This window comes from Brachionichthys hirsutus, chromosome 16, assembly GCF_040956055.1.
Source record: "Brachionichthys hirsutus isolate HB-005 chromosome 16, CSIRO-AGI_Bhir_v1, whole genome shotgun sequence".
NCBI classification, from domain to species: domain Eukaryota; kingdom Metazoa; phylum Chordata; class Actinopteri; order Lophiiformes; family Brachionichthyidae; genus Brachionichthys; species Brachionichthys hirsutus.
This window is the reverse complement of record NC_090912.1, coordinates 1,905,854-1,970,761: the sequence shown is the minus strand read 5'-3', so window position 1 is coordinate 1,970,761 and position 64,908 is coordinate 1,905,854. Positions and strand designations below refer to the sequence as shown.

The 64,908-nt window shown below is 51.1% G+C and overlaps 10 protein-coding genes across 10 annotated transcripts in view; 7 read left to right on the top strand and 3 right to left on the bottom strand.

Annotated features, from left to right (window-relative positions):
* odad4 (outer dynein arm docking complex subunit 4) overlaps positions 1–1,423 on the top strand; it is a 2,698-nt gene extending 1,275 nt beyond the window's left edge. Inside the window, exons 6-11 of the mRNA XM_068750323.1 lie at positions 1–94; positions 201–408; positions 489–575; positions 709–905; positions 1,007–1,107; positions 1,197–1,423. The exon at positions 1–94 is cut by the window's left edge and continues 131 nt beyond it. Coding sequence (XP_068606424.1) covers positions 1–94; positions 201–408; positions 489–575; positions 709–905; positions 1,007–1,107; positions 1,197–1,223 — 714 coding nt within the window. The 3' untranslated portion in view covers positions 1,224–1,423. The remainder of the gene's footprint in view (positions 95–200; positions 409–488; positions 576–708; positions 906–1,006; positions 1,108–1,196) is intronic.
* Positions 1,424–1,949: 526 nt separating this feature from the next.
* cnp (2',3'-cyclic nucleotide 3' phosphodiesterase) lies at positions 1,950–5,584 on the top strand. The gene is made up of 4 exons (XM_068750144.1): positions 1,950–2,001; positions 2,707–4,151; positions 4,224–4,351; positions 4,433–5,584. Exons 2-4 carry the CDS (start codon positions 2,744–2,746, stop codon positions 4,871–4,873), a joined length of 1,977 nt encoding a protein of 658 aa, XP_068606245.1. The 5' UTR covers positions 1,950–2,001; positions 2,707–2,743; the 3' UTR covers positions 4,874–5,584.
* A 1,910-nt stretch (positions 5,585–7,494) lies between these two features.
* Positions 7,495–16,259, top strand: LOC137905155 (ATP-citrate synthase). The gene is made up of 27 exons (XM_068749361.1): positions 7,495–7,653; positions 8,702–8,824; positions 8,936–8,998; positions 9,080–9,270; positions 9,669–9,748; positions 10,118–10,248; positions 10,328–10,446; positions 10,765–10,901; positions 10,989–11,050; positions 11,138–11,255; positions 11,348–11,502; positions 11,789–11,882; positions 12,083–12,224; positions 12,329–12,497; positions 12,593–12,697; positions 12,804–13,000; positions 13,078–13,159; positions 13,248–13,358; positions 13,457–13,584; positions 13,701–13,794; positions 13,893–14,047; positions 14,119–14,269; positions 14,375–14,518; positions 14,618–14,731; positions 14,820–14,902; positions 15,020–15,096; positions 15,191–16,259. The coding sequence occupies exons 1-27, from the start codon at positions 7,495–7,497 to the stop codon at positions 15,283–15,285; spliced, it is 3,279 nt and encodes a 1,092-aa protein (XP_068605462.1). The 3' UTR covers positions 15,286–16,259.
* Positions 16,260–17,303: 1,044 nt separating this feature from the next.
* klhl11 (kelch-like family member 11) lies at positions 17,304–19,496 on the top strand. The gene is made up of 2 exons (XM_068750293.1): positions 17,304–17,788; positions 17,912–19,496. Exons 1-2 carry the CDS (start codon positions 17,319–17,321, stop codon positions 19,494–19,496), a joined length of 2,055 nt encoding a protein of 684 aa, XP_068606394.1. The 5' UTR covers positions 17,304–17,318.
* Positions 19,497–21,254: 1,758 nt separating this feature from the next.
* On the top strand, positions 21,255–23,061 carry LOC137905254 (cytosolic 5'-nucleotidase 3-like). The gene is made up of 9 exons (XM_068749463.1): positions 21,255–21,328; positions 21,559–21,657; positions 21,808–21,877; positions 21,956–22,002; positions 22,073–22,158; positions 22,234–22,323; positions 22,398–22,560; positions 22,641–22,841; positions 22,937–23,061. Exons 1-9 carry the CDS (start codon positions 21,296–21,298, stop codon positions 23,057–23,059), a joined length of 912 nt encoding a protein of 303 aa, XP_068605564.1. The 5' UTR covers positions 21,255–21,295; the 3' UTR covers positions 23,060–23,061.
* Positions 23,062–23,129: 68 nt separating this feature from the next.
* On the bottom strand, positions 23,130–27,713 carry LOC137905253 (peptidyl-prolyl cis-trans isomerase FKBP10-like). The gene is made up of 10 exons (XM_068749462.1): positions 27,508–27,713; positions 26,918–27,063; positions 26,643–26,832; positions 26,426–26,571; positions 25,860–26,049; positions 25,621–25,766; positions 25,358–25,547; positions 25,123–25,265; positions 24,361–24,524; positions 23,130–24,285 (listed from the first exon to the last, which is right to left on the bottom strand). Exons 1-10 carry the CDS (start codon positions 27,711–27,713, stop codon positions 24,097–24,099), a joined length of 1,710 nt encoding a protein of 569 aa, XP_068605563.1. The 3' UTR covers positions 23,130–24,096.
* Positions 27,714–28,928: 1,215 nt separating this feature from the next.
* On the top strand, positions 28,929–32,159 carry p3h4 (prolyl 3-hydroxylase family member 4 (inactive)). Its single transcript, XM_068750183.1, has 7 exons — positions 28,929–29,485; positions 29,880–30,029; positions 30,106–30,277; positions 30,370–30,498; positions 30,601–30,746; positions 31,164–31,247; positions 31,688–32,159. Exons 1-7 carry the CDS (start codon positions 29,027–29,029, stop codon positions 31,835–31,837), a joined length of 1,290 nt encoding a protein of 429 aa, XP_068606284.1. The 5' UTR covers positions 28,929–29,026; the 3' UTR covers positions 31,838–32,159.
* A 964-nt stretch (positions 32,160–33,123) lies between these two features.
* Positions 33,124–41,859, bottom strand: adam11 (ADAM metallopeptidase domain 11). Its single transcript, XM_068749740.1, has 26 exons — positions 41,790–41,859; positions 41,046–41,233; positions 40,496–40,572; positions 40,345–40,411; positions 39,404–39,486; positions 39,246–39,309; positions 39,109–39,166; positions 38,772–38,950; positions 38,481–38,552; positions 38,175–38,341; positions 37,998–38,082; positions 37,815–37,905; positions 37,013–37,064; positions 36,800–36,899; positions 36,633–36,704; positions 36,444–36,536; positions 36,256–36,336; positions 36,119–36,169; positions 35,982–36,045; positions 35,808–35,913; positions 35,596–35,715; positions 35,350–35,518; positions 35,141–35,252; positions 34,290–34,380; positions 33,479–33,549; positions 33,124–33,221 (listed from the first exon to the last, which is right to left on the bottom strand). Exons 1-26 carry the CDS (start codon positions 41,848–41,850, stop codon positions 33,124–33,126), a joined length of 2,472 nt encoding a protein of 823 aa, XP_068605841.1. The 5' UTR covers positions 41,851–41,859.
* A 1,168-nt stretch (positions 41,860–43,027) lies between these two features.
* 42sp43 (P43 5S RNA-binding protein) lies at positions 43,028–44,978 on the top strand. The gene is made up of 9 exons (XM_068749739.1): positions 43,028–43,150; positions 43,229–43,329; positions 43,415–43,508; positions 43,597–43,685; positions 43,893–43,966; positions 44,092–44,172; positions 44,271–44,500; positions 44,583–44,636; positions 44,742–44,978. Exons 1-9 carry the CDS (start codon positions 43,028–43,030, stop codon positions 44,976–44,978), a joined length of 1,083 nt encoding a protein of 360 aa, XP_068605840.1.
* A 10,300-nt stretch (positions 44,979–55,278) lies between these two features.
* LOC137906002 (SH3 and cysteine-rich domain-containing protein 2-like) overlaps positions 55,279–64,908 on the bottom strand; it is a 12,061-nt gene continuing 2,431 nt past the window's right edge. The window contains exons 2-11 of the mRNA XM_068750289.1: positions 62,860–63,208; positions 61,673–61,767; positions 61,194–61,278; positions 59,239–59,342; positions 58,585–58,654; positions 58,300–58,388; positions 58,115–58,203; positions 56,516–56,567; positions 55,569–55,706; positions 55,279–55,377 (exon numbers count right to left, since the gene is read on the bottom strand). Coding sequence (XP_068606390.1) covers positions 55,279–55,377; positions 55,569–55,706; positions 56,516–56,567; positions 58,115–58,203; positions 58,300–58,388; positions 58,585–58,654; positions 59,239–59,342; positions 61,194–61,278; positions 61,673–61,767; positions 62,860–63,208 — 1,170 coding nt within the window. The remainder of the gene's footprint in view (positions 55,378–55,568; positions 55,707–56,515; positions 56,568–58,114; positions 58,204–58,299; positions 58,389–58,584; positions 58,655–59,238; positions 59,343–61,193; positions 61,279–61,672; positions 61,768–62,859; positions 63,209–64,908) is intronic.

Genomic DNA, 64,908 nt, shown 5'->3' with positions numbered 1-64,908 from the left:
AAGCTGACGCAGAGAAAACGCAGCAAGGGCCGTCGTAACGCTCCCTGTGGCCCGGGGCCGTTTCTGCTGAGGAGCCTGGACGACATCGACGCAGGCGAGGAAGCTTTTTTTCTGGCTGAAGTCCTCTCGCTTCTCGCTTCTCGATTGTCTTTTCTTTCTTCTTCTTTTTTCTAGCCCTAATAGCACTTCTGCTATCTTAGAGTTAACATCTGGCAATGCGGAAGAGAGTCTCAAGAAGGCGGAAGATGTGATGAAGATGGTGCAGGAATGGTCGGAGGAAGAGGTGCCGAACAAAAACGAGGTTTTGGGCAGCCTGCACAGTTGTATGGGGAACGCTTTGATCGACTTGGGGGACATGGACCAAGCGTTGCACCATCACCAGAAAGACTTGGAGTTGGCTCAACAAAGGTGAGAATGTCAAGAGGTCGCTCTGAAGCGGTCGGTCTTTTACAAGACAATGGATAAAGTGTCCAGTAATGTGTCAACAGCAAAGACCCAGATGAAATGTCTCGAGCTCTGGACAACATCGGACGGGTCTATGCCCAAATCGGCCAGTTCTCTCAGGCCATTGAGTCGTAAGTACAAAATAAAATGGCAAATGTAGCATGTAATATATCATAGTAGCATTGTGAAAGAACTCCAAAATAAAGGCACCAACCTCGTATGTGGAAGACGAGTCTGGAGATTGGCTGTTACTTTGTCTTCCAGCTGGGAGAAGAAGATTCCCTTGATCCGTGGCGGTCTGGAGAAGACGTGGTTGTTTCATGAGATCGGTCGGTGTTGCCTGGAGCTCGGTCGCCCCGAACAAGCCCGAGGCTACGGCGTCCGCTCGGCCGCCGCCGCCGATGCCATCGGCGATGAAAAATGGCAGATAAATGCTAACGTGTTGGTGGCACAAGCAGAGAGTAAATATTTTTGGGTTGTTTAATGCTTAAGAATGTAATTTTTAAAGACTTTCCTGTGATATTTGCTTGGTATTTTTCTTTTTCCCTTCTGTTTAACTTAGTGAAACTTGGAAATGTTGAATCCTGCGTGTCCCACTTTGAGAAAGCCCTGTCCTGTTCCAAGCTGCAGGAGGATGAGGATGCAATGAAGGCCATTCAGAAGGTTCCCTCCCTGTTTTTAGATGCCTTAATCTGTTGTTTGTATACATTTAAAACCATTTATAATCTTGATATTTGTTATCCTGTTTTTAGGCTCTTGACGAGGCAAAGCAGAAGTGAAGATGTCTGTGGTCGACATCTGCGGTGGAACCAACCAAGTCATGTCAATCAACTGACAAGCTGAAATAGTTATTAAAGAATTGCAACAACTTGTTTTTTTCTTTGTGGTTGAGCCTAAGGTGGGTGCGTCTTGACTGAAATGTGTTTTTAATTCTCATATTAACTGAAATTTAGCATGAACTCAAAAATAAATGATGTGAGAAACCATTAATCTTGTGAAGCACAGACACATTTATGACTGTATAGGTGTACATGAAACACAGTTAAGACAAATGGTGTTTAAAAAATGAAGACATGAAAATGAATTAGACATGAGTAATTGTCATTAATTGAGATATAATTTGGGAACAGTAAAAAAAGATTTCTTACTAAAGCTAAGAACACAGTTAACCCACCCTTACATTAACGCCGGCGGAAATTATATGTTTGTAATCTTAAAATGTCTATTTTCAAAGCGTTTTAGTTTCTATATCATGAATTCGGATAAACAATTGTCACCGTATTTCGCTTTGATACAGCTTCCAAGTTTATAAGTTGTAACAATTCTCTTTCAAAAAAATATAGTTAGAAAAACCCAAATGTATGAAACGTTAAATAGTATTTTTCGTCTCAGTAAATCGTCTTCCGGTCGCGTCCTTCCGGTCTCCAGGGGCGTGTCTGTGGCCACGCCCCGTTTCTCGCGTTTCGCTTGTCTGAAGTCAGATTGCCTTGTCATTGTATTGAGAGTTCGGCGCGTGCGATAGACGCGTCACGGACCGCTCCGCTGCAACCTTAGCCGGTAAGTCTTCCGACGTACTTCGCTGCATCCATATCTATTTCCTTTACACGTGCAACCTAAAAGAAGTTCCAACGATCACGTTAAGTGACTTTTACCCGTCGAAAAACCCGGAAAACTCGTTCAAACGCGCCGCTTTGAGCTCTTTGTAGCCTAGCCAAGAATCAGAGACTGTGTGGCGTGCTAACGCTAGGTCCACGCCCCTCCCTCACACCGAACCGTTAACGTCCGAATTCGGTGAAGAACAACGCATGAACGTGACATTCCATTTAATACTATATTTATTATTTAAGTAAATATGTTTTATCTTTGGTACAAACTTTAAAAAATGGGCTTTGAATGAGCTTGTCTGCCTCTACCGAGCTGAAAGCAGCGGAACGCGTTCGAGGTTGTTTCCCCTTTTTTTTGAATCCTTTGTGTTTCGCTCATCTGTAGCGTGTCTGTCTTTGCTAACTTCCGGTTTATTTTCCTTTCAGTTTCGTAATAAATGTTATCGCGCTAAATTCGCTTTCTAAACCAACACGGGTCCGTTTAAATCCTTTTTTGTTTTCGATTTTATGTAGAAATCAGTTGCAGCACAGAACCAAACTTGTTTTTATCGATGCTGGCGTATTTCGCTTTTTACAGCAGATGCTTTGGATGCATCTTGAGATTTCACAAATTCAGACTAAACAAACTATACATTTGTTTTTGTGTTTTTGGTAAAAGGTACAAAGTGTGTGTCGATTCCGACTTTAAGCCAAACATGGATTCGTCAGCTTCTCCGCAGCCAGAGGACACGGTAATGGAAAAAGAGGCCGTGTCAGAATTGCAGATGCCAGAAGAACCCACAGAGAATGTGGAGCCGCCGGCTGTCGGGGAGGCGGCGGAGCGTATTGAGCTAAAAGTTCCGTTGACGGATGTGAACGTAGCTCTAACGGCGTCTGTGGAAAACGAGGAAGTCTTGCCCATGGAGAAGTCCGAAATGGAGTCGGTGCCTGACGTGGTGGCACCGCCAGAACCGGACGAGTCACCTGAAAAGATCCCTGACCCAGTTGCAGCTTTAGATGCCGAGCCAGAAAACATCCAGCCTGAACGGCAGGACGTGCCGCGGAATGAACCAGAACCTTTGACGGTTCAGTCACCTCTGGCCGAGAGCGCCCCTGAACCGGTGCCAGCGAAATCGCCAGAATCTGTCCCTGAAGCTGAACTGCCAAAGCAAACATCGCCAGAACCAGCGGCGCCGGCGGACGCGCAGCCGCCCAGCCGAGAGCAGGGATCCGAGCAGGTGGCAACTGGAGCGGAATTACCGACTGCGATGAGCACCGAGGTGGAAGAAATGTCCAAAAAAGAGGTCACTGGGAATGTCGCGGCTGAACCTGCAGCGGAGGGGAGAGAGGAGAAACCACTGGACGAAGGAAGTCTCGGGGAAAGTGTTTCGGTTTCCCCGGCTTTAGTTGAAACGGTGCAACCTGCAGAGGACGAGAAGGAAGCCGACCCAGAGAAACCGGTCGAGTCTGCTGCTGTACAGGAAGCGCCAGAGTGCGACGCTGCGGATGTGGAGCCTGCATCGGGATCCCTTTCTTTTGCCATCCTGGAGCAAGAACGAACCAGAGACGCCCTGCGAACATCCCGCACCCTCATCGTCCTCCGAGGCCTTCCTGGAAGCGGCAAAAGCTTTCTGGCCAACGCCATAACCGACGCCTTTAAAGACCAGTGCGCCGTCATCTGCGCCGACAACCACGGCGTGGTACCGGAGGACCCGGAGTCGTCCGTGGATGGATACATCTCTCTGGATGAGGCTGTGGTGTCCCGCTGCAGTAGCGGGGGTGGGGCGGCGTCTTCTCTGCTGCTGGTGGTGGACGACACCAACCACACCCAGGATCGGCTGGCCCGGCTCGGGGAGATCGCAGAGCTGCACCGTCTGGTTCCCATCTACCTGGAGCCGTGCACCGAGTGGAGCAGAGACGTAGCTCAGCTCACCACGAAGAGCAAGCGTGGACTGGAGGAGGCCCAGCTGGAAGCCATGAGGGGTCAGCTGGAGGAAATGTCCCTTCCTCTTTTCTTTGGCTGGTTTCTTCTGTCCCCCGTCCAGGACAAAGTTAGGTGCACATCGATGGACTTCCTGAAAACTCTGGACACGCTGGAGGCCTTCAAGAAACATCTTATTGACTGTGAGTATATTTAAAGTTGTTTTTAATTCGTGCGTATTGCATCGTGCTCCTGGTGTCTCTTTCTGTTTGCAGTCACCGGCAAAGCGGAGAAAGAGGTGGATCTGGAGCAGTACTTCAAAGCCAAAGGGAGCCTCCATTGCACCGTGAAGTACCTGGACTACGGAAAAGCAGAAGGGGCCAAACAGTATGCCCAGAACCCCGTAAGCGCTCTGACTGGTTTGTTTTCGTCCAAACGCATTTATAGATGATGTTTATTCATCGGTTGGTCTTTGGCTCTCCAGATCGTCAAAGAATCCTACGGTTCCGTTTCTGAGCTGTCGCTGGTCGCTCTCTTCGTCACTCCTCGCACCGTCGGTGCCAGAGTGTCCCTGTCCGAGGAGCAGCTGCTGCTGTGGCCAGCCGAAGACGAAAAGTCCGGAGAGCCCCCGGCCCCCCTGCCTCTGGGAAGTCGTGCCCACGTCACTCTGGGATGCGCAGACGGCGTCGAGCCGGTTCAAACGGGTCTGGATCTGCTCGAAATCCTGGCCTTGCAGCAGGGAGGCCAGCAGGGGGAGCTGGTTGAAGAAATGGGCCTGGGCTCGCTGACCTACTATGGTGAAGGAAGGTGGCTGCTCGGCCTCAGGGAGCCCATCTGCGCCCCCGCTGCCTTCTCCAGTTTTTACGGGCACAAGGAGGTCGCGCCAACCAAGAAGAAAAAGAAGCCGAAGTGCAGCATCCTGTAAAGGGCGAGCGTGGAGATGTGTGGCCAGCACGACCGGTGAATTAATTCAATTGTTAGGCTTAATTGTTCAAGGATTGTGTGTTTGTGAAGTGTTTAGGGTCTTGGATAAAACCACCCTAAATCCACAAGCTGTGTGCCTTTTCTTTTTACTGTTTATTTGCACCACATCCCAAGATGCCTTTAAATCCGGTTCGACATGTTGTTGGTTCATGTTCATATGTCGGTGTTAGCGTCGTAGGGCCTGGCCATCTTAGACTAATGTAGCGTAGCCGCCCTCCACAGCGCCACAATAATACACATTAGATTTCTGTACTCGGTAGGTAGACGTAAACACCTCGGTACTTTCAGTGCATGCACGGCCAGTTCAGGCGTTGTGTGTTAGAATGAGTGCCGTTTATAGAGGTCGTTCCTTTTGCATTGAGCGTAGTTTGAGAAAGGAGAATACTAATGAATTGTTTCTGCAGCTTGCACTTGGTAATTATTAAATGCTGTGAATTAAAGTCCATGTTTTGCAATCTTTTCTACTGTGCGCGACTGCATCATTGATCCTTTTTATCCCCTTTGAAAGCCACTAAATGTATTGATTTCTTTCTTGTATGTTCCAACTGAAATGTTTGAAGGGCAAGTTCTAACTTTGTGTCGCTCTTGTGAATCACTATTTTTGCACTTGTTTTTGTACACTTTAATAAAAAGAGCATGCTTTGCACCAGTAGAGAGTGTTTGTGTCTTGATCAAACGGTTTGGCAACTTGCACCCACGGAGATAAGGAGAGCAGGAGCTGGTCGTTTTCTCACAGCCTGCGGTTCGGTTGGCTTGTCAGGAATTCTTGTTTATAATTGTGTAATTTTGGTTTATGACAAGCTTAATATTGAGAAAGTTGTTTCATTCTATTAAAGATGTCTATGTAATTGAGATATAATTAACATTTAATTTAATATTAATTTCCTCAAGCTAAAATAACTGTTTCCGGTCCGGGGCGGGTGAAAAGCCGTGTTTTGGCTTCTCATTGGTTCACGTACAGACAAGGAACTATGTCAACCAATCACGACCGGCCGCCGCTAATTGTGGCGTGTTTGTGTGAACATGAGACGTTCAGGGCTCCCAGGGATCTTTAACGTTGATTAAAATTCAATAATACAGAAAATCAAAATCAAACGCTTTAAATCGAAGAGATTACAAGCGGTCATTGCTGAAAAAATATTTATTTAGTTTAATAATATTGCTAATATACGATCTTTGTATTTTGTTCATGATAATCCTAGTTATAGCTGTCAAACAAGTAGAACTATAAAGAGCAAAAGGACACGCGTCACCAAGATATAAATAAAAAAATAGGTAAATCCGAGTGAGCCTGAAGGCAGCAATAAAGCACGGTGTCGAGTGAACCAATCATAAACCAGGAAAAATCAGACTAGCCTATCGGCAGATTGGAGGGGGGGACGTGAATAACAGGAAGCTCCGCTCTGACTCTCTCCTCCGGTACTTCTGGTTCCAGCAGTCCGTGAGCGCGGATCGGTCCCGAAGAACACTCCGATCCATCCGCGACAACTTCCAGAAGATTTATAAGACGGGAAACATCAGAAACAAGGTACATGAATGCACCTTTTTAAAAGAATCGCATATTGTTGCATGTTTTCTTTTAAACCTCGACCCTCTGGTTAAAATGGGACAAGATGAACTGGTCCGTCCGCCACGAAAAGCCTTTTGTCCTGTAACGTCACGTCACGTCACGCCACGCCTCACCTCACCACAGGTCACGCTGTTCCAGTGAACAGAGAGATGACGTTGTGTTTTTCATTACTGGTTTGGATGTAAATGAATGAAAACTTCAAAAGAGAGTTTACAATGAATATAAACCTGCAACTTTAATCCATTTTATTTTTTTTAACTCTCTCTGTTTGACTTGAATCAGTTTCTCCACCAGTGCTGATTTCAGACCGAGCCTGAGTGCCCCCCCCCCCCTCCCCCCCAGCCATCCATCCATCATCCCTGCTGTTAAATGTAGTCGTGCGTCATCCGGGCCAGTTCTGAAGGAACGATGTTTTAGTAGTTCCTGCAGGTCGGCCGCGGAGACAAAGCCGATGCTTTATGGAATCCGGGGGGGGCGGGGCTGTGGTGACTCGGGGACATCGACGATCAATAGCGTGGACGGCCCCAGACAGTCCGTTCCATTCATTTAAGTACCGGCTGCCGGGACTGCAGTGGGGGGGGGGGGGGGGCTCGCCGCCTAATGAACCACACGGAACAGAAAGGGCTTCTTAAATTGACCATCTTAGAGTTTTCTGCATTTAACTTTGGGTCTGACTGTCCTGACAAAGCCTCGCTGACTTGTCATAAACGTGTCGGCGATGACCTCATCGTGTGGCGTTCGTGAACACGGTGTAAAGGTCACAACTCCTTTATAGATGCTCTCGAGTTGATTATCACAAAAACACTGCCCTTTCTCTCGTCCTTTAATCCCTTTCATGTCAATCACATTGTTCGGACAATCTCTTAATTCCTGTAGCTGCAGGAAATCAAACTCTTGTTTCTCCTCGTTTCTCGTTTCTGTCTTCACCTCTTTATCCATCCATCCATCCGTCCGTCTGTCTCTCTCTCTTTCTCCGTCCAGCCTGAGCAGTCATGTCGGCCAAAGCCATCTCCGAGCAGACGGGGAAGGAATTCCTCTACAAGCACATCTGCACGACGGCAGCCGTGCAGAACCGATTCCGCTACGTCAGCGTGACGGCCCAGACGGACTTTGACCGGCTGGCTCAGGACCACCCGTGGCTTCTCACGGAGGTGAGGCGTCCAGCATCGGTTCTGACCCGATTGGACGGCGAAGAACGGGAGAGAGAGGATTCGTTGCATCGTCGCGTTCTCCCTTTTAGCTTGTGAAACGCAATCCGCTCTTAGTGGAGACGATTACTTAGCCCGGCAGCCAGAGTGGCCTCCCGGTGCCCGTTGGCTACCGGCGGCAGCGGGGAGCGATCCTGCGCGTCCGTTGGGTGCAGAAGAGAAAAAAGACAAATCTTAATTGTAAGCAGGGGGGGTTTCAGCGCAGCCAGGGCGGGGCGATTTGCACAAATAGCTTTTCCAGGTGCATCGTCTTCCAGGTCGCTGTCATTTCAATCCTCAGAGCGAAGCAGCAGCAGCCAGACGGGCTGTAGTGGAGCCTCATTTAATTACTCTGTGACTCATGTTGCAGGATGAAAATCCCCTCTCCGGTTTCCTCCTCCTCGGCTGAAGGTTGTTGTTGTTTTTTTTAATCTGGAAGGTAGACGTGGAGGGCAGATCCACGGAGATATGCGCTGCGGTAGGATTGATTAGGAAATTGCATTAACCGTCGTCTCCGTCGCTCGCTGGAACGCGCCCAGATACTAACGGCTCCTCTGTCGCAAGTCATCCTCTTCATCTTCGCCGCCAGCGAGCGGGAGGAGCCTCGGTCGGGGGGGGTGGATGCAGTTTAAATGACGTATGAGAGATTGTAGTCAAAAATGTACACATTATCACTCGGGTGATGCCTATAACATAAAAAAGTTTTAATTATTTAAACCCTAATCCAGATTCTAGTTATTCCACTAAAAAACTGCAAATAGTTTAAATGTTTGTGTTGATGAAAATGCTCCTGATACTTCCACATCCCGTAGTTTGTCTTGTTTGCACTTTTTTTTAAGGAAATAAATAAATCCTGGCTCCACCCCTTTATTCAGTCACATGTCAAACGCTCTCCAACCAAAGTTTTATGAAAATGCGTCGGATCAAACGAGAAAATCCGAACAGATGCCATTCGAGAACGAATTTCCGTCCAGATGAAATTAACTCGCTCGTGTTTATTTCTCTCCTCCAGAGGCTGGTGGTGAAGCCGGATCAGCTGATCAAGAGGCGGGGCAAGCTGGGCTTGGTGGGCGTCAACCTGGACCTGAACGGCGTCAGAAATTGGCTGAAGTCCCGCCTCATGAAAGAGACAACGGTAAGTCACCCACCCTCTCCCCTTTCTTTTACAGAGTTATGATCCCTTCTTATTTAAAAAATTAATTTCTAATGCAGTTTGAATAATCGCCGCCTTCTTGACGATCCTCAGGTGGGAAAAGCCAAAGGTGTTCTGAAGAACTTCCTCATCGAGCCATTCGTTCCCCACAAGCAGGTAAAGCGCTTAGCGGCGATGCTAACAGATCTGACGGGGGGGGGCATGCATTGAATTGAACCGACCCCGCCCGTTGTTCAGGAGGAGGAGTTCTACGTGTGCATCTACGCCGCCAGGGAGGGCGACTACGTCCTGTTCCATCACGAGGGAGGGGTGGACGTGGGAGACGTGGACGCCAAGGCGAAGAAGCTGCTGGTCGGGGTGGATGAAAAGATCAGCGCCGACTCTGTGAGGAAGCAGCTGCTGAGCGACGCCCCCAACGAGAAGACGGCGTGAGTTGATTGGTCTGAATATTCAGCCGGTAAAGCCTGAAAGGCAGCTCACAACGTGACGCAGGTGGAAGGGGGGGGGGGGTCCATTAGACAAATGACAATCTCTCTCTACTGCCCCCCCCCCCAGTGTTTTTACACCACCACATTCAGAGCACGTCCGATCATTTTGATTGGCTGCGGCGGCGACAGCCTCCTGCAGCCTCCCATCCGTCTCTGGAGTGAGTCTAGCTGACATCAAAGAGCCTGAAACCGTGCCCCCCCCCCTCCCGGCTCTTCTCCTCCTCACCCTTCTGTCACACACGGAGTTAAAAACAAGGGCGCCTTCCCATCAAAAGCAGAAAGTGTTTGCTGAGTCACTGATGGTTTCTGACACCCCCCCCCCCCCCCCCTCTCTGCAGGGTTCTGTCCAGCTTCGTCGTCGGGCTCTTCAACCTGTACGAGGATCTGTTCTTCACGTACCTGGAGATCAACCCGCTGGGTGCGTCCGTCCTCCCCAATCCTCGTCTCCTTGATCTGCCGGGCCCGAAAGATCGCCGGCGCTCCTGCAGGGATCCGTAAAGGGGACATCAAAGGGAACCGTCGCGTCGATGGGAGACCATTAAATAATTCACGCCTCCATGTTTCTGACGGACTAATTGGGCAGCAGTGCGTGTCCCCGAGCAGCTGCTCCCGTGGACGGGGTTCGCGTCTCCGTGCTTTGAAGACACCCCGGGACGGCTCTTGTCGCTGGCGTGCTAACGTAGCCTCCCTATGACCGCCGCTAACGGTTAGCGGAGGCCATACGGAGTCGGAGGATGTTTGAGAATCTAGAGCCCAGAACGTAATGGTCTCATTCTCGGTCTCTCAGTGGTCACAAAAGACGGCGTGTACGTGCTGGACATGGCGGCGAAGATCGACGCCACGGCCGACTACATCTGCAGGGCCAAGTGGGGCGACGTGGAGTTCCCGCCGCCCTTCGGCAGGGAGGCGTATCCCGAGGTGAGGGGGGGGGCGGGGGCGCTCGGACGGTCGAGATTAGCGGATCTGTCGGGAATGACCGTCTTTCTGACTCCTGCAGGAGGCCTACATCGCCGACCTTGACGCTAAGAGCGGCGCCAGCCTCAAGCTGACCCTGCTCAACCCCCGGGGCAGGATCTGGACCATGGTGGCCGGAGGAGGGGCCTCTGTGGTGTATAGGTAGCGATCTTTTCCATCGTGCAGTCTCATTCCTGAGGCTGTTGCTTCAGTCTGGAGGAACGAGTCGCGTCTTCGTCTCACCGTCTTCCGTTGGGTGCAAAGCGCGACTCGAAGACTCGTCAGCCGTGAATAATTATTCCCTGTGTGCATTGTTACATTTATGGCATTCATTCATGAGAAAAAGGATGAAGGTGTATTTAGAATGAGGACGCCCCGGGGACGACTCCTCGAAGCCATCCGACCGGCTAACGCGTCTCTGCCGGATGGACGCAGCAGCTGCCTCCTTTAGTCCTTTTGGCTAATGTACATCTCTCCTAGCGACACGATCTGCGACCTCGGCGGCGTCGGCGAGCTCGCCAACTACGGGGAGTATTCGGGAGCGCCGAGCGAGCAGCAGACCTACGACTACGCCAAGACGATCCTGTCTCTGATGACCAGAGAGAAGCACCCTGACGGTCGGGAACCTTTGTCCTTCCGGAAGCCCCGAGAACGCTCCCGGTTGTGTTTTTTCCTGATGGGATCTTTCTGTCCTGTGTTTCCAGGAAAGGTTTTAATCATCGGTGGAAGCATTGCAAACTTCACAAACGTCGCAGCAACATTTAAGGTGCGGCTTCGCGTCTCTTTATGCCGTAGCTTTATCATTCGTTGAGATCGACGTTTGCTCACTGACCGTGCCCTCGTTTTCCGCTAGGGGATTGTCCGAGCTATCAGGGACTACCAGGTTCCGCTAAAGGAGCACGAGGTCACCATTTTCGTCCGTCGCGGCGGACCCAACTACCAGGAGGGTCTGCGAGTGATGGGGGAAGTCGGTGAGCTCCAGACGCTTCTTTAGCTTTGCAGGTAAAGACTTTTATCCGTCAGTGCCTCTTACGCTTATTTCCGTTCGGCTCGCTCCCCTCAGGGAAGACCACCGGGATCCCCATCCACGTCTTTGGCACGGAAACCCACATGACCGCCATTGTTGGCATGGCGCTGGGCCACCGGCCAATCCCCAACCAGCCGCCTGTTGCTGCTCACACTGCCAACTTCCTCCTCAACTCCAGCGGCAGCACATCGGTACGACCACGCTGCCTCCCCGGAGACGAACGGGCCGTCGGCTCGCGGTGCCGGGAGCTTCCATCATCGGCTCCAACGTTGTGGGGGTGTGGGGGGGGATCAGATTATTAAGAAGCCTAATGGTTCTTTTGTGTAAGAGCATAGCAGGGCATTTTCTGAAACTGCCCTCGGGCCTCCATTAAGGCCGTGCAGTGCGTCGGCTTTCAGCACACACACGCGTGTGACTCTGTGGGGCTGTCCCAGGACAAGGAAACCGCTTTAGGCGTGTCTTTATTTGCCTTCCCAGACCCCAACGTCCAGCAGAACCGCCTCCTTCTCTGAAAACAGACCCCGAGTCCAGAGCTCCCCGGAGAAAAGAGCCAAAAGTGGAGCGTTTGTAGGTGAGAGGGTTTCCTGTGATACCATGCGTGGTAGCGTTTAGGTGTTACAGCCCCCCCCCCCCCCCTTTGGACCGCGAGAGGAGACGGTGTTTGTTTTAGCTCAAAAAGTAGGTAACTAGAATATAATGTACATGCACAGACAATAAAGGACAGTTGAATTCATGATATTTAGTTTGAACAGATGTTGTTTCCCCTTGTAGCCAAGGCAACCAGCCTCTTCAGTAAACACACCAAGACCATAGTGTGGGGTATGCAGACCCGGGCGGTGCAGGGCATGCTGGACTTTGACTACGTGTGCTCCAGAGACGAGCCATCTGTCGCCGCCATGGTCTACCCGTTCACGTGAGTGGACTCTGCCCTTCCTCTCTCAGCTCGTGTTGTCCTACTGTCACCGAATGCATCGTATGAGCAATGCTAGTCTAGACGTCCTTGAATGCTCCTTTCAGTGGAGACCACAAGCAGAAGTTCTACTGGGGCCACAAAGAGATCCTCCTCCCTGTGTACAAGAGCATGAGCGACGCCATGAAGAAGCACCCAGATGTGGACGTGCTCATTAGCTTCGCGTCTTTGCGCTCGGCCTTCGACAGCACCATGGAGACCATGCAGCATCCGCAGGTGAACGCGCCCTCATCCGGCACCGTCTGCTGGGTCAAGGCTGAGGGGGGGGAGGTGGGAATAAAGGTCAAGCCTTCTCGTGTAATCGCTTTCAGATCCACACCATCGCCATCATCGCCGAGGGAATCCCCGAGGCCCACACCAGGAAGATCATCAAGGCAGCCGATGAGAAGGGCGTTACCATAATCGGACCAGCAACTGTTAGTCTCAAGTCACTTTTTTTTTTTTTGGGATTCACCATGATTTCACTCGGTCTTCTTGCATCCGAGCAAATCCGCATTCTGTTTTTTTTTTTTGGGCATCCAGGTTGGAGGAATCAAACCAGGCTGTTTCAAGATTGGGAACACCGGAGGCATGTTGGATAACATCCTTGCTTCCAGGCTCTACCGCCCAGGCAGCGTGGCCTACGTCTCCCGCTCAGGCGGCATGTCCAACGAACTCAACAACATCATCTCCCGCACCACCGATGGCGTGTTCGAGGGCGTGGCCATCGGAGGCGACAGGTGTGCAGCCTAGCTCCCGTCTCTGCTTGGCCAACATGTGTGTTTGATCCGTCGTGTAATCCTACACCCGTCTGCAGGTACCCGGGGTCGGTGTTTACTGACCATGTGCTGCGTTACCAGGACACGCCCGGCGTGAAGATGATAGTCGTCCTGGGCGAGGTGAGGGCGAGTTCCAGCAGCGCCGCTATCTGCAGCTGTATTTGTTTTTTTTTTATTTTATAACCCGTATCCGGGTTTCCTTCTTCAGATCGGCGGCACGGAGGAGTACAAAATCTGCGATGCCATTCAACGGGGCCGGATCACAAAGCCAGTGGTGTGCTGGTGCATTGGAACGTGTGCCACGATGTTCTCCTCTGAGGTGAGAGGCGTTCCGAGGTCCTCCACCGTCACACGTGGATTTATTTATTTATTTATTTATTTATTTTCTGACCCGTTGCTGCACGTCTTCTCGCTCAGGTTCAGTTCGGCCACGCCGGAGCCTGCGCCAACCAGGCGTCCGAGACGGCGGTATCTAAGAACACGGCCCTGAAGGAGGCCGGCGCTTTCGTCCCCAGGAGTTTTGATGAGCTGGGGGAGATCATAAAGTCGGTGCATATCGTCTTGTCGTATTCATTCCCTCACTTGAAGCCAAAGTTTGGACCTCCTATTAACACGATTCCATGACCTTGTCGCATTGGCCTTGTGTTTCGGGTCTACCTAGATCCGTTTACGACGACCTTGTTGGCAAAGGAGTCATCGAGCCGGCCGAAGAGATGCCTCCTCCCACTGTGCCTATGGATTACTCCTGGGCACGGGTACGTTCCTCCTCTGGACACGATCAGTACGGATAAAACTGAATCGGATAAAACAAAACGACATCGATTTTCATAGTGACCTACTTTTTGCCCGACAGGAGCTGGGTCTGATCCGTAAACCCGCTTCCTTCATGACCAGCATCTGTGACGAGAGGGGACAGGAGCTCATCTACGCGGGCATGCCCATCACAGAGGTGTTCAAGTCGGAGATAGGCTTGGGAGGAACCCTGGGGCTTCTCTGGTTCCAAAGGAGGTCAGTCTCTGACCCTAGTCGCGATCACAAACTAAGAACCGCAGACCCACCGTTTCCTTCTTTGAGTCCAGGTTGCCCAGGTACGCCTGCCAGTTCATTGAAATGTGCCTCATGGTGACCGCCGACCACGGCCCTGCGGTTTCCGGAGCCCACAACACCATCGTCTGCGCCCGAGCTGGCAAGGATCTCATCTCCAGCCTCACCTCCGGCCTTCTCACCATCGTACGTACATCTTGCTCCCGTCATTCGTAAATTTAGGTTTTTGTTCGCCTCGCAAAACAAATCCCGTCTCGGCACGCCTTTTTTTCCGTTTTTGCTCGTTCTCAGGGTGACCGCTTCGGAGGGGCTCTGGATGCGGCGGCGAAGCAGTTCAGCAAGGCATTTGACAGCGGCATGCTGCCCATGGAATTTGTCAACAAAATGAAGAAAGATGGCAAATTGATCATGGGCATTGGACACAGGGTCAAGTCGGTGAGTGGCGACGTGTGTGCGGCCAGGCTGGAGCGACGGCATGGATGGGAAGGTTGTGTTAAAAGCCTAAAAATCGATTGTTAATCTGTGCCTTCCCAGATTAACAACCCGGACATGAGGGTCCAGATCTTGAAGGACTTTGTGAAGCAGCAGTTCCCGTCCACCCAGCTGCTGGACTACGCTCTGGATGTAGAGAAGATCACCACGTCCAAAGTGAGAATGATCCATTCATCCCTTCATTTTGTTGCCTTTCGCTGATAAAATCCACCTTTTAAGTAACGCGATCCTTTTTGATCTTTAGAAACCGAACTTGATCCTGAATGTCGACGGCTTCATCGGCGTCGCCTTCGTGGACTTGCTCAGGACTTGCGGCGGTTTTACACGGTGAGTCAACCAATGAAACCCGTCTGCTTAACGTGTTTAAACAGTTGGTACCTTTTCTTTTGGGGAAAAAAAAGTTGGGGGGGGTCACTTTAATAACTCCCATCGTACGCACTGCAGGGATGAGGCCGATGAGTTTGTGGAAATTGGAGCTCTGAACGGAATCTTTGTCCTGGGCCGCAGCATGGGATTTATTGGTGAGTCGTGCCGGCTCCCGGACGCGATGTCTTGGTGGGTGTGGGCGCCGTGGGAAACGCTTTTGCCCTTGCCTGACTGTCAATCCTTCCTCAGGACACTACCTGGATCAGAAGAGGCTGAAGCAGGGTCTGTATCGCCACCCCTGGGACGACATCTCCTACGTTCTCCCGGAACACATGTCGATGTAACCCCGCCCCCTCCCCACGCTGTTAATTATCCGCCCATACTGTGATGTCATGATGTTTGGAAGATGTTACTATTAGTCTAGTGTCTTGCTGATGGTACTCTTTATTATATATATTAGTAAAACCTGCTTAACTGTGACGCTACAGGTGACTGACTGGTGACAGGTTATTAGCATAATGACCATCCCCCGCTCCCAAGGCTGGTTGATCAGTTATCAAACCTAACTATTACATCATTGTTGTATTAACCAAGCATGCGTGTCTGTAGCTCAAGCAGTTGTGTCTCTCCATTTTGCTGCTTGAGGATCATGAGCTTGCCAACATGTAGTGCAATAATGTTTATAATATACTGTAGACCAGAGCTTTATTTATATGTAGGCGTATTAATGGGACAGAAATATTATAATTCATTTTCTGTGCCGTCTCGGGCTGTTAACTCGGCCGACGGGGCCATTTTTAGTGTCGTTCTCAGATAATATTTTAATTCAACCGGTGGAAGATATTGGAATATATTCCTAAAGATTATAAATGTTAGTTGAGTCTCATTAGTCATAAGAACACAGAAATAAATCTGACTTTGGCCATTTTTGCCATCAGCTCCATGATATATTTATAATAACACATTCTCTTACAAAGCGGCCAAATACAGATTCAATTCATGTTTATTTTAACGTCTTGATTTTACTAACAGAAATGCACTAGTGATGTAATGAAATGAACAATTGTAAGCATCAGCAGAATAAGAGTGTCATATTTAGAAAATAATATAATAATTATAATCTTGTCCCACAGTTCTTATGTTCTAAATGTAAACGTGTCGTCTGTATCATCGATTACGTTAGGGAACTTAAAAAACAACAACACTCCATAGACAACAAATAACCTCATCAGTGATGCCATTTTTTCAGTGTGAACTGAATGTGCCTATGAATTTGTTGTATGTTGACTGTAACTGATTACAATAAAAATAAGTGATGTCAAGCCATAAAGCTGTTGGTGTGTGTGTGTGTGTGTGTGTGTGTGTGTGTGCAACCTTATCTTTTACATACAAAGTTAACCTCTGACCAGATCAGATAGTTAATACGTTTAAGGACTTTGACATATCGCTGATATCAATACATAGCTTTCACCTCTTCAGATTCACCCCAAGTGGAGGTAAATACACACATGCTTTATTTAAATGTGAAAATGTCCAATCTCTCTCTTATAGCTGGCATAAATATGAACTAATAACATGTTAGTACTTGTGTAGCCTGTTGGAGGATCGTGCTATTGTAATAACGACTTCTCCAATTGGCACAAGTAATTAGAGTCATAATAAATTATTGTTAGTAACTGCTGTGCTCAAATAACAAATGTCTGATTGTGCTTGTCTTAATACCTAATTTAATAATAAAATATGTTCTGACATAAAGAGTCTTTTGCATTAAAACATAAAATACATAGCAGTGATTTGTATGACATTTAAATCAGTTTTTTTATGCACCTCATTGTTTGGCCACAGTTCAGGCAAAAAGGATCCTATTCCGAGAACAAAATAATTTTTTTTATATTTTAATCGCATTTTGTTGTGATGCTCTGTATCTATTACGAAGTTTCCAAATGGTAAACAAAAACGACACAACTTCCGGTTCCGGTTACGCCTTTACCGCACTGCGCATGTCACTGATTTCAGCGCTCGTGACGTAAATTAAGTTATTTCCGTGTTCACTTTCGCAAACCTTTATTGGTAGAAACTACGTTTTCATCTTAATCCTCTTTTAGCCTAAATAAAATAACACGGCGTATATTATACATACATATCTAGCGCTTTTCACTTGTGCGTATCCGGCTGCGTATCTTCTGCGCAGTCGATAACGTTTCTACGGAGAACGTTCCCCTTTTCCATTGCGGAAGTGACGAATGCGGAACGCACTTCGCCGTCGTCATCTGTTTTGATTCGTATGTGTGGCTGCGTATGTCGCCTGCTTTCCCTCGCTAGTTTACTGAATTCACCGCCACCTCCACCACTGCTCGCCTCCAGCGCCGGTAGCAGAATGGCAGCGGCTGCGCCCAACCCGGAGGACCCCGCCAGGGGCAGCGGGAGCGGAGGCACCGGCGCCGGCACGCCCAGCGCGCTTGCCGGAGACGGCGACGCCGAGGAGACGGAGGACTTCACCTCCTCCTCGCACTGTTCGGAGCTTTCCCGGCGGCAGAACGAGCAGCGGAAGCAGGGCTTGTTCTGCGACGTGACGCTGGCCTTCAGCAGCGGGGTGGCTTCTGCTAGCGTCAAGAGCTGCGAGTTCGCGGCCCACAGGTCCGTCCTGGCCGCGGCCACGGATTACTTCACCCCGCTGCTGGGGGGGCAGTTCTCCGAGTCCTTGTCCGGGCGAGTAGAGATGAAGGAATGGAGCTCAGAGCTGGGGCCGGACCCGGATACGGTGGAGAGCGTGATCCAGTACATGTACACCGGAGAAATACGAGTTAGCACCTGCAACGTGCATGAAGTCCTGGAGCTAGCTGACAGGTAAGATCAAAGCACGAGGCCTTCAAAGGCTGCTCTGTCCAGGATTGTTCTGCTCTGCGTGCAGAAAGCTACACCCAGAATCGGGTTAGCTTAGCCTCTCTCTCTCTTTTTGCTCCGTATTAGATTCCTGCTGGTGCAGCTGAAGGATTTCTGTGGGGAGTTCCTGAAGAAGAAGCTGAACCTGACCAACTGCGTGGCGGTGCACAGCCTGGCCCACATGTACACCTTGGACCAGCTGGCTCTGCGGGCCGCAGACATGATCCGCCGCAACTTCCACAAGGTGATCCAGGACGAAGAGTTCTACACGCTGCCCTTCCACCTGGTCCGCGACTGGCTGTCCGACGCCGAGGTGACGGTGGATTCCGAGGAGGTGCTGTTCGAGGCCGTGGTGAAGTGGGTGGAGAAGAACTCGGAGGAGCGCGGCCGTTACTTTGAGGAGCTGTTCCGTCTCCTGCGGCTGCCCCAGATCAAGCCCACCTACCTGACCAGGGTGGTGAAGAACGAGCGGCTGGTGGCGGCCAACGACGCCTGTCTCCGGCTGGTGTCGGAGGCGGTGGAGGGTCACGCCATCCGGTTTGAGAACCTCAAGTCGGCGGACATGGAGTTCTGGTCTTCCCACAGGGCCTCCTTTCAGCCTCGCTTTGGCCAGAACATGGACGTCATCATGGTCGTCGGCGGCGTCTCCGAGGGGGGGGACTACCTGAGCGAGTGCGTGGGCTACTTCATTTACGAGGACCGCTGGGTCAACCTGCCGCACATCCACAACCACCTGGACGGCCACGCCATCGCCGCCACCGAGTCCCACGTCTACGTTGCCGGTTCCATGGAGCCGGGATTCGCTAAAACCGTGGAGCGCTACAATCCCAACCGCAACACCTGGGAACAGGTGAGCAACCTGACCACCCGCAAGCACTCCTTTGGCCTCACCTGCATCAAGGATATACTCTACAGCATCGGTGGCCACGGGAACTTCAGTCCGGGCTTCAAGGACGTCAGCGTGTACGAGCCCGAGCAGGACAAGTGGCACAATCTGGAGTCGGCGCCAAAAATCCTGCGGGACGTGAAGGCCGTGAGCGTGGAGGACCGCTACGTGTACGTCACGGCGCGCACGCCCGTCGACACGGACAACGAGGACGGACTGAAGACGGTGACCACGCGGTACGACACGGAGAGCCGCCAGTGGCAGGACGTCGACTCGCTGCCGCTGATCGACAACTACTGCGTCTTCCAGATGGCCGTGGCCTCGACTAACTTCTACCACACGGCGTCCTGCTGCCCCAAGAGCTACGCGGAGCGGGACGACGTGGCCAAGCAGAAGATCAGCGGGCGCATCTCCGACGAGATCCTCGAGAGCCTGCCGCCGGAGGTGACCAGCATCGAGGGCGCCGCCGTCTGCCACTTCGACGAGGACGTGTTCGTCATCGGCGGCTGGAAGAACAGCGACGACGTGGACAAGCAGTACCGCAAGGAGGCGTACCGCTACTGCGCCGAGCGGAAGCGCTGGATGCTGCTGCCGCCCATGCCTCAGCCTCGCTGCCGCGCCACCGCCTGCCACGTGCGCGTCCCCTACCGCTTCCTGTACGGCTGCCAGCGCTACCCGATGCCCCAGAACCTGGCTCGCCAGCGGGACCGCATGCAGCAGATGCAGCAGCTCCACCGGCGCACGCTCACCCTGCGCCGGCAGCTGCAGTCGCAGATCGAGTGCTGAGCGAGTCGCCGGCGGGCCGGAGGGCCGGAGGGCCACGCCTCCCCTGCGAGGTCGCGCCGCTACCATTCCATCCATGCCATCTTTTGATGGCTGATTTGTCAGCAGGTGTGCATCCCCCCCCCGGGCGGCGGTCCGAGTGTAAACATGTGAATAAGAGAGTTCTATCGCCGCCTGCGTCTGTGTATCCTTCTGTCGTGTGTGTTTGTGTGTTTGTACATAAATAGTGAAAGTCTGTATTCTGTAAGCATTTATATGGATATTTTACATTCCTCGCGTGCCAGTGCTGGGAAGGGTAACCTTAAAGATGGCATTTCTCTCATTCCGCTGTAACACTGTGACGATCCATCGCTCCTAATTCGATGATGTCATCGCCTTAGGATGGCTCTCATTGCCGCTGCGCATCCTCAGAAAGTAAATACAACTTCATTCAGAGAGGCGTGTTCAGCGTAAGAGTGTATTCCTGTCGTTTTAGTTGCTCGTGTAAGACTTGAAAAGTCGTAACGACTCCAGGTTTGTGAAGAGGGCACCGTCTTCACACGCAGGAGAGTAGGTGCGATGACATCATTCCTTTTGCGTGAACTTAATGTCGTAATTTGACTTTGCCTCTGCTTTAAGCACTAATTACTTGCAGCGGCTCAATCATTCCTCTTTTGCACTTTAGCGATCTCCTGCTCGGTGTTCTTGTTACTGGTTCAGGAAGGAGTGTGCGAGTGTGTGTTTGAGTAGTTAACGGGGGGGGGGACGCTTCTCTACGACTGCACTTTCAACTTTGTGGCATCTTAAAAAAAGCAAAGGCATTTAATTTTGTTCCATGTTAAGACAAGGTGATTGTATTTTGGAAATGTTTTTTGTTTTAGCCAATCTGACAGCCAGTAAGATTTGATAACAGAAAAACATCCATGTTCTAATTATCTGTTGGTTTGTTTTTAAACATTAAATGTCTTGTATAACCTGCGTTATTGTTCTTCGGCTGGACGTAGATAAAGATGTTCTGTGGTCTCGCCCTCCAAAGAAGTGAAATGAAAAAAGTATCAGACTCAGGCTGAAACAGGATTGTGATGTGACCAATGCAACGTAACGGCAACAAAACAGAAATTATATTTATTTCCACTTTATCGTCAACGCAAATGCCACTGCAATCATTTAAGTGTGGGGGGGGGGGTGTAATTTACTTTGCATGTGGATGGTCTGACATTGTGTCCATCTATTGGATGTAAGAACTGATGATATCATCACTTGCAATTAAAGCTGTTTTGTAAGACAAATGTTTGTTTTTGCTGTCACCTTTGTTTATTCAAAGACTTTAGAATCTGCTTCATTACATTTAATTATTTCTTTATTTAGTGTTACTGCTTCAACTAAAATGTCACTTTGAATTATTTTTTGTGCTATTTTATTTAAATGCAACTATTTGTACTAAGGTTCTGCGGGTCTGGGATCCATTCATCACTTCCTGTATCCAGTCGTGTTGCCTTCACGTGTCTTCAAAAGTGTCGCGCAAATGATATCCCACGTCAAACGCACATCCTTAATGACCTTAGACAACGAAATATATTCCGTTTTATTAATGACTATCTTAACTTTCATCATAATTTGTAAATGCATTTTCCTTTAATAAAAAATGCAGTAATACAAATACACGCGATTTGATAAGCTCAGTGTGAAATTTCGAATATTCCGACTTTTTCTTCGGTCAGGGAAGGCAACGGAACCGCAAGCTGTTTTCCTCCAACATAGCTAACTATCGTTAGCATCGAATCTACGGCAACTGTCAAGCGACAAAAACGACCTTAAAATACATGCGACAGCTCGACAAACGCCTGAAGACGATGGTAATTTATATGTTATAAATCAGGAAGATATTTCGCAAAAGAAATTGCGCTTTTATGCTAACGAGCTTCCATAGAAGCTAGCTAAGCGTATGCTAGCGCTGTACCATCACGGTTTAGCGACTTCGCTGTAATCAACGCATCTAAATCGCTGTTGTGTTCTTGTTAGCTGCACAGTACGCATCTCTGTCAATGCCATTCATCGCACTTGTCCCCCCCCCCCCCATGCTAAGATTCCAGAATTGTCCAACCCGTCCGTGTTTATGAGAGATCCTCAGAGGGTCCAGGACGTCCTGCAGTCTATGGAGAGGGCTGGTTCCAATACCGTCCAGGTATGGCTCGTTCTGGATTTAGCTTGTCTAATAATAATAGCATAACCGGATGGGATTTAGGTTTGGGATCACCTTAATTCAGTAGTTATGCGTTATGTTGTCGTGCCTTCGAACAGATTGTGTTTTTCTTATTTCATCTTTTCCTTCCAGGTGATCTCAGATTTCGACATGACCCTAACGAGGTTCGCACACAACGGCCAAAAGTGTCCCACGTGCCACAGTGAGTCCACCTCGGAGGACATCGAGGGCGTTCGCGTCTCAGCCTGCTTCACTTGCGTTCGTGTCTTTCCTGTTGCAGATATTCTCGACGACAGTAAACTCATCTCCGGCGACTGCAAAGAAAAGGTAAGCGCGAGCCTCGAGTGCAGAAGCGGGGTTTTTCCCCAGCCTAGACTTGTCTGTCCTGTCCCGTCAGCTGAAGGAGCTGCTCAACACGTACTACCCCATAGAGATCGACCCCCTGCGGTCGGTAGAGGAGAAGCTGCCCCTCATGGTGGAGTGGTGAGGATGCGACACGGTTTATAACGTTACAAAGAGTGTTAGTTTTTTTTTACGTGCTCGTAAAAACGCTCGCAGGTGGACAAAAGCCCACGAGCTGCTGGTGCAGCAGGAGATCAAGAAAGACCTGCTGTCCGTGGTGGTGGGGGAGTCCGACGCCATGCTGAGGTCAGAGGACGACCCTCGAAGTTCCGTTTTTTTAATGAATATTCATGAACTCTCATAATGTGACGTCTCAACAGGGAAGGCTACGAGTTCTTCTTCAAACACCTGCACGAGCACACCATCCCTCTGCTCATCTTCTCTGCGGGAATAGGAGACATCCTGGAGGAGGTCATTCGCCAGGCGGGCGTCTTCTACCCAAACGTCAAAGTCTTCTCCAACTACATGGACTTTGATGAGTCTGTGAGTATTTTCCACGCCGCGAACCGTCGCCCCGTCGTCGGGGGGATTTGAAAGTGATCGGTTTGACTCCCGTTCTGCAGGGAGTGCTGAGGGCTTTTAAGGGGGTGCTGATCCATATCTACAACAAAAGAGAGGGGGCGCTGCTGAACACGGGCCACTTCCAGGAGCTGCGGACTCGGCCCAACGTGCTGCTGCTGGGGGACTCGCTGGGGGATCTGACCATGGCCGACGGGGTGCAAGACATGGAGAACATCGTCAAGGTCGGGTTCCTCAACGACAAGGTGTGGAGAACGCATTCACCGTGCAGCACTTTAGCCCCGCCCCTCGGTTATCTAGGACATGGGACGCTGATCCACGTCTGATCCGTTTTCCCCAGGTGGAGGAACGGAAGCAGTCGTACTTGGACTCGTACGACATTGTGCTGGTCAGAGACGAGACCATGGACGTCCCCAACGCCATCCTGCGCTACCTCACCGGAAACAAGCCATCTGAGAGTTGAGCGTACCTCAGGATGGCTGGTTTAGGACACTCCGGCGTGTTCGCCACCGAGGCACCCACTCCCAAAAACGCCATTTTAAAAGCTGTTTTATTTTTTTGTTCTCAGAACCAGCTAAGAATGTCGAGTGCCGTACATTTTTTTTTATCTCACAGAACCAATCACGTGTCCAAGTCGGGTATTTTCTGCATCACTCTTTTGCATCTCCGGCCACCGGCCTCCTCCTCGCGCCGACCTCCTGCAGTGCGAGACGATTAGAATCTTTGTCGTTGGACAGTTTCGGTTTTCTAAGCAGACTGGGAAGAAAAACGCACAAGAAGAAATGGCGGAAGTTTAACCTGAAACTTGAATTTTCTTTACGTGTTCAGCTTTTATTTTGTAATGCTACCTGTTGATTTTATTTCCTGTGGCAGCACAGTTGCTCCCTAAATGTTGCAACCATTTGATTTACAGAGGAGAAACCGTTTAGTTGTGGGTTTCAAGATATTTCTACACTTTGGTCCAAAAGTTCCGCGGATTTAAACGCAGAGCTCGAGGACTCGGTGTCCTGCTTGTCCTCTTTTCATGTCTTCTGAAATTAAATGTTTGATCTGTTTGATCTCTTTGAATTAAAGACTGAGTTACAGCAGTCATGTTCACATTATTAGAAACGTAATTTTATATAGATCTCCTTCTACAACCAGCCGTGATTCCTCGCGTGTGAAAATAAGCTAACATGCTGGATTAAAGGGCCCAGCCCGATCAAAATGCCTTTGAAATATAAATGTCAGACGAGGAAATGATGTCACAAAGGTCCGTTTCTCTTCCTTTCACACTTCCAGACGGCGGAACCCGCCGATGCAGGTGGTTCCTTCGGCGCCGTTAGAATGCTTTGACCTTTTTTTTTTTTTTACAACGGGACGGGGTGTGAGACGACTTTTACAGATTCTAGCAAAGCAAACCGTCTTCAGGCTCAGCAAAGTTCCGCCGTTTTCCAGAGTAGTTGCTTCAGAGCCGGTGGAACCTCGCTAACGGCACGTCCGTACGTTAAAGCGTCCCTTTTACAGCTCGTCCCGTCTCGTCCGTCCAGACTCCTCGTCCGCCTCGGGATGCAGTTCACTTTCTAAGATCTTCCCGTCTTTGTTGGCGTCCTGGGTGTTGAACATGTCCTCGATGATGCTGCCGGCGTCCGCCCCCGGCCGGAGACGACCTTTGCCCTCTTTCACCTGGAGCATGATGAAGGCTGAGAACTGGAGAATGTGGAAAAAAGGCTTAGTAAAAAAAAAAAAAAAAAGATGCCCGAAGGGAAATGTAATTCCACTCACCTCCTCTAGAGGGACCTCCTCGTCGGCATTGAGGTCCATGGCAGGAAAGAGAGGGTCGGGTTCATCCCCCAGCCACACGAACATGAAGCCTTCAGGGACCCCCTTCTGCAGCTCCACCAACTCCAGCTGGAAGAAGAGCACCGCGCTCCCGGGGACGTCTCCAGCTGCAGACAGCAACCAATCGATCGATCGATCAATCGATAGCGGCATGGAAGCGTTCAAACGAGTCGAAAGCAATTCAAGGTGCTTTAAAAAAGCAAAAGAAGTTTAAGTGCAGAGTGATGGAGAGAATGTGGAAAGGAAGGGAAGAATCATGTGCAGGCAGGCTGGAACGGGGGGGGGGGAGAGAAGCATCAGCTGAGGACAGCCATGATGGACGGCTTAGAGACAGTGTCTCTGAGGAAAGGAGGAGGCGGAGCTAGAAGTGGGGGAGATGAAGACGCTGAGGTGACCAGGTTGGACAGGATTAGAAATGAGACAATAAGAGGGACAGTGAAGGTCAGACGTTTTGGAGACGAGGTCAGAGAGACCAGACTGGACGTGTCCAGAGGAGAGACGGGGACTATATCGGTAGAAGGATGCTGAGGATGGAGCTGCCAGGGAACAGCCTGCTGGTTGTGAGAGTTCGCTGCGCCTCCTGCTGGCCGGAGGAGGAACTACATCACGCCGGCGCTTCCATCCCAGCCTTCGGACAGAGACTGCGCTTCGGGATGCGGAGAAAGCGAGCGTGGAGTCGGACGCGAGCGGCGCCAGTGGATTCACCTCCGTTTTCTCCGTGCCCCCAGTGTGGAGGAACGACCACCTCCCTGCGCTCGCCCACGCACATGCCGCTCAGCCCTTCCTCCAGACCCGGGATCACCTTGTTCGCACCGAGGGACGTGACGGAAGGCGAGTCAAACTGGTCCCTGGAGACGGAACGGGAAAAGGGACACCACAACTTAAACCGGGAGGAGGAAGAGGAGGAGGAGGAGGAGGAGGAGGAGGAGGAGGCGCTCACGAGGAGTACAGCAGCGTCCCGTCCATCAGGGAGCAGTTATAGCGATACTGGATCCAATCGTCGGCCTCGCTGGTCGCGCTGCAGTCCCGGGGCTTCTGGGTAACTTTAATCTGGACCGGATCCTTGGGATTGTGGAAGTCGATGACGTGAATGTCAAAGACCAGCACGGCGGAGCCGGGAATGAGGTCTCCTATAATGAACGGGGCGGGCGCATCAGGAGCGTGCTGATCTATTTCCTTCCCAAGTTCGGGTCCGACACTCACCGACTCCTTCGCCGCCGTACGCCAGGTGAGGAGGAACGACGACCCGCCTCTTCTCGCCCACGCACAGCCCCTGCAGGGCTTTGTCCATCCCCGGGATCACGTATCCCATGCCGACGTACGTGTTGTAGGTGCTGCTCCGCTGGTAGCTGACAAAGCGAGGATCGGTTTAAGTTCGGGTTCGACTGGAGGGGGACGGAGGACGGCGGGACGGAGGACGGAGGACGCTGCCGGGTGTTTACCTGGAGTCGAAGGCCGTGCCGTCCTGAAAGGTCCCGTTGTAGTGGTACCGGATGAAGTCCCCGGTCGCCGTCCTACGGGTGCAACCTTCAGGGACCTCCTTCACCTCCACCATCAGGTCGTCCTTCGGGTTGAACACGTCCACCAGCAGCACCTCGAACGCCAGCGTGGCGTGAGGGGGGACTCGCGTTCCTTCGACGAAAACAAGATGTCAGATTAGTCATAAAGAAATACGAAACACCAATATCGGAAGTTTTTTTTTTCCTGCGTTGTTCCAGGTGGACTTTTCTGTCCTTCATGGCACGGAATTAGAATTCCCTTTAAACGTCACCCAGGAAAGTCTGGTTTGTTACTCGGAAAATTCTGAAAGTTATAAAAAAAAAAACGGTTTTTGCTGGTAATCCAGAATCTTTAAAATACGACATGGGCGATTCCTGCTTCCTGCCTTCATGGATAACGTTTACAGAACTCGGATACAGCGTTGCGTTCAGGTGCATCTGTAGTTTTCCGTTTCTCTTCAACAGGTAATATTTTGGTGACACTTTAATCTAACTTCTGCGTAAAGTACCGGAGCCGTTCCCTCCGTAGGCCAGGAAAGGCGGGACGACGATGAACCGTATCTCTCCGACGCACATGCCCAGAAGTCCCTCGTCCATGCCCTTGATGATGTCCCCCTGTCCCAAGTAGGTGTCGTAGGTCGCGTTCCTCGAGTAACTAAACAAAAACAAAAAAAAAGCACAGGGGTCTTAAAGAACCAAAGAATAGAAGAAGAGCTTCGGACTCACCTGGAGTCGAAGGGTGCGCCGGTCAGCAGCGTGCCGTTGTAGTGGTACCGGATGAAGTCGGTCGCGGCGGCGGTGCGGTTACACCAAGCGGGCTTCCGGAGCGTCCGGACGTCGACCTCGTCGGCCGGGTTCCAGACATCCAGCAGGAGGACGTCGTACACCAACACGGCGTCGGGGGGGATGATGCCGCCTGTGGGGGGGGGGGGGGGTCACGTCATCACGCCGCAACGTAATCAATGAACAACGATCGGTTCAGGCTTCCGGAGTCGACTCACCTGTCCCGACGCTTCCGAAAGCCAGGTGAGGGGGGATTGTGATCATCCTCCGTTCGCTCACGCACATTCCCTGAAGGCCGCGGTCCATCCCCATGATGAGCCTCCCCAGGCCCACCTGGCTGACGAAGGCCGTGCCTCGGTCGTGACTGGAAGGGCGGGGTGGACAGAGAAATAAATGCATTCATTTATCATTAAAAAGGTGTTTTTTTATTTGTCGTCATCATCCATGTTTCGCAATTCTTAAAAAAAAAAAAAAAAAAAAGAAATCCACTTGAGTTGCGTCACGATCAAAAACATGAAAGGACGGGAAAGCTTCAGAAAGACGCGTCACGCATTTCTATAAAAATCAATCACGACCAGAGCGACACGTCCGCAGCTGAAGCGTCAGACGCTCCAAATGATCGATGAGCCTGAACGCATCACGGAGACAGCCGCGCGGACGATCGTGACGTATTTACGGTTTTCACCGTTTAAAACAATATAATTTATAGAAACTTGCGGAATAAAGCGGAGCGTTACGCGCAGCTTTCTGCGTCATGCTGTCGCGTTTTGCGCGCGCGCGGATTCTCCCTCGAACCCGCGTCCCTCACCTGGAATCGAACTTCTTCCCGCTGGCGAACAGGGAGCCGTTAAAGTGATACCGAACAAAATCCTCCGTTTGCACTTCCCGCGGACAAAGTTTCGGGACGTGGTACCGATCCACGACGACGTCCACCGTCGGCTCCGGTGCGCTCTCCGCGGCGGCGGCGGTGGCTGAGCGGAGGAGAAGCAAAAGCGCAAATGTCGTCAGATCCATTTGGAGATGTTCCGTTAAAGTTCCGCAGGGAACATCAAAGCCCGTCCGCCAGTCCGCCGGTGGCGATGCGGTCCGGGACGGAGCCGCTGCGTAAAGGCCGCGGGAGTCAGACCGACTGCATCCGGTAGGGATTGGAAAATAAATAAAAGCATAACCTTTAAATGAAAAAAACCAAAACATTATTTTGGTGTTTTGTGTCTTCCGTATGTCTTTGGTTACTTTAAACTTCTAAAAAACAACAGAAACAAAAACACCAGAAAATAAAACCAGAAATGTCTCAGGTAACAGAAATGCACACGATTTTAACCCATTTTAATTTGTGCTTTTATTCTTAAAGGGAAGTCCATCTCTGTCTGGTCCGTTTCTCCGTGACGCTTAACGCGTCTTTAGGGTCACGCACTCCACGGAGCAGGAGCAGCAAGGACCCACCCACTTTCTAATGGAATTCTGCAAACGTGTAATGCCTGTCCGCCCGCAAGGCCTGGTCCCTGATTTTATTATTTATAATTATAACATCTGTCAGAGTGATAACATCTGTCAGGCTCCGGATCCGACTAACTGTCCTCCATCTATGGAGTTCCTCCCTCATCGTGGACGTGAAGGTTCCACATGTCAGATTTACCCACGGGTGATGTGAGATCCACACTAAGGAGTTTTGGAAGCTGAAGTCTTGTTTCGGCTTGTCCTGCCGCCTAGAATGCAGATAGAAACCAGAGATGAGAAAATGAGTTCTTCAATGAATGTTTTGAAGACATTATGTGTCAAAAGTTCAAATATGTGAAAATGGAAGCAACATTTACCACGGAGGGGGGGGGGGGGGTGTTGAGACCCCGGAAAACTAAATCCTAAAGACATTGACTGTAGTCAAGTTTGCAAAAGTTAGAACCATTTATTCCGGATGTGCGGACTTTTATTTCTAAATAAACTCAATTTGGCACAGCTGCATTCCACGCACAGAATTCTTTGTTTTTTGGAGAAGTGGAAAATGCATGACGTTTTCTAAAACCTTTATTTAAATATATCCAGCCACAAACATGAATTATATAAGTAACACTTTAAAAAGTAAACTAATTTAAGTGATTTATTTTAGGCAACAGTAGTTTCGATTTTTTTTTTTGGGGGGGGGGGGGAGAACAATGCTTTTATTTTGAAGGATTTGCCCAGAAGCTCCATGCGTACCGCTTCTTCTATTCGACCATCTTTACATCATCACGTTCACGCAGACGCGAAAGTTCCCCGTCTGAAGAAAGAGGAGGAAGTTTCCGCGTAAAAAACCCCAGAACGGCCTCCTACCGGAGCCGGTGACGGTAAGAATGCTCCTGAAAAGCGCGTGTCTGGCGCTTCTCCTCCTCCCGGCCCTGGTGGGGGCGCAGTACGAGACGTACAGCCTGAAAGGCTTCCCCCAACAGGACGTCGTTCCTCTGGACTCGGCGTTCAGCTACGCGCTGGAGCAGTACGCGGCGCAGAACTGGGCCGAGAGCGTAAAGTATCTGGAGCTCAGCCTGCGGCTCCACCGGCTGCTGCGGGAGAGCGAGGTCTTCTGCAGCCGCAGCTGCAGCGGCGTCTCCCGGGACAGCGGCCCCCGGGACAACGGCACCCTGTTCGCCGACAGCAGCCTGCGCGTCGTGCGCCGCATCCTGCTGAGGGCTGCGTGCCTGAAAAAGTGCAAGGCTGATTTCCCGGTGTTCGGTGTCGCGTACCCGCGGAGGGACGTGCTGGAAACGTTCGCGCAAAGGATCCCGTATCGGTACATTCAGTACGCGCAGTACCAGGTGAGCGCAGGACTGTGTGACTCTTAAAGATGTTTATTTGACCTGTTACAGTTCCTGTGCGTAAAAATACGCACGACTAATGGCGCCGGGGCGGATCCAGCATTGCCATTGCTCGCGCGTAACGAATGAAAACGCAGAAGTTTATATACCAGGCTCGGTTCCTCGACGCGAATCGACTCACGTGTTGCGCCTTTCTGCCTCTCCCAGCAGGAGGGAGAGCATTTGCCACGTCTCTCCCACCGGTTCCCCCCCCTCTCAACAATCCCCCTATTCTCCTCCAGACGGTGAGGGGGGGGGCTCTTTTCAATCAGACTGAAACTGAGTTGTGTTTCGGCGCATCTCGCTTTCAGGCTTGCACTGCGGCTCTGATTCTGACCGTCCTTCCTCCCCTCAGCTCAACAACGTGGAGAAGGCGGTGGGGGCCGCGCACACCTTCCTCAAGAAGAACCCGACGGACCCCTCCCTGACCAAGAACCTGAAATACTACAAGACGATGTTTGACGTGGAGGAATATCTCATCGATCACGAGGAGCAGCCTTATGAGGTTCGTGCTTCTTCATCGTCGTCACCATCGTCATCGTCATGCACTCCGGACTCTGACGCGTGTCTCTCTCATCCAGAGCTCCTTCCTGAAGAGCGTGACGCTCTACGACGGCGGAGACTTCAGCAGCAGCGCCCGCAGCATGGAGGAGGCCGCCACGCACTACTTTGCGGTTTACGGCGACTGTCTGGCGGGCTGCGAGGGTTCCTACGAGATCCTGGAGTCCAAGGCCTTCTACCCGACCCTGGCAGGTCGGGGGAGAGCCGCCTCGTCCCAGGGTAGATAGAGGGTCGGCTCGTTTTGCTCACCTTGTCCTCCCCCCCCCCCCCCCGGCTTCCCGTAGATCTCTACACGGAGGCGCTGAAGTGTAAGGTGGACTGCGAGGAGCGCCTCACCCCGAGCGTGGGAGGCTTCTTCGTGGAGAATTTCGTGGCCACGATGTACCACTACCTCCAGTTCTCTTATTATAAACGTAAGAGCGACGGCGGATGATTTTCCAAGACTCACGCCCCGCCCCGCCACGCCACGCCACGCCACGCCACTAACGCGCTTTGTTGCGTCGTTGCGTTCACAGTGAATGACGTCAAGAACGCGGCTCCGTGCGCCGCCAGCTACGTGCTGTTCGACCCCAAAGACCAGGTGATGCAGCGGAACGTGGAGTATTACCGGTTCTACCGGGAGCAGTGGGGGCTCGGGGAAAGAGACTTCCAGCCTCGGCCCGTGAGTGGAAAACAATTCTGGAATATATGTGTAAAAAAAAAAAAAGATGCAAAATAAACAAACATAAGATAAAAGTTGTAGTTCTAATAACAAGGAAAAAATATCTTTAGCATGTTTGCATTTGTGGGTGTCAAATTTAGCTTTTTGGATTTCAGAGGCGGCAGAAAGTTCCCACCGGCTGCGCTTTAACCCGAAACAGGAATGTTTGCAGCGTGAAATGGCCTCGCCGCAAACATTAACACAATCACAGGGTGGCAATTAGCAGCCGTCCCACTCTCGTAAAGGCCTCGCTGACTTTGATCTGCACGCAGCAGCGTGTTGACGCTGGCGTTCCAGCAAGCCTCCAAAGACAGAGGCAGCAAACAGGAGGACAGCAGGAGGAGCTCACGTCTCTTTTCTTGTGCCCCCCCCCCCCAGGAGGCTCTGACGTATTTCACCGTCAGGAACAAGCAGGAGGAGATGCTGGAATTCGCTCTGAACTATCTGCAAATAGATGACGAGGTAAGAAATGACGGCGCCTCGGGTTGCATTCAGTCCCTCCTTGTTTACATGGTTTGTGTCTACAAAGAAATGCAAATGTCTTTGACGAAGTAAATACAAGATGGAGATTTAAAGTCCCCCTCCTGTTTGAGACATGTCCAACATTTGCAACCAGATTTCGATGAAATCGCGTGAATCGAAATTAATTCCCGAACGCTGGGAATTAAAACCGGACATTTCCCAGAGTTCAGTGCGAGCTGCCGTTGAGTTTGTGGAAAGGGGAGGATGAGGAAGACTTTCCTGGGGACGAAGGGGGATAGAGGGGGGTGGAGGAGGGGAGGCTGTGGTATGCGCCACATCCCATCAACACAGGTCAGCTTCAGAGAGGCGGGGAGGGAAGTATCAGAGCGGAGGTGTGGTGGTAAAATGCTTTCTTCTGACTCGGCGTTTCTCGCGTTCAGGGCGAGGTGAGTCCACAGGAAGCGGGAACCTCTGAATCCGAGCATCCCGACGCGGAGTTTGACGGCATGGGAGACTACGAGGAGTCCTTCCTGGCCGACTGGTGGCAGGAACCCAAGACAAAGTGGGACACCGGAGAGATCGAAGTCTGACATCCGTCCCGCGTCCAGAGCGGGACGCCTCCTCGCTTTTGAGGACTCGTCAGAGGACGTTTGTACTCCCACACAGACAGACTTTCCCAAAAAGAAGGACCTAACCCCGGCGGCTGGGACCTCCGACCCCGGAAGAATTCATCCATCGTGTTGGTCGAACCCAGAGATGGACAGATTCTGTCCCGGCTCTCGCCAGCCATTTAAAACTTTGATGCTTTAGTGACTTTTCTAGTTTCTAATTAGAATTTTAATTTAATAAAAGCCGAATGGCTCGGCGGGCGAGGAGAGAGAAATGTGTGTCCCGCAAGAGATGATTAAAAAAAACAGAGGAACGTTTTCGGTTCGTGTTTAATCAGATGAATATTTGAATTAGCAGCCGAGACTGAATGAATGAAACGTGAATTGAATTTCTATGGAACGGTCTGGAACGGTCTGAAGAAGAAGAAACGACTTCTTCCCTTAAACCGAAACCAAGACGCGAGACCAGGGGTGGCTTCTTCTTTTATTTTCCTTCCACTCCAGTTCAACTAAAAGTCCTCATTCTCACCAGTCTAATAGTTTCAAGTGTCTAAAAATATGCGATAAGATGCGTCTTTAAGTGCCCCCCCCTTAATTTGACCATCTCGCCGTGCATCCAGAACCTCACACATTCCCAGACAAGCGGCAGCTAGCTTAGCCGCTGATGGCGGGAGATGCAGCGCCGTTATTTTAATATTCACTAGATCTCGCACGTATTTACAAACAGGTGTGCATCCAGGTGTGCATCTTGTTCTGCAGATACACAACATTAAGAAAAGGAAATAAATTGATGTTACCATGGCTGCAGAGTACAACGGTTTGTAGAAATATGAAAGTCTAGCGATAAAAACCTTCCTATCTACCTGTGGAAGGGTCGTTGAGGTCGACACGGACGCCGATGTAAACGCTTACATTCTTCCTCTTTAAAAACCTCGTACAATCACTCGCACAAATTAAAACTAAGTGTACAAACATCAGGCCTGGAAGTGGTGCACGCACACACACGCACACACACACGGATTTTGTGTGGAATGTACACGAGTCAGTTTGAAAGCACTAAGTTTCGGTCTCTGTCAAAGTTCAAATGATCCCAAAACCTTTATCTTCCCTTTTTGTACCTGAAAACATTTTGGGCGGGGCCGGGCGTTTGTCTTCTGTGCAGGCCGGCAGGCGACACGCCTCTAATTTAGTTGGTCCACCCCTGACTTGTTCTTCATCGAACTGTCCAAGATGTGAAGGAGGGAACGCAAAAAAACTGAAGCGTAGTCTCACAACCGGACAGGAGGAAGATCCCGATGTCCCACAGGGAGAGCCACCTGCTCGCCGTGGGCGTGGCCCAGACTCGGACAGTGGGGTGGGAGGAACTCTGCAGGATGAAGGACGGAAAGGGGGGGGCGGATGGGTGCATGGGGGAGATGATTATCGGAAGAGGACCGGAGAGGTTCTGGGATAGGAGTGGAAGACTTTTGTTTTTGTTCCCCTCTTCTCCGATGTGAAAACGACACAGTGCGAGAAGGAAGACGGGAATAGACAGGACACAGAGACGGAAAGAGAGACGGACGTCCGTCCTATCCTCCACCGGATCTGAAGGAGGAGTGGAGAGAGAGAGAGAGAGAGAGAGGCCGTTAGCGGAGACAACCAGGAAGAAGAAGTCACATGGTCCTATGATGTCATACCTTCCTCTTCGAATGTTCCTGCATCCCGTGAGCGCACGTCAGGAGAAAAGACAAAAAGTCAAAGCACATCAAAGAGAGCCGGAAAAAAGAATGACAAGACGGACTATCAAAGCTGAATTTAAAAGATAACGAAGCGACGACAGCATCGTAAATAAATAGATTAGATTAAGTTCAGTAACAGGAATGGAGATTAGGGCTGAGATGTAACCACAGCGATGACATCACGTGCAGCAGATCTACAGCAGCCACGGCAACGACCCACTCAGTCCCAAAAAAGGTCCCACACCACTGATCCCGTCCAGAGAGGAGAAGCGTCCCGCTAATGCACACATGCACAGACGCTTACCTCTGGCCCTAAAAGGACTGAAGCTTCATTTGGACTCGCGTTCCTACGTGAACCCCAAAAGTGAGCGAGGCGAGGATCAGTCCTTTTAGGTCAGGGCGTAAGGAGAGGACGAAAGCAAGCATGCACAGGTGAACGGCGCGGCCGACGGGCGGAGGCGGGCTAAAAGAGCACCACAGGTAAAACATTAGAACCCAGGAAGGATGAACGTCTCTGCCCCGCCCCGTCTTTAAAAAATAACGAGGGACGAGGGCGAAGGTGCAGGATGAAGCTCAGAGACATGTCGACTCCCCTTTCCTCTCCCCGGAGGTTGCAAATGGTGATCAGACGGGTGAGAGTTGCGAGGGCGGGGTAGGGGGCGGGGTTCCTTTGGGTAGAAGCAGACAGGTACACAAAGGCATGCCAGAACTCTTACTTAAATCCCCATCCTGTCCCCCCTAGGACTATAGCTGCCAGGAGAATAGCACCTGCGATGGACCCTATTATGATATTGGTGCCACTGGGACCTGCGCAGAGGAGGGAGGAGGGGCAGAAACAAAACAACACCACTAAAAAAAAACAGAGGACAGCATCAACACTATGACATCAAGTAGAAAGAGAGAGAGATGGAGGAAGAGGAGGAAACCAGCACATCGGGGGGAGGGGGGAGGATGGGCGGGCGAGCGAGGGGAGGACAGGCAGACAGGAAAGAAAGATGAGAGAGTTTCATTACTTTGATCTCATCCCCCTCTCCTGCCCTAGCTCAGGGTGGGCTCCATTTGCCCCTATGAGGGCAGCTGCTTTATTGCCTTGTCATTTAGCAGACTGCAAGAGAGTAAGGGAGACATTGAAGATGACAGTGCACGCACGCACGCACACACACACACACACACACACACACACACACACACACACACACACACACACACACACACACACACACACACACACACACACACACACACACACACACACACACACACACACACACACACACACACACACACACACACACACACACACACACACACACACACACACACACACACACACACACACACACACACACACACACACACACACACACACACACACACACACACACACACACACACACACACACACACACACACACACACACACACATTGATCATTGCATACGCTTCGGGACACAAAGAAGCTACAGCTGGTGATGAGTAGAGACTATGGGGGACGGGAAGGGGGGGTGAGAGGCAGGCAGAAGGGTGAGACACACGGGCGGGGGGGTGAAGGGGGGTTGCTATGGACCTTTCTTCTCCGGGCCCGTCTGGACCGTCGGTTCTGGGATGGGGTCGAAGACGCTGCAGTCCTTCCCCGTGTAATCCCTGTCGCAGATGCACTTCACCTCGTTGCTGCACGTCTGCGGGGGAGAAGGTGAAGAAGGAAAGAAAAGGTGAAGAAGAGCGGAGCAAAGACGTGCACGAAGACGCACGGAGCTCAAGAAGGTTCTTTTTTACCCCGTGGTCGGAGCAGACGCGTCCCAAGTTGGAGCCCAAGCAGGCGCTGAGGTTGAACGCGGCCACGGGGAGGCAGCGTCGCTCCAAACACATCATGTTGGGACCACAGGGGGTCCCGTCCTCCACGTACCCCAAGTCCGAGCCGTCCTCCAGCAGGGCGTGGCCGCCCCTGAGCGAAGCAGCGAAGCGCGTCAGGAACAAACCCCGACAGGAAAGGGGCGGGGTTTGTCCCCGGGTTGGTCCTACCTGCAGTCCAGGTACTTGTTCTGGTGGTAGAGGGTGAAGCTGGTCACCTCGCCCTGCAGGTCGCCGAACTTCGGCTTGGCGGTCAGGTTGGCACAGAAGAGGAAGCCGCACAAAACGTCCCTGGAGAGGAAACAACGAAAGAAAGTACACGACTGCGTATTCTTGGGCTGCACCCGTTAACCGCAGGATCTAATCGGGACGCTCGGACTCACGGCTTGTTGCACTGCAGCCAGCCTTTGCCCTCCGGACGGGGGCCACAGTTGCCCTTCTCCGTCCCCTCGGCGTTCAGCTTCTCGTAGCAAAACCTGTCGGCCGAACCTGGCAGGAAGAGCGCGGCTTAGACGCCACGCTTAAGACACGCGACTCGTGATGCGTTCAGGGCTTACTGTAACCCCAGAGGCCGCGACACTGTCCGTCACGGGTCCTGCAGCGCCCGCCGTAGCAGCGACCCTAAAGACACGGGGACGACAGATCAGCCCGCGGGGAGGAAACGTCCCGTGCACGCACGCGGAGCCGCGCTTACCTGGCTGCCGTCGCACGCGTAGCCGTCCAGCTTGTGGACGTTGTGGGGACACTAGGAGAGGGAGAAGACGCACGGGTTGCTGCGGGTTCTCTGGTCGAGCGCAAAAAAAGGTTTCGGCTTTTGCCTCTCGGCTCTACCTGGCTGGAGTCTCCGGTGCAGCTCTCCGGGATGTCGCAGTCGTTCACGGCGTCCCGACACGCCGCGCCTCTCAGCTCGTACTGCAGGGCGGCGGCGTGGAAAAAGGCCGAGACGAGTCACGTCAAGCGCAACGACCAGCTCCGGCGCGTCAATGCATCTGAGGTACGTTACAGCGCTATGGACCGACCTTGCAGCCGCTGCAGCAGAGCCCGTCGCTGCACATGGCGTCGTGGGTAAGCGTGCACTTCTTACAGCACGCCCCTCCGCTACGGGCGCACTCCTGCAGGCCGGAGGCATGAACAAGAAGAGAAGCGCACCTTCAGTGAACGCCCCGCCTGCAGACGCCCGGGCGTCCGATGCCCGTCCGGGAACTCACCAGCTGGGATCCGCAGTCGCACTCTTCCCCGGGCTCCACAAAGCCGTTCCCACACTCCGGAGGATCCAACAGCTGAACGGGAGAGAGAGAGAGACGAGCGTAAATGGAACAGAAACGAGGGCGCGGCTCAGACCTACATCCTACCGACGTCGCCAGCTGGCGCTCACCTTGTTGGGCTTGTTGAAGAGGCAGCTCCCGCCCCCCTGGAGCAGGAACTGGATGTACTCGTCCACACTGCAGCGGGAAAACTTTCTGGGCAGGTAGTACCTGCGTGCGTAAAAACACACACAACGGTCGAGACGGAGGCCTCATCCCGGACTTTGTGCAGAGCCCCGGCGTAAATGTAGGTTTTTATGAACGGCCAATAAATGGATCTTTACCCGGTGTCTTCCATGATGCAGCCCAGCCAGTTATCTGGACACCTGCAGTCTCCTGTGAAGACGAAAAACAACAACTGGAGAAGCACTCGGAGAGCACAGACCTCCGCCAAGCCGCTCAGTCCCCCTAGATTGTGATTTACAGCAAAAATAATGGCCCTACATTTATTTTATCTCTATTTTTAAGATTCCTTCACCATGAAAACAAACCTTTAGTAATTGGATTTACATTGATCTCAAGTTATTCACTAAAAGCAGATTTTCAGTAACGGCGGATTCTTCTGGATCTATAGATCCGCAGCTTTAGAAGACACAACAAATCCGTTGACTTGATCCGATGTGGAATCGACTCAGCTATAAGACGACGCTCGTTAGAAATCTCTACCGCTAATATTAACTGCACAGGAGGCCCAAACGCAAAGAAAAATCTCGACAATGTCCACAATCCGGATCCGATCTGGACAAAATTCATTGGTAAGGTCGAGACCCCCGCCCTACATGATTGCGTCAAGTTCCATAAACATTGGCCAATAATCAACCGAGGTATTGAGGAACACATTTTGAAGCTCCATTTACTGCAAATGTTGATTAAAATTTCAAAGTGATCCAGAATCCAGGAATCTCTTCTGGATCATCACCAAAACGTAACCATCTATTCCTGGTAACATTCCCAACATTTCCTGAAAATTACATCAAGATCCGACAGACAGATAAAAGTCGGGAACAACACGACCTCCTTGGCGGCGGTAAAGCCCCCACGACCTTGGATTCCTCCATGTCCCGCCCCCTCCGTCTCGTCCTCTACCTGCAGAACTGCGAGCGTTGTTCCACCTCATGCCGACATTCTGGCCGAGACTCTGGCACAACGTGATGGCCATCGCGCCGACGTTCCCATACTGAAAGCAAGGAAAGGAGGAAGGCGGGGCCTCGTTGCAAACACGAAGCATATCGGCAAACAATCAATAACGCCGTTCCAGACGTTCCTCACCTCGTTGATCCCACCCCCCCTCGCCAGGGAGCACACCCCTCCGGTGTACGCCGTCCCGCTGCGGCTGCTGTGAAACGTTCGCCCTCTGTGACGCAAAAGAAAGACGGCGTCAAGAGGCGGGACTCCAAACGAGCCCCGCCTCCGGACCCCTCGTCTATTTTTTCGCCACGCTCTCACGAGAATAGATGGACGACGTCGCTCTGCTCTCTGATGTTGTCCTTCCTGTACTTCATGAAGTTCTGCAGCGTTATCAATGGGTCTTCCATGACTGGCATCATATTTTTAGAGGTCCAGGTCTCCATGGCAACCAGCACAATCCTCGTGTTCAGTTGTTCCTTGTAGATCTGCGGGACCAAAAAAAAAACACCACCAGGGCACGGCTTTGTTGGCGTGACAACCGGGCTGTGAATGAAGAGCACACACACACACACACACACACATTTTGGACAGTGTGCAGAGTTTATAGGAGCTGGAAGATCTCACCGCATCGGCCATGTTGACCACCGCTTTGGCGAAGTTCCTGGTTTGGCTGCTGGAATGACGCAGCTGTGCAAACTGTGGTGACACACACACACACACACACACACACACACACACACACACAAATGTTATTTCGATGGTATGTTTTGCATTAATAAAATCAATCCTGAATCTTCTCTTCTTCTCTTCGAGCCGCTGATTCACGGAGAAACGGTTTGAAGGCAGAAAACGAGACGCTAAAAACAAACAATGGCTTCATTCGACAGCGGCGCCGACGAGCTAACGGCGGCTCACCATGTCGTTGTCGTTGACCACCATCAGCTCGATGTACTTGGTCTCGCTCTGGACCGAGGGCCTACGGGCGGATCTCTTGGACCGCCTTGGCCCGCCGGACGCCTGCTCGCTCCTTTGATCCGCTCTGTCGCCATCGCCATCGCCTCCTCGGTCCTCCCACTCGCCGTCCCCGGCACAGTCTGGACACACAGGGAAGCAAAGCGGCAGGACGGCGAGACACTTTTTATTTCAGCTTCAGCCAAACGTTCCGGTTAGTCATCGAGAAAGCGCGAAGCATTCCGGATCCTCCTCCGCGGGAGCGCTTCATTTAAGGGAGTTACGGAAGGTCGTTCTGTACCTGGGCCGGGTGGAGACAGTCTGAGCTCAGGCGTCCGGTGGATTCGGTGAGCGCCATCCTGTAGCAGAAACAGGGACATTTGGACATATCCATCAATAAACACTCGCCACCGCTTCGCGTCCGGTGACCGCCCCCACCTGATCGCTCCCGTTGTGAAGGGGTTCTATCCAGTAGGAGTAGAACCCGTCGGAGAACACGCCGCTGAAAGAGACAAATGGGACGGGACAGAAAGGTTAGCGTCCACGCCGCTTCTTAAAACGCGCCGCTATGAATGAAGCGCCGCAGTCAGGCCCACCTCAGGCCGCCGCAGGTGGAGAGCGCCGCCCAGGACTCCGGCAGCCCTCTTAGCGTTCCCTGGTAGTAGCAGTGCTCGCCTCCCTGCGGACACAACGCACCGCGACCTCTGGTGACCTCTGGTGACACACTTATCAAGGCCTCCCGGGCCCACTGCCACGCATCGCCCTCCCCTCCCGGCTCGCTCTCGCCTACTTTCACTGTGACCTACTTACAGCAGGTGGAGGTGATCGCCTGAACAACTCGCTCGCGTTTCCCCACACACGCTTCGATGCGGGAATAGAAAACGCAGCGAGCTAGTGCATAAAGATGGGAGTAAAACAGGAAGTTCATCCAGAGCAACAAACTTAGGGGCGTTGGATTGGAATAGACAGGTCGCCGTGGCGACGTGCTGCCTTGAACGCATCACACCTGCCATGTCCTGCAGCAGCGTCATGTGACCCACATCGAGCTGAGCGACAATCTGGCCTCCTCGTCCTCGCCAAGAACTTAATGACAGGGTTGAGCTAACTGGTCGCTATGGAAACAGGCTTGCGATTGGCCGGGAGGGCTGAAGGGAGTTTGGAATGATTGTGGGTGGGGACATGGAGCACAGGCCTGCTCTGGGGGGGGGGGGTCTTTCATCCTATTCCCTGTTATCTCTATACTGAGGTTTGACACCGCGTGCGTCCGCCAGCTTTTATAACTTGACCGTTCGTGAACGCAGAAAGACTCGACGCTAACAGTCGGCTAGCCGACCTTTGAAGCTTAGAATGCACAATCAGCGTTCCAGAGATAGACGAAAGAGCAGGGTCGAGATCAAGAAGAAAAAAACACCACAGTCCGCTTTAAACAGGAATGAAACGACTCCGGCTTCTAAAACGAGGCCTTCAGGATAACTTTGAATGATTTTGTGCACCCACTAAACTCCCGTCATCCAGACCCCACTCCTCACGGTCTTACCGGGGAGTGGGAGGGTCGACCATCCGGGTTAACGTTCCGCTCGACGTATCCTGACGACAGGAGGTGACTGCAAAGAGAGGAGACGCGCGTCTTAACACACGTGCGTAAAGGAGGAAGGTTCTGGTGACGCTTTCTGACACTGGACACTGACTGGTTCAGCTGCAGGTCCAGGGCGAAGGTGCGTCCGAAGGCGTCCACCCGGAAGCAGCTCCGGGCCAAATGGACGGGCTGAAAGGGAATAAGTGGAGACCAGTGGCAGAGACAGATCGGACATTTGGCAAATTGAAGTGTAAGAAAACAATTGTGGTGAAGTGTGGCGCTCTGCGAAAGCAGCGGAGCGACCCCCCCCTATGAATAATTCAACGGGCATCGATAGTGAAATATTACGACGGATAAAGCCTCTGGCGCTCGACGCCGAGCGGTCGCGACGTGTTTTACGGAGGAGATGGATGGAGAGACGGGGCGGCGAGGCCGAGGCGCCGGCGTCCGAAAAGCAGCTGAACAAGGTTTCTGAAACCCGTGGCCGAAAGGATCCGACTAAGTTCTGAAAGTCACGGCTGAACTTCTCCCATCAGGGTTCCAGTCCAAGCGGAAAAAGACGCCTGAATAGTTGTGAAATGAAAGTCTGTGAATGAATCTCAAGCGGGTGAGTCCCGACTTACCGCGGCGTTCCCGACGCCGTTCCCGATGCCGTTCCCGACGCCGTTCCCGACGCCGTTCTTCACCCTGGTATCCAGGTGGCTGCGAGCCACTTCCTTCTCTGACTCAATCTGCTGCACCAGCCGCTTCGGGTGGGTGACCTCGTGGTCGGCGTCCCCCCCGTCCGGCTCCCCCACCGGGGCGAGCCAGTCCCACGTGCCTCCATCCTGCACAGGACTCCTATCGTCACCTGTGCGGAGCACAAATGGTGGGGGGCACACCTGAGCTGATGGTTCATGGAAATGAAGCATTCGTTGCTCCATCGGGCGCTACATACGGCGCTCAGGATCAGAACTGGACAGCTGCATAGGTAGTCGGCTCCATATGGAGCTGTCCAGTGCTGAAGTTCAACTTGATCTATTGATTTGATCCGATCTGAATCTCAACAGTCATCAGTCAAGCTGTAAAAAAAAAAAAAAAAAAAGCACCTTCCCCATTGACAGGTTTTATCACTTTGCTTTCGTTGGATAAAACGCTGGTTCTGGAGGCTGCGATGGAAATGTGTTGATGCAGCAAATCCACCGCATCAGAGAGAGAGAGAGAGAGAGAGTGAGAGAGAGAGAGAGAGCTCCGAGGCCGGTGGGCTCCACACCGGAGATCCCACGACTATAAATCCCGAGCCAGCCAGCGCCGGAGGTTAGAAATGTGCTGGTGGAAGGAGAAAATCTGTGGATGCAGATGGGAGTAAAAGGGGTTCTCCCGCCCCCCCCCCCCCCCCCCCTCTCCAGAGCGCCTCTCTCTCTTACCTGAGACTGCGAGTCTCTCGCCCACTGCAGCAAACACCATGAAGCACCACACCGGCAGCATGATCGTCACATAGTCCCCCGGATTACAACACCGAGAGCCGCAGAAACGCCACGAGCCTGGCCCACGGAGGGGCGCGGGACGAGCAGAGAAAACACGGCAGGAACCACGTCGAGGCGGAAGCTAAACACCCGAGGATGCGCGTGCGCGTCCCCTCATCTCTCCCCGTTCCGCGACACTATCAATACCGGAATGATGATCGATAAAACATCCTCGCATGCCGACGACGACCAACACGCGGGCTTGGAGATCGATCGCCGAGGAATTAATAAGGAAAGGGAGAGAGAGAGCGCGCGCACGCGCAGCTCCGCGAGGCTCGCGCGGGTGCGTGCGGCCGTGCGTACACGCGAATCTGCGGGTTCGTGCGGAAACGAAAGGATGGGGACGCGACGAGAAGCGCGTTGGGTCTGCGGTGAGGAGGACACGTGGGACCTCCCCCCTCATCCCGAGCAGCCCCCCCCCCCCCCCCGTCCCCGCCGTTGCCATGCAGACAGGAGGAGATGTCGCGGGGGGGGGGGGGTAATGTGCGTCCAAAGATGAAAAAAACAAAATTGACAGAAATGCTTCCTATAGGCTGAGACGGATCGTGAGTTAATCCGCATTATTTATACAGTACATAATCCATCTGGGTGATTTACATATTTGTACATATATATATATTTATATAGCATCAATAGCACCCGAACCCGAACCCAAAGTCAGCTATATCGATCTGATATCAGCTAAACAACTTTAGCTTGTATAAAAGTCATTTCAAGTTCATCCAAAAACTGATGGCTCGACTTATCATTACATTATGACGCATTAACAAGTCATGCTATACTGTATATGAATATATGTGTATATATATATATACATATATTAAGGCAGGAGAGCGTGAATAGTAACAATAATATTCATTCTAAGAGTCCCAGAGAATCCTGACACCGACCGCCGCTCCAATCTCGTTAACATCCGCCTTTACGCACCTGCTGCGTCTGTTTGCGCGCAGCTGAAGTTAACGGGGCAATCATGTAATTAGTTTCAGCTTCCCTCTCGAGTCGCGGTGACGCGGTAAACGCGGCCTGACCCGACGTCTCCAATTATCTCATTAAGACCCCCCAAGAGGCTTTAAGACGGGCCCGACGAGGCGCTCAGTCCTGCAAGTTTTCTTGTTGGAGACTTTACGCACCGAATGGAAATGAACGGAATCTGCGGTCCGACTCCGCCGAAGCGGCTTCTCCACTGCGCCTACGCCAACTGCGGAGCGACGTTCACCAGGCAGCGGCGGCTGAACGAGCACGAGACCGTGCACGCGGGAGAGGTAAGGAAACCGAGCGGAATGAATCGGTACGGGAATAACCGGAGAGTAAAACCGTGTTACCGGAACGTCTCCACGCAGCGCCCGTGGCTGTGCGCGGTGAGCGGCTGCGGTCGCCGCTTCTCCAGGAGACTCCACCTGAGCCGCCACGCGCTCCGGCACGCAGGGGTCAAGAAGCTCGCGTGAGTCCCACGCCACGTGACGTCACGTCACGGCCGCCCCTTAAGTGAAAATCACGCGCGCGTTTCTAACGCCGCCTTCTTACAGATGCAAGTTCGCGGGGTGCGCGCAGAGTTTCGCGGACGGAGGCAAACTGAAGAGACACGCGTGTTACTTCCACGGAGACCAGAACTACTTCAAGGTTCGTTCAGTGCCTGGTTCTGTCCACGCGATGGCGCCAAATCGCCGCATTGCCCCGGCCTCTCCTTTTGAAGTCTCCTTTCGTCCAGTGTGACCATCCGGGTTGCAGCTTGACCTTCAAGAAGCGCCGGATGTTTAAACTCCACTTGCAAGAGCACGACTCGTCACCCCGGTTCAGGTCTGTCCCGGATGTGACGCGTCCGAGTGCACGTCTTTGTCCTCGGGGGTTAATGGCGTGGTGGAGATCAAAGCCAGAAGCGTTGAACTGCTGAATTACAGCCCTGCCGTTCTAATTAACATCTCTGACGACCTTGAGTACGGGCGGTGATTGCTTTTAGATTTATTTTTAATCTTGTTGCCCCCCCCCCGCGGCGCGGCGCTTCAGGTGTTCGAAGGACGGCTGTGACGCCGCGTTCCACTCCCACGGCGCCCGCAAAGCTCACGAGAAGAAGCACGCAGGTCGGTCTCTTCAAATCTTGGCAGGGGTCTGTCCGGCCATTCGCATGGAACCTAATATTTGGCTCCTGAGAGGGGCTTCCCGGTGGGTTCACTGACCCCCCCCCCCCCCGGTTTGGTTCTTGCAGGTTACCGCTGCCCTCACGCTAACTGCCAGGTACTTGAACATACCTGGAGCAAGCTTCAGAAGCACGTGGCCAAACATCCAGGTAACGCGTGTTGGAGGCGCCGGTGCCGAAGTGTCACGATCCGATCCCGCGTGTCCGTTCAGCAGTTTCTTTCTCCTGCCTCCTTAAATGTTCTGAAGCCACGTTCACCTGCCAAACCTGCGAGAAGGTGTTCAAGCGCCGGGATGCTCTGCGGCGGCACAAACGGGTCCACGCTTCCCACAAGCCCGTGCTGGCGTGCCCCCGGGGCGACTGCCGGGCCTACTTCTCCACCACCTTCAACCTGCAGCACCACATCCGCAAGGTGCACCTGGAGCTCCTGAAACACAAATGCTCTTTCCCCGACTGCCCACGCGTGTTCGCGATGCGGGTGAGTTCCTCCAAACCCGGTTTCTGACGCCTTCCGTCGTCTGTTCGTGTTCCGACGATGGCTGAACCCGATTCTTCCGCAGGAGAGCATGACCAGACACCTCCTCTGTCACGACCCGCCTGCCGCCAAACTGAAAGTAAGTACGTAGACAACAGTAGGGATGTGGATTAAATCCGTCCGGAGGGAGGGGGGGGGCTAGTGATTGACGATTTCAAGCTTAAGTGCATGTTCTCACAAACAGAAACGCCAGCGGCCCAAGAAGTCCTGGCAGAAGCGTCTGGACCAGAAGCAGCTGCCTCGCGTGGAGGAAGACCTGCGTCGCCTCTTCGCCCTGCGCATGAGGATTGCCCGGCGGGCCAAAGTGGAGGTCGACCTCTCGCCGCTCTTCAACGAGCGCAAGATCCGCCATTACGTGGATCCGGAGGTCAACCTGCGCAGCCTGTTCGGTATCAAGGGGCCGCCTCCGTTGGAGGTTTGAAAGATTTAAAGCGGTTGTAAAAAGCAAGCTGCATTCTTGAGTTCCGGGCTGAGCAGCGTCGTGTTAACGTTTGATTTTGGGGAGATTAGAAAATGTGGGTCTTTTTCTTTTGAAGTTTCTTAATGTATCTGATGCATTTGATTGTTTGAATGAAGGACTTGATTAAGGATGTCGGTTTAAAGTCCAAGACGATGAGTCTTACCTAATTTTTTGTGAAAATGAATTGACCCAATAAAATGAGTTGGATTTTGATCATCGGTGTATTTATTGCCCTCTTTATGGGGGGGGGGTTACCCTCCAGCTGAATCGGAATCAGAAGGTATTTACTGCCGTCGTCCATGGGGGTTCACACACAAACTGGGAATATTTCTGTCGGGGCTGGTTTGTTTGATAGCAGTGGATGGAGGGTCTCATCGAACCGCTGTTTGCCACCGTCTGTCGTTCCTGCTGGGTTTGACTCGATGTATTTGCTGACGTTTACTCACTATGTTGCCATTAAATATGAACAAAAGTCTGGGTATGAGCGATGGCTGCATCACCTGAGGGGGGGTGGGGGGGGGGGGGGGGGGGTTGGATGAGCCTTTGAACAGCTGAGGCGACTTCGGTTTCAGCCTCCTGAACGTTCTCGCTAAAGGGCAGGACGCTCGACTGAGTGCATCTGGTGACTCGGCCCATTAAGCCCGTCATCTCGCCATGAATCAGCCTCTAATGGCGTTTCTGCGTTTTATTGGTTACTAATGACGCGCCAGGAATCCGTCTGCAGTTCAAGCATCAAATATTCAACGACTCCAAATGTAAGTAGAACAAAATAAAACGGTTTAACTGGAATATAAGGATGTAAAAGTTTACTTCTCGAGACGGTAAACTAATCAGAGAAGGCCGTTATCGATCAGCTCAGGCCTTGGGGCCTTGGGGTCATGCAACAGCTGACCCCTGCAGGCGCCGTTAAACTTGAGAGGATGCGGACGCTCTATAGCAAACATGTCCACGAGATCCACGCAAAGGTGTCCGCAGGTATTCTAAATCTAACAAATCTGACCGAGTGTTGGACTCCTACCAGCAGGAACTCAAGCTGAATAGCAGCCCCACCCTCGCCCCCTCCGTCCCTCTGGAAAGGCCACGCCAATTCTCCACACAGTAAGCGTGACCTTTACTAAAACAGGCTGAGCTTAATGTTTTGGCTAAATGTGTAAACAAACGGCGTCACAAAGGAAAACCCACAAACTGAATGCACATTCTGGATCACCTGATTAGCTTTAAGTAGGCTAAAAAAAAAAGAAATGACACCCTGGAGACATTAAGCTCATTCAGTGCCAGTCTATTTGACGTACTATATATAAGCATGAATTTAATTTTCTTCCTGCTGCACTGTCCATTAATTCCAGATGATAATTGTCTCGTTTTTTATGACAGAAATCTCAGATTTAGACTGAACCATCCCGGTGCCGAACGGGAAAGATTTTTTCCGCAAATCAACAGGAAACATCTGCGATGCAAAAATCTTAACATGTCTGTCTTTATCCACTTTTGTTTTGTGTTTAAGTTGTGGCGGCATCCAAGGGCAGAAATGCTGCAATAAAGCATTTGAATCACCTTGATCCAACTGTGAATCTTTTCTGGAAAATTTCCACAATCTGCCGGAACAATTCCGGCGCAGAGCGTCTCCACAGGCTTCTCGTAATCTCTGCGCTGCAGTAATTAAAAATATTTCATGTTTCCAACACAATAAAGCGAAACAGGAGCTCAGCTCACCTCAACAATGCAGAGGTTCAGTGCGACAATTAATAATAATAATGCATTATATACGTGCTTAGTGCGAATCCGCAACCATGGGACACGTCTCCAAGAATCCCACGTGACTCCTTCTCAGACAAATGAACAGGACAGGCTATAGTGCTCCAATTTCAGGGAAGCAAACACAGCGGCGTGATTTATTGGCGTAATAAAAACACGTCTGAAGCTCTGAGCTGTTCACACACGCAGCCGTAGATAGTTCTAGGATAAACTTTGACGTGGATCGTGCTGCTGGTGTTCTCTAGACGAGCAGGGCCAGAAATAAACCCTTCCGTTCTGCACTGAAAACTATTTTCTGATTTGAGTGGTCAGCCAGATTTCATCCCAGAAATACAACAACAACAAAAGGAAGGGGGAAAAAAATCCAAGTCGGCTACCCATTCAGCCGCCGTGCCCTCATTTTTGCTGTTCCTCCAGAATAGATGACCCCCCCCTCGCTTCTTCTCCCTTTTCCCATTGTCACTTTTTTTTGGGGAGCCACAAACATCAAGAAAAGCTTCCAGGTTTACTTCCCCGCCCACGTCCATGACATTGTCTCCGTCCACACCCAGCAGTCAATGTCACCGCGCCGCAATGCCATCGTTAGAATACGAACAGAGCCACATGATGTAAACCAGGGTGTCAAACTCATTTCCTCCAAGGGCCACATTAGCATTATGTTTGCCCTCCAAAGGCCGAATGTAAACCGTAACACAGTAAAAATGTAACTAAATATAATGTCATTTAATGTAAGATAAACGTAACTACTCCTTAACATGCTGTTAAATAACTATTTATTTTTTTATTTAACTCTTTAGCCGCCACAGAAATTACAATAAAATATTCAGTTTTTATATCACTTTTTTAAAAGGTTGTAACTTTACAATTGTTAGAGAGAACGCCATACTGTAAATGAGAAAAATTATAAGTATGAACCAAAGTTTGTGATGGGCATAAATTAACACATCTAATAATGTGGGAAAAGTTCCATTCAAATGCAATCGTCACGCAGGAACAAAGATAATCAATACAAAATCAAAGCAAAACCAAAAAGCCACCACCTTGTCTTGTCATGGACAAACTAAAGCAATAAAACCAACAGAAGTAGGCAAGATAAAGAACATTCCACGAGTCAATGCCGCGGAAAAGACGTCACTTTCAGGATCAGCACCGGACAGCTACATATGTAGCCTATGGAGCTGTCCCGTGCTGAACCTGAGCGCCATATGTAGCCAGCTTGAGTTTGACACGTGATGTAAACGGTCAGAAACTGGGTTTAGAAGTAATCACCCGCACCCTGACATGGAAAAGTCGCAGTTCCTCTGGTGGATTTGGACCCAGAACATCTGTAAAGCGACAGCGCTACCCACCACACCACCAGGTTTCACATCGGTTCCATGCTGGAAAAAGCCTCATATGATGTTTGAACAATGTCCTCGGACTAACCTTCCACCTGAATCTGGGTCAGTACTTAACGGGGTCTATTCTGACCCATGGTCGAGTCCAGTAATGTCACACCGGCACACATTACCTGGCGATCTTTTTCATGCTGCATAAATCTCACTTTGCTTTTTACTCTGGACAATCTAATATTCCTCTGTCACCGTTTGAGCGGGCCGGTTATGGCGCCGCACCCACTCGTCTGATTCGGTTAATGTCTCCACAAACTCACGACACATACAGATGAGCTGTCGGGCAAAACGCAGCAGAGAGGCCATGCGCTATATAAATAGCAGGGCAGTGCATTTTTGGTTTATTCTGGTAACATTTTCCAACTTAAAATTCATTATGTTTGTAAAATTTGGCATCCGAGCAAGGCGAGGGGGGGGGGGGGGTCCCGGTTCCTAGGAAACTGCAGCGGGCCCAGCGGCGGCCTGGACGTTGACCGACTTCAAATAAAGGTGCTGAATAAATGAATCCTTTGACATTCTGTTCCGGCTCTTCAGAGGACAAGCCCTTCTCCTGGCCGGACCGCAGATTGAACATTCGGAGCGTCGGCACCACGGAGAAGGTCTTGGGCTTTTATTTCCCGTCCATGCACCTTCTTAGTGTTATTGTCTCTCTCTGACCTGCTTTCTAAACTATTAAAGCAACGGCGTCCTCACACCTTTGCTGTATGTCTTCACGCTTTCTAATAAATTGGACAGCAAAATGTGCATAAGCATATTTTCCAGGCCCTCCTTCCTTTGAGCTGGTAATTTGTCATCATCCCTGTGAAATATTATTCAAACGCTATTTAACGAAGAGGGAGTAACAAGGTGACTGTTTTGCTTTGCCTCAGACAGAGACAGTTATATATTTTTTTGGGGGGGGGGGGGGGTAATGGATTGTTCTCACCCCTGATACGTTGTGTCGCGGATAGCTCAGCAGCATCAGATTCCACTGGGCTCTGCAGTGAGACGCAGTCTGAGAATGGATGGACGCCGATGGGTGTCGATCCTCCGTGGAAGACGCTCCAAAATGAGACCCTGACGTTATTTATATTGCCGCGCAATCAGAGGCGCTTTGATCAGATTAAATGTGACATTCTCAGCCTCTGATCCGCGTTTACACGAGATGAGATAAACGGACTCGATGATTGCGCTTCCTTTTGTCGAAATAAACAACTCACAATATTCAAAGATGCGTGCGGCGTCATCCGTCGAACCCCGGGCTTCCGATGAACGCCACGTGCTTCCGGCAGCGATCGGGAGACGCGGCGAGATTGGTTTGCGGCCTTGTTTTAAAGTGATCTGCCAAAAATTAAATACAATCATCACCCATCAAACCTGAGAAAAGAGCGAGAGGCCGATTAATTCCATCTCGATACCAAACATATTGCTTTTCCGGTGTTGCGTTGTTTTATATGAGCTGAAGGGTCCGTGTCTTTGTCGCTGTCTCACATCTGATTGATTTGAACTTGCTGCTTAATCATTGTCAAAGAGAGGCGGCGGGGCGAGTCGGTGTTCAATCAGCAGCCGTTGAATGATTAGCTCTCATTAGCGGGAGAGCGTTACCGTGACGCCAGCCATCAGGCCGTTGTTCGTTTGCAAAGTTGTTGTGCAGAAAATGGAATATCTGTGTTGGCGTGTCAATGAAGCGCAGACGGGACATTTTGGGAAATGCACTCATTTATTTTCTTGCAGAGGTAAATAAGAATAATTCCTTTCATAATTTTACGCTAAAAACTAAATCACTTTTAACGGGAGTCCATGTTGCTCGGTACTTTCACTGAGGTGATACGGACCATGCAGGTACCGGGAGTACCAGGTTTTGGACTTGAGACACGTTTTAGGAGGCTTCCTGTTTCCTCATCTCCATACCTAAAGGGAAAATAAGATGAACAAGAGCAACTAAGCAAAGCCAAGATAAACTCAGCTAAAATAAACCGAGATAAGATACCAAAAACTAAACACGAGAAAGACCCTAAAATAAGAGCCCAGACTAGAATAAGATAAGACAAGCCAAGCTAAGCTAAAGTTAAGATAAGGTAAGTTGAGTAAAACTAAGATACAAGACAAAATGAGAGATTAGATAAGACGCGAAGTGAAACACAAATAAGGTAATCCAAACTAAGCTAAAGGGAGATAAACACAAACTTGTTTCACAACATGACAAAATTATAAAGTAATATCTCAGACATTTCATCGTTCATCCGAGAGCGTTTAATGTTTCAGGCGTTCTCTGATGCTGCTGAAGGTCCTTTAATATCAAGCGACTTTCACGTTCAATGAGCGCTTCTTCTTCGTCGTCGCCAGCAACTCGCCGTTTTCATGTTGCGCGAAAGTCAAGGTCATTGTTGTGGAAGGTTCATGTGAGTTTGTGTGTGGGGGGGGGCTGCAGCTTCACCGCTAGCCATGGTTCTGGCAGCAAAAACTCAAGAAGTGAGAACAAAAAGAAGGGCGAAAGCTTTAATGAAACTCATGGCATGGGGCGTGGGCGGGTCACGGCCGACTTATCGAGGAAGCAAGGCGATCACCGATTCACAGGAGCGCGCCATCAGCGTTAGCATACGTTTAGTAACCATCGTGCGGCTGCCTCGCCGTCCCGTCGGAGGCATCAGTCAGAATTACGGCGCGGGCAGCTGGTTTGACATCTCCTGGTGTTACTATCCCGCCCTGCCTTTCTCCCCTCTCAATCACCGCGTCTGTAATAACTTCTGACTCCCGTCTGCCTTCCGAGGGGGGGGGGGATTTCACGTTTGACGGCTGCAACCTTTAGTCCGATGCCGACAAACGTTGGAAAGCGGGTTACAGGAAGTGTTTGTTTGTTGTCTGCATACGTTGAAAGGTTTTCACCATTTGAAATTTGATGGAGCGGAAAGGTCAAGGTTCAAGGTCATCAAATGTCGGGGAGCCCAATAATAAATTGTCCAATTGAGTGTGCAGGCATTCTATATTTGTGGTGCGCGGAGACGAAGCGGGAATGAAACTGTACTGGCGGGAACGTCGCATCAGAACGAGTCGACAAATGTCAGAGCCTGCCCCGGCGCCATCTGTGAATTTAGTGACTGCATTATAAATTACTTTTCGTCTCCAATTCTTTGCTTGCTCTGTACTTAGTTTTGTGTGTGTGTGTGTGTGCGTGTGTGTGTGCGTGTGCGGGGCGTCTTGATGTCAAAGACAGATTGTGTTTTGTCCTGTGTGGGTGAAGTAGAAAGGGTAATGGTATGTTACTCACAGCTGAACAAAATTATTCTTTATACTCCCGTCAGCCGGTATCAATGACAGGCCCGTGTGTGTGTGTGTGTGTCAGCAACCTGTGATTACCTGCTATTATTAGAATGACTCTTCGTTTAATCACGTCTATTTTTGCAGCCGGATTCCCCTGACAACTGGTCTCATCATCGTTTGCTTTGATAATGACTCGCTTCCTCCCTCCAGAAACAGAAAGTGTGAAAATTGTATGCTTTTTAAAATAAACACTGGAAAGCCAGCATGTGTGTGTGTTTGTGTGTTCTTGCATGTGATTTAAAGGAAACGTGTGATTTATTTTCCCACCGGAGACGCAACACTGTCATTTATTTTACCGGGGGGGGGGGGGTTTCTGTTGCTACCATTTGTGCAAATGAGGGATTAGGTTCGGGTGTCGCTTGGGGTTTGTCAGTTTTGTGTGTCTGTTATGATTATTTCTAAACTTCTCATTAAATCCTGGCCCTGATTTTTTTTTTGGCAATCTGTTTCAACAATAAGCGAGACCTACAAAGGCTGCTACAAACATTGGAATGCATTGATGGAAGCGAGGAAAAATGTTAAAATTAACTAATGTTGGAGCGTTGTGTATACGCGCTTTGCAAGATTACTTTTAATCTGCCTAAGAAATTATATTTGGAGCTGAGCCACACTGAAAGTAGGTCTCTTCTGCCTTAGTGTAAATGCGATGAGTGTGTGCTGGTGGATGCTAGCTAACTAGCTAGATGGGACTGTGGTACGGCTTCAGAAACATAGTTTTCCATTATGATGTGTGAACGGTGGCAAAATTGTTAGCTAGGAATTACAAGGACTTCCAAAAGTTCTCAGTGAAAGAAATACATTTCGCATTTTTGTGCCATCATGATGAAATATCCCCAAGTAGGAAGCACAGATGATGTCATATCCTGTCCCAAAAACAATGTTGCGTACTGAGAGGACCGCATGGTGACACATCACCCACCTTCCACCACTCTTCGTTGGAGTCATCTTTATTGCTCTGTCCACCGACCGTCGGGACGCCGCAGAGACCGATGGGCGCGACACGCACCTGGATTCACCTGGAAAGGTCGCGGTGCGTAATAACAGCCCTGAACACTCTAAATAATGACAGCGGACATTTATAATACGGACCGCTGCAGGGCATGTGCAACACCGGGCCAGACTTCACAAATAATCCCATTTACGCAGAGCATTAATTAGCACGCCTCGTCCAGAGAGTTGACGTTATGGCTAAACTGAGACGAAGCGGCCGGCAGAAATGAACCATTGGCCATTATTTTACCTTCAGTACCTTTCCGACCTCCACGGCTATTACGTCACAACAACAGAAACCAGAGAGGTGATCGCAGTTAGAGCCTCCTTACAATAGTATTAGTCCTAAGAAACATCAAAATCAGAGCTGGAAAGAAAAAAAACAGGACAGTCATTGCCTTGTTTTCTTCTCTCGGGGGCGTAGCTCCGAGCCAGACTGATGCAACGAGCAGAGACCTTGGCAGTGACAGGAAAATGACAGGAAGAGAGCGGCTGGAAGACAGTGGAGAGCGAGAGCGTTGACGTCAGTAAAGCCAGAGCAAGAGACGGGGCAGGAAGTGATCGGAAGAGGTAGATTGAGCCATCAAAATGGAATGACAGGGCTGGAGGAGACTGCTAAGCAGCACACTCCCAAAACTGGCACATTTTCATCCGAGGAGAGGACGAGGAGTGCTCGGACACGCGGCAGATGGGCAGCTCTGAAAAGTCTTTGGCAGCCAGCGTTGGCTTCGTGACTCAGCCTCCCCTCATCTCCGTCTATTGTTACCTCCGCCAAGACTCTGGGGTTATCTGATCGCCCCTCTTTGTTTGAGGACGTCTAAAAAAAGGTGTCAACTGATTTCTAATTCTATTTTGTAAAAAGGTGCGGAGGGCCCTTGGGCAAGGAAGCGTACACAAACCAGGACAGAGTTTTTTTTTGCTCTCTACCGAGCAAGGCAAGCATTTTGCCGTTTAATGAGGCTGAAAAGAAAAGTAGGTCAGCAGAAATAAAAATAGCAAAGCACAACTGGGTCCAAATCCAAATCTGTGACGAGAGTACGCACACGAAAAGGGGCAGTGACTCTCCGGCAAAGATCCTTTATTGAGGTATGTGATCACCCAACAAAGTCAGGAAACATCCAAACACAGAATTACACTATGAAGGTCCGAACATGTGACGCTACATAAAAACTAGGCGTGAAGCGAGAAGCGTTTAGATGGGCGAAATCATAAATCCAGTTCTATCCCGATGACGTTTCTCTTCAGGATGATTGCTGCCGTGTCATCAGTCCCCCCCCCCGCCGTCGATTACATATTACGACTTTAGAAGCGCCCGATGCACCAAGACGAGCCGTTAGCCCGAGGAGCTTCGTGGCGGAGTGAAGTTGCAAGGCAAGCACACAGACATCACGATGAGCGAGAAGCCCGGACAGATGACAAAAATAAAGTGCTATTTCATTATCACAAGGAGAAAAGCTTACCCCCCCCCCACAGACGTTCACGTATATTGAAATGTAGACTAACGTCACAGAACAGCAAGAATGACTTAAATGTCTTCGCCCGCTTTGCTTTCTGCACTCCGGTCGGAGGCTTTCTTGCATCCTTACATGAGTGCATCCGTCCCTCTGGAACAACGGAAGGAACGGAAACCTGAATCATCAAATACCTTCACGTCAAAAAAAGTGAGGACAGGAGAGTAGAAGACGGAGACATTTGATCAATGTTCTCTCGTGGGTTCTACCGACTCTCAGCCATCGAGCGCCGAGGAGATTCCTCCGACTGCACCTCCTCCCTCCGTTTCCCTTTGAGCTGTCAGTGGAACTTAGACTCCTCTTCACAGTCAGAACGATCCCCACTGTGGTGTTGTTCTTCCGGCACGGCCGGCCAGAGTCTATTTTCCGCTGTTCCGGCTCCGGTGAACTCTCTTGAAATGCTGAAACACCCGCTGCGCCCCTTTAGCAGCATCCTTCATGTGGAAGCAGGGGAATGGTCTCTACTGCGAGACGGACAGATTTTCCTTGTTCGGGACGACCCCTCATGGGTTTTGCTTTTCATCTCCGCTCCTGCACCATCATAGCTCGAAAATGTAAGACGACGTATTTTTGCAAGTTAAGGTCCCCGTTTTGTAGACTGGGGGGGGGGGAGGGGAAACTTTTGTGCTCTTTTCCCACCAAACAGAAAAGATGCAGAAGGATGATTTTGAATGACGTTCCCGTTGTTATTTTGTCTTGGAAAGAGTCAGGATTGATTTCTTTCATGGAAAAAGATCCTCAAAGCCTCCAGGATTTATTTCTCTTTTTAATGTTCTCATTTATCTGCCCTGGAGTTGGCGACACCGACGCTGCAGAGGATTTCCATGCGATCCCGCTGCTCTGTCTGAGTGGCAGGAGCTTTCTCCTGCCCGCGCCGGTAAGCCATGCTAAGTGCCTCACATCGTGTACTGAAGCTGAAATCAGTCCTCGGGCCAGAGAGCCTGACATGAACCGATAGGGCTGAGACATGCGGAGTGGGCGGGAATCAAGAAAACGGACCCCAACGGAAGCAAAGACGCTCAACATCGTAGGACTCAGCCTTCTCCAACACTGTTTGGGCTTGAGCAGACTCTCACAGCACGCTAGACTTAAAAAAAAAAATCATCTACGGGGCGGGATAACTGTGAAACCACGTTGAAAAGTGCATTAAATAACTTCAGGTGCTCACCGGGAGCTGAGGCTCCACGGGTCCAGTTAATGTTTGTTCAGTTTCAGTCGGCCGCCCCGGCTGAGGCGAATACCGAAGGGAAGATGGGGGGGGGGAAAGGAGTGGCGGTGATACGACAAGGGGGGGGGGGGGGAAACACGGTGGCGTCAGATCTCCTCGATGGAGTCGGCCGGGACCAGCCCTCTCTTCTTCCCACTGCTCAGCTTCAGGAACGCCTCGCCTTCTTCCAGCTTCCCCACGCAGATCTGAACGGAGGAGACGGACAGGTGTAAGACTCTTTCTAATGTGCTGCAATTTGAAATAATCGTGTCGTCATGGTGATCATGGAGCCCCAATTCCCAAAATGCCTCAGCAGTTTGGTGCCCGAACATGAGGCGAGGACAGAAACATCCAAAACAGTGCAAGCCATCAACCGGCGCCGATGATGCTGGCGTACCTGCGACTCCTTCACAGCCATGTGTCCCCTCTGTCGGTTGCCAGGGAAACCCTGGACGACCCTCCACACTCTTTCTCCCGGACGGACCCTCTGAACGAAGTTGGCGGGAAAGAAGCCGATCCTGTCGCCACTCTTACCCTGAAAAACCCAAACGCATCGGTTTGGGTTCCGGCCCGGACGCCGATCGGCCCAACGGTCCGATCAACAAGTCGCCCCGTCAGTCCCCGTGAAGCTCAACTAAACCGCGTCCGGCACGAATGAGCAGACGAAAACATAATTCTGAATATTAGCTCAGCCTTTTGAATCAGTAGGAAAAAGACATTTTTGGCACGGTAACGAATAATAAACAGGACGTTAAGAAGAACGTGGGACACGCAGCAGCACACGCTCATATTCCGGACTGCGTAGCGATAAATGATCGGGACATAAAAACGTAAAAAAGACGGGGCGCTTGTAGAAACTGGTTTCAAATGAAAACGGCGGCGCCTTATTGCCACATTTGTTTACCATTTATGCAAACGGGCGGCGGCGGCAGCTTATGTCCCCTCGTTTGCTCGGAGATGACTTTTTATCACCCTCCGCCTGAGGTGATGCGTTTATTGAAGCCACTTGGCTATATATTAATAAGGAACCTCATTACCTAAAAGGCTCCTCGGAGCGAGCGTGTGGTCTTTAAAGCGTTTTAATTACTGCTTTGTCCATTTGTGGTTAAAGACAAACGCGTAAAGACTTTCCGTTAAATCTGGACACACACACACACATTTATTTCCGTTAGGAGTGGGTGAAGCTCATTACAGACTCCAGTCGGGTTCATTCACAGACAGAAGACGATGCCCCGTTTCTGTCAGTGACTATACCTGCATGTTCATGACAGCTTTGACAAGCAAAGCCTAAAATTAACAAAATAAAAGCACGCATGAGAGAACAATGAGTGACGCATCGCCCACCTTCCACCACTCTTCGTTGGAGTCGTCGGTGACCTGCACCCGATCACCAGGCCTGGAGGAGATAAGACAAGAGAGAAGATGAATAAAAGGGAAAGTGGCCGATTGGCAGGGTGGTGGTGGGGGGGGCACAGAAAAAGCTGCAGAGCTGAAAGCGATGAGGGTTTGTGTCCCTCTGCAGACGCGACTTCAAAACACGAGGCGTTGCATGACATGCGGTTGTGCAGCGTCACGCTAATGATCCCTGCCAGTTTTCAGCAGCACTTTCCTGCACGCCGAACTCCCTGCATGAAGCGAGACGCATAAACCCGAGCAACTAAGGTGAGATCGATATTTCTCATCCCTCAGACGCGGAGCGTTTATCAAATAGAAAACAATTATTCTGCCGGCGCAGGTTTCTCCCCGGAGAGCCGCCTCTCCGTTTAATGGTATATGCTAAATATGCTAAGCAGGCATGGGAGAGGTTTAACGGAGGTCTGTGGGAACAGGAGCGCTTCTTTTATGACCCTCCAGTAACGGATGGCGGCTCTGCTTCAACAACACGTAGCGGTTGGAGCGTTTAATCGTCATCTTTGCACTCTGACGCTCGTGGAATCGATGCAGCCGACGTCTGTAAAGCAAACGGTCCAGCGTTGGACATTCAGAGCTCGTACTTTTAGAACACGGGCTGCCTCTTGATCTCCTAAAATCTGAGAGCGAAGCTGATCTGATCTCGCCTTCAAACGCAAAGATGAACGGAAAACCGCCGAAGCAGCATTAGAATCGAAAGATCTCAGGCCTGTGATGATCGCCGCGCGACGTCACCGTGATGACATCAAAGGGATTGGATCCGAGTGAAGCAGTTTCATGAGAGATTCCGTAACAGTGGATCTGGATGCAATTGCGCGCAGAGGCGGAGCGTTGGGATTCGTCCAAACCCCGGAGGATGCGTTTTCATCAGTCGGCAGAATTTCTCTCGAGGAGCAAACGCAGGTCGTTATTTTCACCCGAGCCCATTTCCGTGTGAAAGTTAGGTTTTCTAAATCCCTCGATCGCACAATAGACGGAGCAGATCAACGTTTAGGGAGCAATAAAGCAGCTTCTGAGCGCTTTGTGGAATCAATAACAATTGTTAAAATTGCACCAATAAATACGAGGATGCAAGCGCTGCTGCGAAAGAACCGAAATGCCGGCGTGGGACTGAAGGGCTTTTTAAATCCGACCAGCATCAGCGGCTGGAAATTCTTTACGTGTGTCGTGTGTGGAATTAATGCGTTCCTTGATTGATTGGCCAAAATATAGATTTTTATTTCCTCAAATCACTTTTTCCTCTGCCTTTTGCAGTTCTTGTAAATCAAATCCCGACTGCAGAACAATAACATCCCCCTCTCCTCTCCTCTCCTCTCCTCTCCTCATGCCGTTTCATCTCAGTTCTCCGTCTCTACCCCCTCCCCTGCTGGGAAGATGGCTACGTTCTACAAGGGAATGGCGATGGGCTACGAGTTTATAATTAGTCGTCCTTAAGGGCGCCGTCCTCTGCAGATGGCGGGGACATTTTTATCCTGCAGAAAACAGCAACTGGGGCAAAAAACACAGACAAATCCGCCCATGCCCCAAACTCACTGTAGTTCCAGGTCGTTCTGTTCCTGAGGCAGAAACTTGTAGAGGGCTACATAGGTGTGGATGGAGTGGACCTCGATGCGCTTGGGCACCTGGACGGGAGGAGGGGAGGCGGGATCATATATATATTCACCGAGGAAAACCGCAAAGAGTGACGATCTGCAGAGCGGGATAAAAGCAGGCTTTACCGTCACACTGCTCTCCTCGGCAGGAGGCGGAGCTTGGCCGCCACACTCGTCCTCCTCCGTCTCCATCTCGATGGAGGGGACAGGTGGATCTGGAGGGAGCAAGAATGAGCTTTTTAGGGGGTGCACTCAATGGCAACTGGATATGCATCCCCCGCCCCCCCCCCCCCCACACACAACCTGACATGGACAAATCGTTCACACGCAGGCGGACACGACGTCGATCTGCACAGACACACATGCAGCACACACGCGGATCCACACGGACGGAGGCGGCAGCGTTTTTACCCCCCGCCTCCGGAGTTATCTCTTCGTCTACGCTGCACTGTCTCTGCTGACTCTCCTCACCTCCCTCCTCCTCATCAAAGGAAACGGAGAGGGGGGGGGGGGAAAGAAGAAGAAAGTTAGAGCCAGATCAAAGACGCTGCGTTTCACTTTTCAAACTTTTTCCTGCTGCTTTTTTTTTCGCAGAATGATTCAGACGGTGCGACAGAATAATAGTCGCTCTCAGCAGGACGACCCGCGATGGTCATGAGTGGAAAAACCTGCACAGTGGGCAAAGTATGCATTTAATAAGAACCGGGAGATCCTCTTCTCCAATGACTTTTCCATACTCCAATCTGGGTAAAAATAATCCCAGAATAATCCCAGCGGGTGGATCCCGTTACCGTCAGACGGAGCCAGAGCCGCTTCACGCTTTTTCCAGTCTTTGTGCCACGCAAAGCAAAAACCGCATCGTGCTACAGCTTCTCGTTCACTCATCAGAGCGTTTACCAATTGTTTCATTTGGATCTCAAACAGCAAAGTGACAGATTCCCTAAAAGGTCAAACTACTGCATTGAATTCATCGCCTCCGCCAAGGAGGTTCCGTTTGCAAGGAAACTCCAGACGCTATGGATGGGTCTTTGTTCCGAAGCAAACCCCCGGGTGAAGCGGTCATACCAGGCTGCGTGTCGGCGACTCCACGCTGGAGCGGGTCATCTGCGCCAAGGACGTCCCGTAGCGCAAGGCGGCGTACACGGGGTCAACGCGCATCCGCACAGCCTCTGAAACCACACACAGTCGGAAAACTAGTGCGCTCAAGTGCACGGAATTTGCAGAGACACTGTATGCGATCTGCAAATACACACACACACACACACACACACTGGGATTCAGCTGAGCATCATTGTTATTTTTTGCCTGCGTCGATCTGAGGGAAACGGAGGATCTAAATATAACCAAAGCAGAGTGACCCACTTTAGATCTGAGAGGGGACATCAGCCAATCGTTTAGGAGACAGCAGCCGATTCCAATACGCGTACATGCTTTGATGCTAAATGTACTCTCATTGGCAGTACTCATTCGCTGAGCAGGAAGAGGATGGGGGGGGGGGGGGGGGGCGAGATTTAAAATATGGAAATCCTCAGACTGCTGCATTCAGCCTCACACAGAGGCTAGGAATGTGATTTTCTGCGGCTTTCTGCTCCACACCAGTCTAATGGGGGGCAGAGTGATTTCCCTGCAAACCCAGGATGTGCTTGCGATGCGTGCAGCAGGATGAAGTCATGAACATCTCATATTGAAGCCACACGCCCGTCCGATGCTTGCAAAATTAAACAGAAGTGCTATAAACAGAGATTCTGCACCAGGAACGCTTCCAGTGGAAGTTCAGCCTCCTCTCCTGCTGCAAGTCTGAAATGATAATTATAATAATCAGGGGGGGGGGGAACCCAAAGGCGCAACCCTAGAGGTTTGTGTCTGTGATGCCGTTTCCTGTACATCGTCATCAACCCCTTGAGTGGGTTTTTTTTTTATGACAAATTAAAAGCTAAAACATTCTACCTAGTGACTAATATTTCATCCTTTACGAAATAAGTCAGACGTACACAAATACTTCCGTGCACAATTTCAATTTCATTGCAAGGTCTGACCCGAGGGCGGTAATTGTGTCGCAGAATTCACACCCGCAGCTCTAATAAATAAGGTTTTAATATCAGCCCGCGATGCGATTAGCCAGACGGCAGCCGAACCCGCCATGAAACGTGTCATGCAATATTAAATGTGCGTAAACAAGAGCTCAGAATTTTAATCAAGGCCTTTGTTCGCAATAATTATGATGACACTCTGAAACGTGTGACTGCGAGTTTGGCAGCTTGCCGTCTCAGCTGGCCCTGGCCGGCTCACCCCCAGAGCGCTCGCCGTGATGGGCAGCGCTGTAGGTTAGATTCACGAATAGCACAAAGACGTGGCAGCATGAGGTGCTAACCCTGATTCAGAGCGGCGTACAGCGGGAGAGACGGCGGCCTGCACGGCCCACGCAGGCGCGCATCCAAAGGCAGAGCGGCCAGAGATTCCAGCGGCTTTTTGCAATTTGCAGCGATCGATTGGAGCCATTTGTGAAATTCACTGAGGCATTTTGAAGCAAGTGACTCTGCTGCCCTGTGCGTAACCACAGCGACGTTCCAAGCACGGCCTCCAAGCCAAACATTGTCTGAAGGACCGGGACTAATCATCAGCATCATTAGCTTTAAATATGTAAGCTCTATTCCCATGCAATAAATTCCCACCTTGCATCAGCCCAAGGACATACAACCCAGACCTTACACAGGAGGTATAAAAATACAAACGCTGCAACTTATAAACATTTATTCGTGTACTTTCAGGGTCCAGGCCATCCATCGGCCTCCAAGAGACGCTGAATTCATTCCTCGTCTTTGCATTTTTTAAACTTCTTGCTCTTGCGCTTCTTGCTGTGTCTGGTTTTATTACAGCGGACAGACAAAATCTAAAAATAAAGCAAAAGGCCAGACAAGAGCAACATCTCGATGCAAAAGCACATTGGACAGGTCTCATTGGCACACACACACACACACACACACACACACACAAGCACGGGAAGACATGGCTGTGCTCACCATGGCTGGGTTGAACCTCCTTGACGACGGACAGTTGGTCGTTGACGAGCATCGGAGAGCTGAAGTTCCGTTTGAACGCTCCAGACTGCAGGAGAGAAGAAGCTCATTTCTGCCGTCGGAGTCACAACATGATCAAAGCGCTGCCGCTAATCATGAGCAATGACTTCGCTCGCCCTCGCTGGCGTGGACGTTCGATGTCTGCGTGTGTGTTTGATGCGCAATTTAACACTGAACTTAGCACAGCAAGTGTCAGTGGCGATATCGATATTTGTCTTCGCCTCGACTTGCAAATGAGCCTCTCCCTTTGGCGTGCCACGAAGACAAGAGGAATTCTGCAGAGTTCAAAAGGCAATGAGGAGACATCTCGATGTCCCGGCTCTAGCACCATGACCCCAAATCAAAACTGTGTGTTTTTTATGTGGTTGGAGCGCAAACTGGGTTCAAAAGACTGATGCAAAGAGTACAGAGGGGCACATCACCTTCCCGTGACACGGCTGCTGCGAGAGTTCCGAGGTGCACCACAGGTGAGCGGCCATCTTGCACGTTTTACACCGCAGAGCCTGCTTGGAGTTTCCTGCAGAGAGGGACGGACGGACACGAGCGGATGGGAGCAGAGTCTAAAGGGGCACGGATGGGAATACACAGCGGGCCAACATGCAGGCGGAAAAAACAAGTGGTCTTCACATGGTCCGAGCGGGTCCCACGCCTGCTCGGGGGAGAGGCGGCGTAATCAAACGCCGTCGCAGCTTCATCAAGCTGCTCCTGCCTGAAGAGGCGGCAATAACAGCTTCATAATCAAGAGCTCCTCTTCCAAAAACCACCTTCGGAGATTGGAAAGCAGCTGGTGAGAATTTCAAATCATAATCGATCGGGCATCGGAGTCATCACGCCTTTTCCTATTTGTTGTGCCGCTAGTGCTAAAACGCCTCCGTGGATTCCGTAATTTGTTTTTTTGGTTTACGCGACACCCTCCATCGAGTATTGAATGTTTTTAACTACTCAGGCTCAGTTTCTTTATATCATGAGCCGCCGATAAATAGATCTCCGGACCCTGTTGTTGATGGGCATCATTTCTAAAAAAGGCCCGTTACGGAACAGACACGGCCATCGATTGGACTTCATCAGCGAAACGAGGCCGAGGCCGGTCTGGGGTCCTCGGGGACCGCAGTGGAGCACGGCTGGAACGAAGGGATGCATCATGTAATGAATAGCCTAAGCCGGCGAAACAAAAGCAAAGCAACAGCACAAAATGCAAAAGAAGAACAGGCTGCAGTCCGCAATCAATCACGGTGACAGGAAGTAGATTTGGAAGCACTAGCCATTGCTAGTGCTTCCAAATCTACTTCCTGTCCATGCGAGCAGGAAATTAAGGCTAAACGCAGTCACAGCTGACCCTCAGCAGCTCCCGTTAAAACTCTAATGGTTTCCTCACAGCTATAAACACTGATGGGAGCCGCTCCGAAGGCAGATCCCATCGGTTCTTTACGCATCGCCTGTTTTAAGGATTCTTACAGCAAAACAAGCGGCGTGAACGCTCGCCCTCTCACAGCCGTAGGCTGGTACGACTCCACGGCCAGCAGCTGGTTAGCTTAGCGTAGCAAAACGACTTGAAAGTCACAGACCGATAAAGGTAAAGACAATCCAGGAAGTAGGCCGAGCCGCTTACCCACGATCATGTGCTTGCAGTGCTGGCAGTTGGTCGGCTTGCGAAAGACATGGTCGTGGAAGGAGTGCGTGATCTGGGGTCGGAGAGGCTTGGCGGGCAGCGACGGAGAAAGGCTCAGAGACGGGGAGTGGGAAGAGATGGACGGGTTGGGGCTCAGAGAGGGCGAGATGGACGGCGAGCGTTCGCCCACCAGGGGAGATCCGGGCAGCAAGGGGGGAGAAGGAGGCGGCGGGTCGGTGATGAAATCCGGGGGCAACCGAGCATCGCTGTAGGATCTCTGGAAGAAGTTCTCCACGCTTTTGCTACGCATCATGGTCTTGAAGGACAGGGAGCGCTTTAGTCTCTGAAGCTGCACGGACACAAGGACACAGAATAAAAGTCACTGATAACAGAATGAACAGACGACGAGCAGGAAAGCGCCGCAGCAATAACGCATGTCCAGCAGGACGGCAACGCCAACGGCAACCCCAACGGCAACGCCAACGGCAACATCCCAGCATCCGGAAACATGTGAGAATGTTGAACCAAAAATGTTATAAAACACAAACGCCACGCTTTTAAGGTCAGATCACGCGTGTTAATCACGCACGACTCTGACGCCACGTGTTTTAGGCGCGGCTTCACACAGTGTCGAGCCGAGCGGCTTGACTCATGAGCGTTGCCGTGGCGGCTCCAGCCGGAGCACACGTCTCAATTATGCGGCCGACCTAATCATCCGTCGGGGCGTGAGCGCCAAAAAGCATTCCTGATAGCTTGCGTTAGCCGCGTGTCATAAGATGTAGATGCAGATAAGTTGCTCATGCATCATGAACCGGGGGCCCGTCAAGTGCAGACGGAACCGTCGCAGTCATTCAATTATCTCTCCACGCGCCTGACAGGAAGGAACTGCGGCCTGAAAGCCCTCCCCCCCCCACCCACCCCCACCAAAAACAGGGTTTGTTTTCGCCGACTGAAGTTTCTTCCGTCAACAAATTATTCATGCGATTCATAAATGATTCTCGACGTCATGCAAAATTCATTCCGTCGCCCAGAATTCCGTGACACCTGCAGCACTCTCGCTGCTGCAGCCGCTCCAGTGACGCCGTAAAAGCCTGTAATTCACACACACACACACACACACCTTTGATGCCCCCCACCCCCAACTTAAAATGGAGGGTGCATTTCAAATGGGAAAGCTTAACCAACAGCCCGGCTCGTTGTGAAAAGGTCTCGCCGGTTGGGGTTTGGATCCGTCTAAAACGATCAAACAGAGACGTCACTTCCTGTTGCCGAGCGCCCAGGTGAGTAATAACCTGCGTCCCGACTCGACGGGGTCAGCAGCACCGCTCTAGGTGTCGGAACTTTGTGTTACTATATTAGAGATTTGTGACCCATCTTCAAACAGTTGCTCGATATAAAAAAAAGTCCCGGCGTCCGACCTCGTTCCAGGAGAGGATATTTAAGGAGGTAGAAATGACGGCCGTGCCGTGAAAGACGCGGTTTCCTTTGCTGAATCCAATTCTCAGGTCATCGGAGGAATGTGTAGCTGCAAATGAACCGCCACCATCCGGCGTAAACCGTGTTCTAGCGACTGAGCTCGTTGCACCTTCGCCGTGTGGCTCCGACTCGACTGGGACAAGCCTGCAAAACTGGGGGGCGAGGAAACGGCCGTGATGAAATCGAGGTAGCAAAACAACCTTCATAGCAAGAAACACATAAAAACAAAAACAAATCACTGTGCATCGCCAGAAAACTGTTTTTTTTGTTTTAGGAATTAGAACAAGTTTAATGTCTAAGCCCCCCCCCCCCTTTGGCCCGGCGGATTCCTGCTTTCATACGAGATAAGAAGCCACATAATCACCGGCTGCTGCCAACGCCATCCCAGTCACGCTAACAGGACACAGTTATTTGCACGCTCGCACAAACACACTCTTTATCCATGTTTAATGGCGGGGGGGGGGGGGAAGCCCTCACAAAGTATAGTGTGGATCGCAGCCGCTTTCCCAACAGCAGTGCCGTTCCTCAGCTGACCCCGACCCGGCACTCATTTTCACAGCACAATGGCTGCCA

Excerpts from the sequence above, each read along its gene's own strand:
- cnp (XM_068750144.1), top strand. The coding sequence starts at position 2,744 with ATGGATTCGTCAGCTTCTCCGCAGCCAGAGGACACGGTAATGGAAAAA. Across the intron at positions 4,152-4,223 it reads CAAGAAACATCTTATTGACT|TCACCGGCAAAGCGGAGAAA; the intron begins GTGAGTATATTT and ends TTCTGTTTGCAG. Across the intron at positions 4,352-4,432 it reads AACAGTATGCCCAGAACCCC|ATCGTCAAAGAATCCTACGG; the intron begins GTAAGCGCTCTG and ends TTGGCTCTCCAG.
- LOC137905155 (XM_068749361.1), top strand. The coding sequence starts at position 7,495 with ATGTCGGCCAAAGCCATCTCCGAGCAGACGGGGAAGGAATTCCTCTAC. Across the intron at positions 7,654-8,701 it reads ACCCGTGGCTTCTCACGGAG|AGGCTGGTGGTGAAGCCGGA; the intron begins GTGAGGCGTCCA and ends TCTCTCCTCCAG. Across the intron at positions 13,795-13,892 it reads TGGATTACTCCTGGGCACGG|GAGCTGGGTCTGATCCGTAA; the intron begins GTACGTTCCTCC and ends TTTGCCCGACAG.
- klhl11 (XM_068750293.1), top strand. The coding sequence starts at position 17,319 with ATGGCAGCGGCTGCGCCCAACCCGGAGGACCCCGCCAGGGGCAGCGGG. Across the intron at positions 17,789-17,911 it reads GTCCTGGAGCTAGCTGACAG|ATTCCTGCTGGTGCAGCTGA; the intron begins GTAAGATCAAAG and ends GCTCCGTATTAG.
- LOC137905254 (XM_068749463.1), top strand. The coding sequence starts at position 21,296 with ATGCGACAGCTCGACAAACGCCTGAAGACGATG. Across the intron at positions 21,658-21,807 it reads CTGGTTCCAATACCGTCCAG|GTGATCTCAGATTTCGACAT; the intron begins GTATGGCTCGTT and ends TTTTCCTTCCAG. Across the intron at positions 22,324-22,397 it reads GAGTCCGACGCCATGCTGAG|GGAAGGCTACGAGTTCTTCT; the intron begins GTCAGAGGACGA and ends ACGTCTCAACAG.
- LOC137905253 (XM_068749462.1), bottom strand. The coding sequence starts at position 27,713 with ATGGATCTGACGACATTTGCGCTTTTGCTTCTCCTCCGCTCAGCCACC. Across the intron at positions 25,767-25,859 it reads GGCACGGCCTTCGACTCCAG|CTACCAGCGGAGCAGCACCT; the intron begins GTAAACACCCGG and ends TCGCTTTGTCAG. Across the intron at positions 24,525-25,122 it reads GGGGCACGGAGAAAACGGAG|CTGGAGACGTCCCCGGGAGC; the intron begins GTGAATCCACTG and ends TGCTGTCTGCAG.
- p3h4 (XM_068750183.1), top strand. The coding sequence starts at position 29,027 with ATGCTCCTGAAAAGCGCGTGTCTGGCGCTTCTCCTCCTCCCGGCCCTG. Across the intron at positions 30,499-30,600 it reads CCAGTTCTCTTATTATAAAC|TGAATGACGTCAAGAACGCG; the intron begins GTAAGAGCGACG and ends TTGCGTTCACAG. Across the intron at positions 31,248-31,687 it reads ATCTGCAAATAGATGACGAG|GGCGAGGTGAGTCCACAGGA; the intron begins GTAAGAAATGAC and ends TCTCGCGTTCAG.
- adam11 (XM_068749740.1), bottom strand. The coding sequence starts at position 41,850 with ATGCTGCCGGTGTGGTGCTTCATGGTGTTTGCTGCAGTGGGCGAGAGA. Across the intron at positions 39,487-40,344 it reads GTCGACCCTCCCACTCCCCG|GGAGGCGAGCACTGCTACTA; the intron begins GTAAGACCGTGA and ends TTGTGTCCGCAG. Across the intron at positions 38,951-39,108 it reads ACTGTCTCCACCCGGCCCAG|ACTGTGCCGGGGACGGCGAG; the intron begins GTACAGAACGAC and ends CTGTGTGTCCAG.
- 42sp43 (XM_068749739.1), top strand. The coding sequence starts at position 43,028 with ATGAACGGAATCTGCGGTCCGACTCCGCCGAAGCGGCTTCTCCACTGC. Across the intron at positions 43,151-43,228 it reads AGACCGTGCACGCGGGAGAG|CGCCCGTGGCTGTGCGCGGT; the intron begins GTAAGGAAACCG and ends GTCTCCACGCAG. Across the intron at positions 43,967-44,091 it reads TCACGAGAAGAAGCACGCAG|GTTACCGCTGCCCTCACGCT; the intron begins GTCGGTCTCTTC and ends TGGTTCTTGCAG.